This window comes from Oncorhynchus mykiss, chromosome 21, assembly GCF_013265735.2.
Source record: "Oncorhynchus mykiss isolate Arlee chromosome 21, USDA_OmykA_1.1, whole genome shotgun sequence".
NCBI classification, from domain to species: Eukaryota; Metazoa; Chordata; class Actinopteri; order Salmoniformes; family Salmonidae; genus Oncorhynchus; species Oncorhynchus mykiss.
Window position 1 is genome coordinate 44,507,820 of NC_048585.1, and position 72,089 is coordinate 44,579,908.

General features: G+C 42.9%; 1 long non-coding RNA gene across 2 annotated transcripts; it reads left to right on the forward strand.

The window, feature by feature from the left end:
• Nucleotides 1-30,124: 30,124 nt before the first annotated feature.
• Nucleotides 30,125-48,892, forward strand: LOC110500530. Of its 2 annotated transcripts, XR_005038612.1 has the most exons (4): nt 30,125-30,466; nt 30,806-32,067; nt 46,966-47,105; nt 48,216-48,892. It is a non-coding gene; the product is annotated as an uncharacterized LOC110500530 (long non-coding RNA). The 2 variants fall into 2 exon arrangements; XR_005038613.1 differs by lacking the exons at nt 30,125-30,466; nt 30,806-32,067 and adding an exon at nt 46,376-46,602 and having other exon boundaries at nt 48,216-48,884.
• Nucleotides 48,893-72,089: the final 23,197 nt, after the last annotated feature.

Below are 72,089 nucleotides of genomic sequence, written 5' to 3' on the forward strand. Positions count from 1 at the left end.
TATTTTTCTATATCATACCAGAGGACATTTCTCCAAAAAGAACTCTTTGTCCCCATGTGCAGTTGCAAACCGTAGTCTGGCTTTTTTATGGCGGTTTTGATGTAGTGGCATCTTCCTTGCTGAGGGGCCTTTCAGGTTATGTCGATTATAGGACTCGTTTTACTGTGGATATAGATACTTTTGTACCTGTTTTCTCCAGCATCTTCACAAGGTCCTTTGCTGTTGTTCTGGAACTGATTTGCACTTTTCGCACCAAAGTACATTAATCTCTAGAAGACAGATCGCGTCGCCTTCCTGAGCGATATGACGGCTGCGTGGTCCCATGGTGTTTATACATGCGTACTATTGTTTGTACAGATGAACGTGGTACTTTCAGGCATTTGGAAATTGCTCCCAAGGATGAACCAGATGTGTGGAGGTCTACATTTTTTTTCTGAAGTCTTGGCTCATTTCTTTTGATTTTCCCATGATGTTTTACAAAGAGGCACTGAGTTGAAGGTAGGCCTTGAAATGCATCCACAGGTACACCTCCAATCGACTCAAATGATGTCAATTAGCCTATCAGAAGCTTCTAAAGCCATGACATCATTTTCTGGAATTTTCCAAGCTGTTTAAAGGCACAGTCAACTTAGTGTATGTAAACTTCTGACCCACTGGAATTATAAGTGAAATAATCTGTCTATAAACAATTGCTGGAAGAATTACTTGCGTCATGCACAAAGTAGATGTCCTATCCAACCTGTCAAAACTATAGTTTGTTAACAAGAAATTTGTGGAGTGGGTAAAATACGAGTTTTAATGACTCCAACCTAAGTGTATGTAAACTTCCGACTTCAACTGTATATGTGTCCGTATACAAATGCAAGTAAGGTTTGAAATGATTATGTTTTAGTCAATTTGCAGTCTACATATTATTTGTAATTACGTTCCGACCCCCTGACCTTCCGCTCAAGAAAAAACTTGTCCCGCGGCTGCATGTAGTTATTACCCCTCTTTTACTCTTTTACCTGAGAGTGTACCTGCAACACCACAATCTGAATACTCAATCAGTGACCTAACTCACCCTTTGCCTGCAGTTTGCCGGCATGTCATTTCAAAATCAGTGTTTCATATCTATCCCAAGCTGTCTGCATGATTATACAAACATTCCTACTGTGATATCATCAGTGTACTTAGCATCACCCATTTAATCCTCCCCCAAAAAATCCCTGTCGCACCAAACCTCATAGACATGTCATAATACCTTTACATAACGCCCGTTCAGAATGCTTTAATTAAAAAGAAAGAAATAAAGCTCATTTCAAAATGCTTTCCTACTTAGCAGATCAGCACTCGCATCGGCGGCTTTAGAAAAACAAAACAAATGACAAGATAGCACGGGATGACAGGCTTAGAAAGGGAGGGAGGGAGAGAGAGAGCAAGAGAGGAGAGGAAAAGGGGGAGGAGAGGAGAGAGAAAGACAGAGAGATGGAGAGAAGAGGAAAAGAGGAGAGGGAGTCTACAGTATTCATAATGCTTTATCTCAGGGTAGTCGCGTTTCCTGTCACTCTAGCAGCAGAAGACAGACACTCCCATCCAAACTTCATCAAACGATGGACTCTATATACCTCCCATTTAACCACTCTGATGGAGAAACAACTCACAAACCAACACGCCAAACGAAGCAGTACACTCTTGAGAACTCTATGCCACACACACACACACACACACACACACACACACACACACACACACACACACACACACACACACACACACACACACACACACACACACACACACACACACACACTTTGATACTTCCTCTGAGATGAGAGTGTGTGTGTTATGTTACTGAGACTGGAAAGAGGATTGTGTTTTAAAGACAATGCCACAGTTTGTACTGCATCTCTCTCTCTCTCTCTCTCTCTCTCTTTCTATTTCTCTCTCTTTGTTTCTCTATTTCTCTCTCTCTCCCATGGTTTGTCTTTCTCTCCTTCTGTCTCTCCCCTTCTCTGGCTCTCTCTTTGGCTCTCTTTCTCTGGCTCTCTCTTTGGCTCTCTCTCTGGCTCTTTAAGTATTTAAAGCTACCAGCCAGGCTTTTTCTCTCTCCTGTCCTCAGTCTGTTTTGAGTGGGGCTAAGGCTGTGTCCCTTGTCAACCTGTCCGCTTCCTCACTTCCTCTCACTTTCTCTCCTCTCATCAGCACATTTATAATTTCTACTTCATATTCACATTTAATTGTCTCTTTTCCGCTCTCTTCTCTCTTCTGTTCTTTTTCTCTCTTCATCATCTTGTCATTTTAACCCGCTCTTCCTCTCCTCTCCTCTCCTCCCCTCTCCTTTCCATTAGTTTCCTCTCCTCCCCTCTCATCTCCATTGCCTGCCTCTCTTAGACACACAAAGAAAGGGCTGCTCCATGACCCGTGCATTGTTTCAGTGTTGCAAGAGAACCTCTCTTTCACAAGTACTGTTCTCTAGTTATCTGAAGAGAGAAGATAAGTGGAGATGGGTTGCAGGGAGGCTAGGCTGCCTATTGTCTTTGGTTGGCTTGGCTGGCTGGCATTTGGAGAATTCTTGTAATGCATCACTAAATCCCAACAGCACTCAAGCCCTTCATGTCTGTACTGGGAACTTGAGGGAAGGGACGTAGTGGCTATGATATTTCTATCCATCAGCTCTGGTTGTTGACTGGTTTGTTTGACAGAGGGAGAGTTTTGGAGAGTGGTTGAACTGATTCCATATATAGATCTCTAGAGAGGTTTAGACCACACACAGATCTATTCATGGCTGTGGTTCGACTGTTTGCGGTGTCTCCGATGTCTCTGCACACCACACTCAACTGAAGATCGGTGAGGAGTTTTTTTCAGACTATTTTTCTCTTCCCCTGTCTCCCTCCCATCTAGTTTTTTTTATTTTTTATTTTTTTCTCCTTTTTAGATCTCCTTCCTATTCCTCCCTGGTTCCTCCTCCTCATTCCCCATTCCTCTCCTCCTCTAGATTATAATTATGTCAGCAGTTGGACAGGTTTAATCCCAGTCCTCTTGGTTCCAGACTACAGTAGCAGACACAGCTCCGGGTGCTGTTGGGACAGAATATGGTTTAGTTGTATTGAATCATTCCTGTACTGTTCTGTAGGTTGGGCCTTGTTGCAGGCCTTGTAGTGTGAGAGAAAAATGATAATCATTGTGTGAGAGAAAATGTTGCAAATGCATGCAACCTATATGTTGTGTTTGTGTGTGCTTGTGTGCGAACATCAGCGTTGTAGAGTAGAATAGGGTATAAGGTATGTGTGTTTGTGTGTTTGTAGAGTAGGGTATCAGGTGTGTGTGTGTGCATGCGTGCATGTTTAACTATACTTGTGGGGACCAGAAACCCCAACAAGAATAGTAAATTAACAAAAATTTGACCAACTGGGGATATTTTGTTAGTCCCCACAAGGTCAAATGCTATTTCTAGTGGGTTTAGGGTTAAGGTTAGAATTAGTTTTAGGGTTCGGTAGCTAGGGTTAGGTTTAGGGTTAATGTTAGGTTTTAGGGTTAAGTAAGGTATAATGTAGGGATCATCAATTGCAGTGCTTTCAAAAGTATTTATACCCCTTGACTTATTCTACATTTTGTTTTGTTGGAGCCTGAATTTAAAATGGATTACATGTTGATTTTTGGTCACTGACCTTCACACAATACCTCCTAAAGTCAAAGTTGAATTATGTTGAATTTAAAAACAAAACAAATTCATACAAAAAGAACAGCTGAGTCAATAAGAAGTGGAGATGGGTTGCAGGGAGTCAATAAGAATTCAACCCCTTTGTCATGGCAAGCCTAAAGTTCAGGATTAAAAATGTGCTTCACAAGTCACATAATAAGTTGCATGAACTGCAATAATAGTGTTTAAAATGATTTTTGAATGACTACTTCATCTCTGTACCCCACACATACAATTAATTATCTGTAAGGTCCCTTAGTCAAGCAGTGAATTTTAAACACAGATTCAACCACAAAGGCCAGGGAGATTTTCCAATGCCTCGCAAAGAAGGGCACCTATTGATAGATGGAAAAAAACAGACATTGAATATCCCTTTGTGCATGGTGAAGTTATTCATTACAATTTGGATGGTGTATCAATACACCCAGTCACTACAAAGTTGCCGGAGAGGAAGGAAACTGCTCAGGGATTTCACCAAGAGACCAAAACAAGTTACAGGGTTTAATGGCTGTGATAGGAGATAACTGAGGATGGATCATCAATATTGTAGTTACTCTACAATACTAACCTAATTGATAGAGTGAAAAGAAGGAAGCCTGTACAAAATAAAAATATTCCAAAACATGCATCCTGTTTGCAACAAGGCACTAAAGTAATATTGCGAAAAATGTGGCAAAGCAATTAACTTTTTGTCCTGAAAATAAAGTGTTATGTTTGGGGCAAATCCAATTCAACACATTACTGAGTACCCCGCTTAATATTTTTAAGCATAGTAGTGGCTGCATCATGTTATGGGTGTGCTTGTAATTGTTAAGGACTGAGTGGTTTTTCAGGATAAAAAAGAAACGGAATGGAAAACACAAGGCCAAATCTACACTGAAATTGCTTACCAAGAAGACTGAGTGAATGTTACTGAGTGGCCGAGTTACAGTTTTGACTTAAATCTACTTGAAAATATATGGCAATGATCAACACGTTGTAACGGATGTCGTCTGGAGATAGAGAGGAGGACCAAGGTGCAGCGTGGTTAGTGTTCATGTCTTTTTTAATAAACAAACTTAACACTGGAACAAAACAATAAACGATGTGAACAAAACGAAACAGTACCGTGTGGCCCAAACACTCGGAAACAAACACCCACAAACCAAAAGTGAAACTCAGGCTACCTAAGTATGATTCTCAATCAGGGACAACAATTGACAGCTGCCTCTGATTGAGAACCATACTAGGCCGAACTCAAAACCCAACGTAGAAAAACAAACATAGACTGCCCACCCCAACTCAAGCCCTGACCATACTAAAACACAGACAAAAACAAAGGAACTAAGGTCAGAACGTGACACACGTCTTAGAGATTTACCAAGAAAGACCCACAGCTGTAATGGCTGCCAAAGGTGTTTCTACAAAGTATTGACTCAGGGATGTGAATACTTATGTAAATTCAATATCTCTGTATTACATTTTCAATACATTGGCAAACATTTCTAAAACATGTTCTCACTTTTTCTTAATGGTATGTAGATGGGTGAGAAAAATACATCTGTTTAATCCATTTTGAATTCAGGCTGTAACACAACAAAATGTGGAAAAAGTCAAGGGGTATGAAACCATGGTACACACAAACGTGCTACACACTCACTCGCTTTTTTCCCTGTGTGACTTTGAGAGGTAGATACATTTGCCAGGTATCTTTGTCAGAGAGTAGTGCAGCGGACTTCAATTACTGCCATTAGCTTAGTGCACTTCTTTTCTTCAGCGGATGGTCAGGGGGCCGGAACATAAATACAAATCATTTGTAGACTGCAAATTGACTGCAAGAAGCCCAAATAAATATAACATTTGACAAAAACATAATTATTTGAAACCTTGGTTAAATTTGTATATGATCACATACACAGTATTATGCGTGGGAATGCTATTATGCGTGGGAATGCTATTATGTGTGGGAATGCTATTATGCGAGGGAATATTATTATGCATGGGAATACTATGCGTGGGAATGCTATTATGCGTGGGAATGCTATTATGCGTGGGAATGCTATTATGTGTGGGAATACACTTATGCGAGGGAATATTATTATGCATGGGAATACTATGCGTGGGAATGCTATTATGCGTGGGAATACTATTATGCGTGGGAATGCTATTATGCGAGGGAATACTGTTATGCGAGGGAATACTGTTATGCGTAGGAATATTATTATGCGTGGGAATACTGTGCGTGGGAATGCTATTATGCGAGGGAATACTATTATGCGAGGGAATACTATTATGCGAGGGAATACTGTTATGCGTGGGAATATTATTATGCGTGGGAATACTATTATGCGAGGGAATGCTATTATGCGAGGGAATACTGTTATGCGTAGGAATACTATTATGCGTGGGAATACTATTATGCGAGGGAATACTGTTATGCGTAGGAATATTATTATGCGTGGGAATACTATTATGCGTGGGAACACTATTACGCGAGGGAATATTATTATGCGTGGGAATTCTATTACGCGTGGGAATACTATTACGCGTGGGAATACTATTATGCGTGGGAATATTATCATGCGAGGGAATATTATCATGCGTGGGAATACTATTACGCGTGGGAATGCTATTATGCGTGGGAATACTGTTATGCGTAGGAATATTATTATGCGAGGGAATATTATTATGCGTGGGAATACTATTATGCGAGGGAATATTATTATGCGAGGGAATACTATTATGAGAGGGAATACTATTATGCGAGGGAATACTGTTATGCGTGGGAATATTATTATGCGTGGGAATACTATTATGCGTGGGAATGCTAATATGTGTGGGAATGCTATTATGTGTGGGAATGCTATTATGCGTGGGAATACTGTTATGCGTGGGAATGCTATTATGCGAGGGAATATTATTATGCATGGGAATACTATGCGTGGGAATGCTATTATGCGAAGGAATGCTATTATGCGAGGGAATACTGTTATGCGTAGGAATACTATTATGCGTGGGAATACTATTATGCGTAGGAATATTATTATGCGAGGGAATACTATTATGCGAGGGAATACTATTATGCGTGGGAATACTATTATGCGAGGGAATACTATTATGCGTGGGAATACTATTATGCGTGGGAATACTGTTATGCAAGGGAATACTATTATGCGTGGGAATACTTTGGAAAAAGCCGCCAGTTGGGAAACCCTGTTATAAGATGTGTCTGTATAGAGTAAGGCATAACGTGTGTGTGTTTCATCAGTACCTCGGTTGGCAGGATATGAGGTAACTGCAGGCTGATGGCCAAATATGCATCACAGTCTAACAAAGACGTTAACAACCCTCGTCTCAGAGCAGGAACTCTGTCACCTGAGGTTTATGTGTCTGTGGAGAGAGAGATGATACATTTATTAAACGTTCCCTGTAGGACGCGTTTCAATATCAATCCTTGTTTTGAGGGGTTATTTATCTCCGAGCGACACCAGGCTAACAACCACTGACTGACACAGGCACTCGTGTATTACTGCGTTGCTTGGCGAAAGGTTATAATTTACCCAGGCCTTATCGACGGCTGTATCTGTGGATTTATAGTAGTTGGATCCTTTCAATTGTAGCCGTCGTGGTATCGCAAAGCAGGCACACAAACACACACACCATAGGCCTGTATTGCTATCACATCTCTGCATTTGTGTTTTTATGGCCCCGTGGTTGTGTACATTTGAGTTTTATTGGGCATATTCATCTGTGACTCCCATTTCTCGGCACAGTGTTGCAGACTACACAAAATGACAACACGTAGCCTCCACACAGTGTGCTATATATTTATATATCTATATAAGGGACTGTGCATACTACGCATGTGTGCCAGTGTGTTTAGTTGATAAACTAAAGCTGGCTATTGTTATTCTATCTGTATGCGAATGTGTCTGTGTTTGTCTATATGCATGTCTGTGTCTCAAATGACACCCTATTCCCTGCGTAGTGCACTAGTTTTGATTGGCCCTGGTCAAAGGTACTGCACTACATAGGGAATATGGTGCCGTGTTACCACAGTTTATGTTGGCATGGTAGGCACTGTTTCCTAAGGATTACAGAGGAAGCTGGCATTATGCAGGCTATTGCAAACTTCATCTCCACTCTCTCCTTCCTTTCCTTTCCCCTCTAGTCATTCTCTGTGATCCCTCCTCCCTTTCCTGTTTCCCTCCCTCTACACCCCTCTCTCCATCTATAATTGAAAGTTGTGGAGGTAGCCTTCGGCCTCTGTTTCGGCCTCTGTGTTTCTCTCTCGCTCACACACACACAGGGCTGAGAGGAGGCGATGCACTCGTTCCTTCAGATCTGTAAAGATTAAGGGCTCTATTCAATCCGCATCGTGGAAATTCAGCTGCTTTACAGCGTGATTGACATTTAAAGGCAATGTTCCGCTTTAGCGGGGGCTGCATTCACGGTAAACGTTGCATATGTCGGCTCAATCGGAAATTACCTTTACATTTCTATTGCGGAATCTGTAACAGTACAGCTTTACAGATTGAATAGAGCCATTAGTGCTATGCTAATCTTTAACAGTCCCCTCCCCTTCCCTCTCCAATGGAGGGTTCGGACATTAAACATCAAAACTAGTCCACTGCTCTGCTCCCTCCTTTCACAGCCCAAGTAAGAGACTAGATGTTACATGTAACTGAGGATGTTTCTGTGTGAGAGAAGATTATTCTTTATGGGGAGAGTGTGTGTAAATGTGTGTAGAGCACTTTGTGTGTTTGTGGCGATGATCATGTGTTTCCCCACTGTGTGTCTAAATGGGATTTCCTCTGGAGAGGTCTCTGGGCCCTCAGGCTACTAATCTCTCACACGGACAATGTGTCTGGACTCCAAATCCCACAATCCAATCTGCTTGAACCCCCCCCCCCTAGCCTACAGCGGTGTGATAGGAGAGAGTCTGATGAGATGTGATATTCAGGGACTAAAGAGTGTGTTTTAGTGCTAATCTGTGTGCTCATATAAAACATGTGTTTGGGATTTTCTACTTGACAGATTAAAAGAGGAAGTGGACTTCATAAGCGGAGCCATGGACAGCAGCACGATGATGTTACATCATCTGACCAAGGTTGGGACGTTATCTCTCTATCCCAATGAACAACTGAAAACACAGTGTTCCAACTCTAGTATAGCATGTGGTTGATGATTGAGGACTGGACTGACAGTGACATGTTTGCAGTCGAGAGGTAATAACTAGAGACTTCCTGAATGCCTCAGTGTGACTTGATAGAAAGATGGAAGGATGAGGGATTGAGGGATGGAAATATGGAATTACGGTGTTCATATTAGGTCAGCCAAAAATAACAACCAAGCCACACCATCCCTCTATCCCTCCATCCTTACATAATGATGTGGAGGATTAGAGAGAGAAAATGAGACCAGTCACCTCTGTTGTGTCAGAGATAGGGGGAGAGGGGGGGAGTGAGAGAGGGAAAGGGGGATACCAGGTCATTTGTACAACTGAATGCATTCAACTGAAATGTGTCTCCCGCATTTAACCCAACCCCTCTGAATCAGAGGTGCGGGCGGCTGCCTTAATCGACATCCAAGTCTTCGGCGCCCGGGTAACAGTGGGTTAACTGCCTTGCTCAGGGGCAGAACGACAGATTTTTACCTTGTCAGCTCGGGAATTCAATCCAGCAACCTTTCGGTTACTGGCCCAACGCTCTAACCACTAGGGAGAGGAGGGAAGAGATGAAGGAGAGGACGAATGTAGGAACAGAGGGGAGAGAAGTGTGACATGATCAATTTGGGCACCATCCATGCATAAATCAGATACATTTTTAAGAGTTTTAGAAAATAACATGTACTTCGTTTTTACCTGCATTAAGTACCCATTTCAGTTCAACAAAAGGTTTCTACAAAGCAATAAAGGCAGATTGTAGCTCCGAAAGAGCCTTGTCAACAGAAGGGGCAACGGTATACACAACAGTATCGTCTACAGACAAGTGGAGTTTACAATTACTTACAGACAAACCAATATTGTTTACATAGATAGTAAAAAGTACAAGGCCCAACATCGACCCTTGTGGGACAGCTTTAGTAATATTAAGGAACCCTGATTTAACACCATCAGAAGATACACATTGTGTCCTGTCTGTCAGATAATTTTCAAACCAATTGGCCTGATCCAGGCCAATTTCAGATAACCTATGAATTAATAATGAGTGGTCAACATTATCGAAAGGTCAATGAAAAGGGCAGCACAATGCTGCCTTCTGTCCATACAGTGTACTTGATCATTTATAACAAATGAAGCAGCAGAAATATGCTATGATCTGGCCTGAAACCCGATTGATAAGCACTTAGAATACATATTGTTGATTAAAGATTCTAAGATTTTCACGAGGCAAAACAGTTCAGAGATCAGGCGATTAATTATTCATGTCAGTGGGGTCACCTCATTTGTGGAGAAGGAGCACATGGACAGCCATCCAAACCATAGGGATAGCAACTGAGAAAGTAAAACATTTGTCAATGATTCCACAATCAGAGGAGCAGAAATCTGCACCAAGAAAGGATCAAGAAAATCAGCCCAGTGGATTTTTTTTTTACATCAATCTTAAGCAAGGTGTCTAGCACATCACAAGTAGAAAGTTGTTGAAATGAAAACAAAGATTCACTAGAAGTTGATGGATCTTCCATCGTGTCAATTAGAGGCTAGGAGAGGGAAAAGCAGTCGACTGACTAGGGTCAATTAAACCACCATTTATTTTAAATAAAAAGGCTGCAGTTATAAAATGCTGATTAGAAGCATAATTTATCTAATTTTTCTCTGTAATGATGCTAGAGTCTGACATCTTGCTTAGGCAAGGAAAGAGATTCATTTTCACACTTCAGTGCATTAACTGTTTCCCAAAATGTTGACGGATCATCAGTAGTCTCCTCATAATGGGATCTGAAAGTTCTATAGAGAATTAAGAATTTGCCATATTTTTTACTCAAAGGTGTTTAAAGGGGGCAAGTTTGTCTGCAAGAGAGATAAAAATAGATGACAAATGTTCTACAGCCAATTCATGGTCAGGTATACAGCTGATAAAGGAAAGCTCAGTAATAAAACATGAAGAATCCCAGGAGAAAAGTAAAAAGATTAGATACAGTATGTCTTCATAATTAAATGAGGATCAGTATTTTTCTGTTTGGTATCTCTAATACATGCAATATGACAGTGCCAAGACACCACTAGACAAATACTTGTGGGGGCTATTAGTCAGAATTAAATCAATCAGTGAGGAGTTAGCAGGGTTTTCCACATTGAGCTGTATCAGGAATCAAGGTAAGACCCAAATGCAGACACGTCAAATTGACAATGGTTTAATATTCCAACAGGGGCAGGCAATAGACAGGTCAAGCCAGGCAGGGGTCAGTAAACCAGAGGTGGGGCGACGGTACCGGACGGCAGGCTGGCTCAGGGTAGACAGAGGTCAACAATCCAGAGGTGGGGCCAAGGCACAGGTCGGCAGCCAGGCTCAGGGTCAGGCAGAGTGGTCAGGCAGGTGGGCTCAGAGTCCAGACAGGCAAGGGTCAAAACCAGGAGGGCGAGAAAAGAGAGACTGGGAAAAGCAGGCGCTGAGAACAAACACGCTGGTTAACCTGACAAACAAGACGAACTAGCAACGGACAAAAAGGCAACACAGGTATAAATACACAGCGTATAATGGGAAAGATGGGTGACACCTGGAGTGGGGTGGAGACAATCACAAGGGCAGGTGAAATCAGGGTGTGACAAGCTGAGTGGGCTTTGAAATCAGTTGAATATTCTTAAATTGTTCTGAGGCAGGGGTGTCTCAATCTACACTGAACAAAAATATAAACAACACATTAAGTGTTAGTCCCGTGTTTCATGACCTGAAATTTAAGATCCCAGAAATGTTCCATACGCACAAAAATCTTATTTCTCTCCAATTTTGTGCATACATTTATTTTCATCCCTGTTAGTGAGCATTTCTCCTTTACCAAGATAATCCATCCACCTACGCAGGTGCATCTTGTGCTGGGGACAATAAAAGGCCACTCTAAAATGTGCAGTTTTGTCACACAACATAATGGCACAGATGTTTCAAGTTTTGAGGGAACGTGCAAATAGCATGCTGACTGCAGGAATGTCCACCAGAGCTGTTGCCAGTGAATTTAATGTTAATTTCTCCAACGTGGTTTTAGAGAATTTGGCAATACGTCCAACCGGCCTCACAACCGCAGACCACGTGTAACCACGCCAGCCCAGGACCTTCACACCCGGCTTCTTCACCTGCGGGATCGTTTGAGACCCGCCTTCCGGACAGCTGATGAAACTGAGGACTATTTCTGTCTGTAATAAAGCCCCTTTGTGGTAAAAACTCATTCTGATTTGCTGGGCCTGGCTCCCCAGTCAGTGGGCATGGATCCCAAGTGGCTGGATCTCTGCCCTCCCAGGCACACAAGTATTGAGACCTCTTGACTTTTTCCACATTTTGTTACGTTACAGCCTTATTCTTAAATGGATTCCCTCTAGTGGTGTGGGGGCTGTGCTTTGGCAATTTTGGTGGGGTTATATCCTGCCTGGTTGGCCCTGTCTAGGGTTATAGTCGGACGGGGCCACAGTGTCTCCCGACCCCTCCTGTCTCAGCCTCCAGTAATTATGCTGCAATAGTTTGTGTCGTGGGGCTAGGGTCAGTCTGTTATCTGGAGTATTTCTCATGTCTTATCAGGTGTCCTGTGTGAATTTAAATATGCTCCCTCTCTCCCTCTCTTTATCTTTCTCTCTCTCTCGGAGGAGGACTTGAGCCCTAGGAACATGCCTCAGGACTACCTCACCTGATGACTCCTTGCTGTCCACCTTGTTGTGCTGCTGCTCCATTTCAACTGTTCTGCCTGTGGCTATGTAACCCTGATCTGTTCACCGGTTGTGCTACCTTGTCCCCGACCTGCTGTTTTCGACTCTCTCTCTATACCGCACCTGCTGTCTCTAATTCTGAGTGATTGGCTATGAAAAGCCAAATGACATTTACTCCTGAGGTTACTCCTGACCTGACCATTACTCCTGACCTGTTGCACCCTCTACAACTACTGTGATTATTATTATTTGACCCTGCTGGTCATCTATGAACGTTTGAACATCTTGTACATGTACTGTTATAATCTCCACCCGGCACAGCCAGAAAAGGACAGGCCTCCCCTCAGAACCTGGTTCCTCTCTAGGTTTCTTCCTAGGTTCCTGCCTTTCAGGGAGTTTTCCAAGCTACCATGCTTCTACATCTGCATCGCTTGCTATTTGGTGATTTAGGCTGGGTTTCTGCATAGCACTTTGTGACTGAGTTTCTCCCATTCCCCTCTGCAGATCCTCTTCATCTCTGTCATGTTGGATGGGGAGCGTTGCTGCACATCTATTTTCAGGTCTCTCAAGAGATTTTCATTCGGGTCCAAGTCCGGACCCATGGCTGGGCCAAGGACATTCAGAGACTTGTCCCGAAGCCACTCTGGCGTTCTCTTGGCTGTGTGCTTAGGGTCATTGTCCTGTTGGAAGGTGATCCTTCACCCCAGAGTGAGGTCCTGAGCGTTCTGGAGCAGGTTTTCATCAAGGATCTCTCTTTACTTTGCTCAGTTCATCTTTCCCTGGTCTCCCAGTCCCGGCTGTTGAAAAACATCCCCACAACATGATGCTGCCACCACCATGCTTCACCGTAGGGATGTGGCAGGTTTCCTCCAGACATGACGCTTGGCTTTCAGGCCAAAGAGTACAATCTTGTTTCATCAGACCAGATAATCTTGTTTCTCATGGTCTGAGAGTCCAAGTGGGCTGTCATGTGCTTTTTACTGAGGAGTGGCTTCTGTCTGGCTACTCTACCATAAAGGCCTGATTGGTAGAGTGTTGCAGAGAGTGTTGCAGAGATTGTTGTCCTTCTGGATTATTCTCCTATCTCCACAGAGGAACTCTGAAGCTCTGTCAGAGTGACCATCGGTTTCTGTGCCTCGACCTAGGTTGGGCAAAACTAAACATGGCGGTGTTCGCCTTAGCAATCTCGCTAGAATAAAGACCTCCTCCATTCCTGCCATTATTGAAAGAGATCGTGATACCTCAGATCTCAAAATAGGGCTACTTAATGTTAGATCCCTCACTTCAAAGGCAGTTATAGTCAATGAACTAATCACTGATCATAATCTTGATGTGATTGGCCTGAAAGAAACATGGCTTAAGCCTGATGAATTTATTGTGTTAAATGAGGCCTCACCTCCTGGTTACACTAGTGACCATATCCCCCATGCATCCCACAAAGGCGGAGGTGTTGCTAACATTTATGATAGCAAATTTCAATTTACAAAAAAACCCACAGTTTTCGTCTTTTGAGCTTCTAGTCATGAAATCTATGCAGTCTACTCACTCACTTTTTATAGCTACTGTTTACAGGCCTCCTGTCACGTTCTGACCTCTATTTCCTTTGTGTTGTATTTATTTAGTATGGTCAGGGCGTGAGTTGGGTGGGCAGTCTATGTTTGTTTTTCTATGTTGTGGGGCAGTTCTATGTTTTCGGCCTAGTATGGTTCTCAATCAGAGGCAGGTGTCATTAGTTGTCTCTGATTGAGAATCATACTTAGGTAGCCTGGGTTTCACTGTGTGTTTGTGGGTGATTGTTCCTGTCTTTGTACCAGATAGGGCTGTTTTGAGTTCTCACGTTTCTTGTTTTCGTTAGTTTGTTCATGTATAGTGTCTTCATTAAAATACAATGAACAACCACCACGCTGCATTTCGGTCCTCTCTTTCAACAAACGAAGAACGCCGTTACAGAATCACCCACCACAACAGGACCAAGCGGTGTGGTAATGGGCAACGGAAAAAGCAGCAGCAGGAGCAGCGCGAGGAGGTATGGACATGGGAGGAGGAATTAGACGGAAGAGGACCCTGGGCTCAGCCAGGAGAATATCGCCGTCCCAAAGAAGAACTGGAGGCGGCGAAAGCGGAGAGGCGCTGGTATGAGGAGGCAGCGCGGCGTCGTGGATGGAAGCCCGGGAGTCAGCCCCAAAAATTTCTTGGGGGGGGGCTAACAGGGAGTATGGCTACGCCAGGTAGGAGACCTGAGCCAACTTCCTGTGGTTACCGGGGGGCTGGAGAGACCGGGCAGGCACCGTGTTATGCTGTGGAGCGCACGGTGTCCCCAGTGCGGGTGCACAGCCCGGTGCGGTACATTCCAGCTCCGCGTATCGGCCGGGCTAGAGTGGGCATCGAGCCAAGTGCCATGAAGCCGGCTCTACGCATCTGGTCTCCAGTGCGTCTCCTTGGGCCGGCTTACATGGCACCAGCCTTGCGCACGGTGTCCCCGGTTCGCCTGCATAGCCCAGTGCGGGCTATTCCACCTCGCCGCACTGGCAGGGCGACCGGGACCATTCAACCGGGTAAGGTTGGGCAGGCTCGGTGCTCAAGAGCTCCAGTGCGCCTGCACGGCCCGGTCTATCCGTCACCACCTCCACGCACCAGCCCTCCGGTGGCAGCTCCCCGTACCAGGCTGTCTCTCCGGCCCATCCTTGCAGGGGCTCTCTCCTCTCCAGCGCTGCCGGAGTCTCCCGCCTCTCCGGCGCTACCAGAGCCTTCCTCCTCTCCAGCGCTGCCGGAGTCTCCCGCCTGTTCGGCGCTAGGAGAGCTACTCAGCCCAGCGTGGCCGGAGCTTCCCGTCTGCCCAGCGCCGCCAGCGCCACCCGTCTGCCCAGCGCCGCCCGTCTGCCCAGCGCCGCCCGTCTGCCCAGCGCCGCCCGTCTGCCCAGCGCCGCCCGTCTGCCCAGCGCCGCCCGTCTGCCCAGCGCCGCCCGTCTGCCCAGCGCCGCCAGTGCCGCCCGTCTGCCCAGCGCCGCCAGTGCCGCCCGTCTGCCCAGCGCCGCCAGTGCCGCCCGTCTGCCCAGCGCCGCCAGTGCCGCCCGTCTGCCCAGCGCCGCCAGTGCCGCCCGTCTGCCCAGCGCCGCCCGTCTGCCCAGCGCCGCCAGTGCCGCCCGTCTGCCCTGCGCCGCCAGTGCCGCCCGTCTGCTCGGCGCCGCCAGTGCCGCCCGTCTGCCCGGGGCCGCCAATGCCGCCCGTCAGCCAGGGGCCGCCAGTGCCGCCCGTCAGCCAGGGGCCGCCAGTGCCGCCAGTCAACCAGGGGCCGCCAGTCAGCCCAGCGCCGCCAGTCAGCCAGGGGCCCCCAGTCAGCCAGGGGCCGCCAGTGCCGCCAGTCAGCCAGGGGCCGCTAGAGCCCCTCCGCCCGGAGCAGCTGCCCCTCCGCCCGGAGCAGCTGCCCCTCCGTCCCGAGCAGCTGCCCCTCTGTCCCGAGCAGCTGTCCCTCTGTCCCGAGCAGCTGTCCCTCTGTCCCGAGCAGCTGTCCCTCTGTCCCGAGCAGCTGTCCCTCTGTCCCGAGCAGCTGTCCCTCTGTCCCGAGCAGCTGCCCCTCTCTCCCGAGAAGCTGCCCCTCTGTCCCAAGCAGCCCCTCTGTCCAGTGGGGTCATTGAGAGGGGTGGGCATGGTGAGTAAGCCACGGAGGCGGACAATAAGGCGGACTAAGACAATGGCGAAGTGGGGTCCGCGTCCCGCGCCAGAGCCGCCACCGCGGACAGACGCCCACCCAGACCCTCCCCTATAGGTCAAGGTTTTGCGGCCGGAGTCCGCACCTTTGGGGGGGGGGTACTGTCACGTTCTGACCTCTATTTCCTTTGTGTTGTATTTATTTAGTATGGTCAGGGCGTGAGTTGGGTGGGCAGTCTGTTTGTTTTTCTATGTTGTGGGGCAGTTCTATGTTTTCGGCCTAGTATGGTTCTCAATCAGAGGCAGGTGTCATTAGTTGTCTCTGATTGAGAATCATACTTAGGTAGCCTGGGTTTCACTGTGTGTTTGTGGGTGATTGTTCCTGTCTTTGTGTTTGCACCAGATAGGGCTGTTTTGAGTTCTCACGTTTCTTGTTTTCGTTAGTTTGTTCATGTATAGTGTCTTCATTAAAATACAATGAACAACCACCACGCTGCGTTTTGGTCCACCTCAACTTCACAACAAGAGAACCGTTACACCTCCTGGGCAATTTACAGTGTTTCTCACTGAGTTCCCTTAATTCCTATCAGACCTTGTAGTCATAGCAGATAATATTCAAATTTTTGGTGGTTTTAATATTCACATGGAAAAGTCCACAGACCCACTCCAAAAGGCTTTCGGAGCCATCATCGACTCAGTGGGTTTTGTCCAACATGTCTCTGGACCCACTCACTGTCACAGTCATACTCTGGACCTAGTTTTGTCCCATGGAATAAATGTTGTGGATCTTAATGTTTTTCCTCATAATCTTGGACTATCGGACCACCATTTTATTACGTTTGCAATCACAACAAATAATTTGCTCAGACCCCAACCAAGGAGCATCAAAAGTCGTGCTATAAATTCTCAACCCAAAGATTCCTTGATGCCCTTCCAGACTCCCTCTGCCTAAGGACATCAGAGGATAAAAATCAATTAACCTCCTAACTGAGGAACTCAATTTAACCTTGCGCAATACCCTAGATGCAGTTGCACCCCTAAAAACTAAAAACATTTGTCATAAGAAACTAGCTCCCTGGTATACAGAAATTACCCGAGCTCTGAAGCAAGCTTCCAGAAAATTGGAATGGGAATGAAAACCACACCGAACTGGAAGTCTTCCGACTAGCTTGGAAAGACAGTACCGTGCAGTATCAAAGAGCCCTCACTGCTACATGATCATCCTATTTCCAACTTAATTGAGGAAAATAAGAACAATTATTTTTTATACTTTCGCAAAGCTAACTAAAAAGAAGCATTCCCCAAGAGAGGATGGCTTTCACTTCAGCAGTAATAAATTCATGAACTTCTTTGAGGAACAGATCATGATCATAAGAAAGCAAATTGCGTATTCCTCCAAAGCTCAGTTGTCCTGAGTCTTCACAACTCTGCCAGGACCTAGGATCAAGAAAGACACTCAAGTGTTTTAGTACTATATCTCTTGACACAATGATGAAAATAATCATGGCCTCTAAACCTTCAAACTGCTATTCCAACTGAACTACTGAAAGAGCTGCTTCCTGTGCTTGGCCCTCCTATGTTGAACATAGTAAACGGGTCTCTATCCACCGGATGTGTACCAAACTCACTAAAAGTGGCAGTAATAAAGCCTCTCTTGAAAAAGCCAAACATTGACCCAGAAAATATAAAAAACTATCGGCCTATATTGAATCTTCCATTCCTCTCAAAAATGTTAGAAAAGGCTGTCACTGCCTTCCTGTAGACCAACAATGTATACGAAATGCTTCAGTCTGGTTTTAGACCCCATCATAGCACAGAGACTGCACTTGTGAAGGTGGTAAATTACCTTTTAATGGCGTCAGACCGAGGCTCTGCATCTGTCCTCGTGCTCCTAGATCTTGGTGCTGCTTTTGATACCATCGATCACCACATTCTTTTGGAGAGATTGTAAACCCAAATTGGTCTACACAGACAAGTTCTGGCCTGGTTAGATCTTATCTGTTGGAAATGATGCAGAAAAATGAATCCATGCTTTTGTTACATCTAGGTTAGACTACTGCAATGCTCTACCTTCCTGCTACCCGGATAAAGCACTAAATAAACTTCAGTTAGTGCTAGATACGGCTGCTAGAATCCTAACTAGAACCAAACAATTTGATCATATTACTCCAGTGCTAGCCTCCCTACACTGGCTTCCTGTTAAGGCAAGGGCTGATTTCAAGGTTTTACTGCTAACCTACAAAGCATTACATGGGCTTGCTCCTACCTATCTTTGCGATTTGGTCCTGCCGTACATACCTACACGGTCACAAGAGGCAGGCCTCCTAATTATCCCTAGAATTTCTAAGCAAACAGCTGGAGGCAGGGCTTTCTCCTATAGAGCTCAATTTTTATGGAATGGTCTGCCTACCCATGTGAGAGACGCAGACTCGGTCTCAACCTTTAAGTCTTTACTGAAGACTCATCTCTTCAGTGGGTCATATGATTGAGTGTAGTCTGGCCCAGGAGTGTGAAGGTGAATGGAAAGGCTCTGGAGCAACGAACCGCCCTTGCTGTCTCTGCCTGGCCGGTTCCCCTCTCTCCACTGGGATTCTCTGCCTCTAACCCTATTACAGGGGCTGAGTCACTGGCTTACTGGTGCTCTTCCATGCCGTCCCTAGGAGTGGTGCGTCACTTGAGTGGGTTGAGTCACTGACGTGATCTACCTGTCTGGGTTGGCGCACCCCGTTGGGTTGTGCCAGAGATCTATGTGGGCTATACTCTGCTTTGTCTCAGGATGGTTAGTTGGTGGTTGAAGATATCCCTCTAGTGGTGTGGGGGCTGTGCTTTGGCAAAGTGGGTGGGGTTATATCCTGCCTGTTTGGCCCTGTCCGGGGGTATCATCGGATGGGGCCACAGTGTCTCCTGACCCCTCCTGTCTCAGCCTCCAGTATTTATGCTGCAGTAGTTTGTGTTGGGGGGCTAGGGTCAGTCTGTTATATCTGGAGTACTTCTCCTGTCTTATCCGGTGTCCTGTGTGAATTTAAGTATGCTCTCTCTAATTTTTTCTTTCCAAACCAGTTCTCGAGCAAATTAGTAAGAATGTTTCACCCCATGTACAAGAATGGCCTTTATTCAGATTACAGCCTCTCACTTTCAGTTACTTGAAAATTAAATAATCTCCAAAATATCGCTATTTTTAAAACAAGCCATGGGTTGGTTGCAATTTCAGTTTGATCCAAAAAAGACAGAACAAATAATACAACAAATAGCGGTTAAACTCAATATATTAATTTGATAACAAAAACATTTTTCAATAAAATTAAATTTAAAAAAGGGGTGGCAGGGTAGCCTAGTGGTTAGAGTGTTGGTCTAGTAACCGGAAGGTTGCAAGTTCAAACCCCCGAGCTGACAAGGTACAAATCTGTCGTACTGCCCCTGAACAGGCAGTTAACCCACTGTTCCTAGGCCATCATTGAAAATAAGAATTTGTTCTTAACTGACTTGCCTAGTTGAATAAAGGTAAAAGAAAGAAAAAAAAGGTATGATCTTTGTAAATTATATCATAAATAGAACTGGTGGAGTTATGTCACACATGCAGCTAACAAAAATAGATGAAAATGTCTGCTCTACCCAAAATGACAAACAAATAATTGCAACATTACCGCAAAAATGGAAGAGGCAAGTGAAAGGGAAGGGGGAAAAAGTAAGGAACATGTCTGTAGGCCCAGCATTAAAGACCAAAATAAATAAAAAACAGTATATCGGTCTAATTTTAGGACCAAAAAACTGATAGCTGTGCCATATAGATGTCAAAATAGTTGGGAAGACAATTCCGATGTACCGATTCCACGGCACATGGTTTTTGAACTGATACGCAAAACGATGCCGGATTCAAAACTTCAAGTTTTTCTATTTAAATTATTAAACAAAATTCTTGCAACCAATGGAATGTTATGTATATATATAATGTATATATATATATATATATATATATATATATATATATATATATATATATATATATATATATATATATATATATATGACTGTACAACCATATATATATATATATATATATATATATATATATATAGAAATACTGTTGAAGTCATTAAAACTCATTTTTCAAACACTCCACAAATGTCTTATTAACAAACTATAGTTTTGGCAAGTCGGTTAGAACATCTACTTTGTGCAAGACACAAGTAATTGTTACAACAATTGTTTACAGACAGATTATTTCACTTAAAACTCACTGTATCACAATTGCAGTGGGTCAGAAGTTTACATACACTAAGTTCACTGTGCCTTTAACCAGCTTGGAAAATCTGGTCTGGTTCATCCTTGGGAGCAATTTCCAAATGCCTGAAGGGACCACGTTCATCTGTACAAACAATAGCATGCAAGTATAAACACCATGGGACCACGCAGCCATCATACCGCTCAGGAAGGAGCCGCCTTCTGTCTCCTAGAGATGAATGTACTTTGGTGCGAAAAGTGCAAATCAATCCTAGAACAACAGCAAAGAACCTTGTAAAGATGCTGGGGGAAACAGGTACAAAAGTATCTATATCCAGAGTAAAACGAGTCTTACATCGACATAACCTGAAAGGCATCTTAGCAAGGAAGAAGCCACTGCTCCAAAACCGCCACAAAAAAGCCAGACTACGGTTTGCAACTGCACATGGAGACTAAGATCAAACTTTTTGGAGAAATGTCCTCTGGTCTGATGAAACAAAAATACAACTGTTTGGCCATAATGACCATCGTTATGTTTGGAGGAAAAAGGGGGAGGCTTGCAAGCCAAAGAACACCATCCCAACCGTGAAGCATGGGGGTGGCAGCATCATGTTGTGGGGGGTGCTTTGCTGCAGGAGGGACTGGTGCACTCCATAAAATAGATGGCGTCATGAGGGAGGAAAATGATGTGGATATATTGAAGCAACATCTCAAGACATCAGTCAGGAAGTTAAAGCTTGATCGCAAAAGGGTCTTCCAATTGGACAATGACCCCAAGCATACTTCCAAAGTTGTGGCAAAATGGCTTAAAGACAACAACGTCAAGTTATTGGAGTGGCCTGACCTCAATCCTATAGATAATTTGTGGGCAGAACTGAAAAATTGTGTGCGAGCAAGGATGCCTGCAAACCTGACTCAGTTACACCAGCTCTGTCAGGAGGAATGGGGCCAAAATTCAACCAACTTATTGTGGGAAGCTTGTAGAAGGCTACCCAAAACATTTGACCCAAGTTAAACAATTTAAAGGCAATGCTACCAAATACTAATTGAGTGTATGTAATCTTCTGACCCACTGGGAATGTGATGAACTAAATAAAAGCTGAAATAAATGATTCTCTCTACTATTATTCTGACATTTCACATTCTTAAAATAAAAGTGGTGATCCTAACTGACCTACGACAGGGAATTTTCACTAGGATTAAATGTCAGGAATTGTGAAAAACTGAGTTTAAATGCATTTGGCTATGGTGTATGTAAACTTCCGACCTCAACTGCATTTGGGGGACACAACCTTCCCAGCTCTGCAGATTTTGCTACTAAGAGACAGAGTAATTCAATCATTTATTTTGGTACTGCATATGTGTATCTTGTTTTTGTTCACAGGTCCAGGATTGGCAGAAGAATTGCAACACTTACCTGGAGCTAACTCTGCAGATAGCACTACTGGGTGATTTGAAAAATCATAGTCAATCAATCAATAATATAATACTTTTTGCCAAAAAATGTTATCTTTAATGAGAATAGAAAGGTTCAGAACTTTTGTGAAACATCACAGCACAGTTGAAAAATATATGGCAAATAGAAATCCAAGATGGATGGCATTAAGATACAGATGGCAGTGGTTGAATGGAGCTGAAGGGTGGGACTAATAACAACAAGATTGTCTGTAAAATGTACATTAGGTTCAGAACTTTTGTGAAACAGCACACCTAAAAATATATGGCAAATACAAATCAAACTGGATGGACATCAGAATTAGAGGAAGGCCAGGACTAAAAACAAACCAAATATAACTATTGTAAAATAGATTGTCTTTAAAATGTATGTAGTATATTTAAGCTGGAAGTAGAAGCCTAAGTGTTGCTGTTCATTAGTTTACTCCAATTAGGGGAGGGGTGGTAGGGTTAATGAAAAATAATAAAGGAAAAAATAGTTTTCTTGTATATACACGTGTATGTATGAAGTGGCAATTTCAGCATGTCCATCTTGGTGAGGGAAAAGAAGAAACAGTGGGATGTATGCCAGCAAACCCACTACACACCACTAAACAACACATGAATTACACTATAACGGTGACAAACAGTGCCCAGAAACTGTTAGGGCCTACATAATGCTGTCCCAACAGCAGTCCCAACATCTTACCACCTGTCACGCTTGTCGAAATGATCGGACCAAGGTGCAGCGTGGTAGGCGTACATTTTGTCTTTATTAAAAATGAACACCTAAAAAACAACAAAAGGAAACCGAACGTAAAGTTCGGTAGGCTACACATAGCTGTACAAAAACTAAGGTGGCAAAACAGGCTAGCTAACAGGCTATGATTCCCAATCAGAGACAACGATAGACAGCTGTCCCTGATTGAGAACCATACCCGGCTAAAACATAGAAATAAAAGAACATAGAGTTTCCCACCCGAGTCATACCCTGACCAACCAAACATAGAGAATAAAAAGATCTCTACGGTCAGGGCGTGACACCACCACTACACCTGGCTATCAGCGGAGCCTTGTCTGGCAGCGAAACAGTTCATTCTGTCTCATTTACTGCCTTTAAAAAAACATAGCTGATATGGCTGACTTGCTTAAACAAATGTGGTTTCTAATGACAATTGAGATGTACAAACTATGGCAGAAGTTGACGACATGTGGAGAAGAGGCAATCCGTAATTTTGATGAAGACATTAATGAGCGAGCTAGGATGGACGTAGTCCATATACAGTGCCTTGCGAAAGTATTCGGCCCCCTTGAACTTTGCGACCTTTTGCCACATTTCAGGCTTCAAACATAAAGATATAAAACTGTATTTTTTTGTGAAGAATCAACAACAAGTGGGACACAATCATGAAGTGGAACGACATTTATTGGATATTTCAAACTTTTTTAACAAATCAAAAACTGAAAAATTGGGCGTGCAAAATTATTCAGCCCCCTTAAGTTAATACTTTGTAGCGCCACCTTTTGCTGCGATTACAGCTGTAAGTCGCTTGGGGTATGTCTCTATCAGTTTTGTACATCGAGAGACTGAAATGTTTTCCCATTCCTCCTTGCAAAACAGCTCGAGCTCAGTGAGGTTGGATGGAGAGCATTTGTGAACAGCAGTTTTCAGTTCTTTCCACAGATTCTCGATTGGATTCAGGTCTGGACTTTGACTTGGCCATTCTAACACCTGGATATGTTTATTTTTGAACCATTCCATTGTAGATTTTGCTTTATGTTTTGGATCATTGTCTTGTTGGAAGACAAATCTCCGTCCCAGTCTCAGGTCTTTTGCAGACTCCATCAGGTTTTCTTCCAGAATGGTCCTGTATTTGGCTAAATCCATCTTCCCATCAATTTTAACCATCTTCCCTGTCCCTGCTGAAGAAAAGCAGGCCCAAACCATGATGCTGCCACCACCATGTTTGACAGTGGGGATGGTGTGTTCAGGGTGATGAGCTGTGTTGCTTTTACGCCAAACATAACGTCTTGCATTGTTGCCAAAAAGTTCAATTTTGGTTTCATCTGACCAGAGCACCTTCTTCCACATGTTTGGTGTGTCTCCCAGGTGGCTTGTGGCAAACTTTAAACGACACTTTTTATGGATATCTTTAAGAAATGGCTTTCTTCTTGCCACTCTTCCATAAAGGCCAGATTTGTGCAATATACGACTGATTGTTGTCCTATGGACAGAGTCTCCCACCTCAGCTGTAGATCTCTGCAGTTCATCCAGAGTGATCATGGGCCTCTTGGCTGCATCTCTAATCAGTCTTCTCCTTGTATGAGCTGAAAGTTTAGAGGGACGGCCAGGTCTTGGTAGATTTGCAGTGGTCTGATACTCCTTCCATTTCAATATTATCGCTTGCACAGTGCTCCTTGGGATGTTTAAAGCTTGGGAAATCTTTTTGTATCCAAATCCGGCTTTAAACTTCTTCACAACAGTATCTCGGCCCTGCCTGGTGTGTTCCTTGTTCTTCATGATGCTCTCTGCGCTTTTAACGGACCTCTGAGACAATCACAGTGCAGGTGCATTTATACGGAGACTTGATTACACACAGGTGGATTGTATTTATCATCATTAGTCATTTAGGTCAACATTGGATCATTCAGAGATCCTCACTGAACTTCTGGAGAGAGTTTGCTGCACTGAAAGTAAAGGGGCTGAATAATTTTGCACGCCCAATTTTTCAGTTTTTGATTTGTTAAAAAAGTTTGAAATATCCAATAAATGTCGTTCCACTTCATGTTTGTGTCCCACTTGTTGTTGATTCTTCACAAAAAAATACAGTTTTATATCTTTATGTTTGAAGCCTGAAATGTGGCAAAAGGTCGCAAAGTTCAAGGGGGCCGAATACTTTCGCAAGGCACTGTACAGTTGAAGTCGGAAGTTTACATACACTTAGGTTGGAGTCATTAAATCTCGTTTTTCAACCACTCCACAAATTTCTTGACAACAAACTATAGTTTTGGCAAGTTGGTTAGGACATCTACTTTGTGCATGACACAAGTAATTTTTCCAACAATTGTTTACAGACAGATTATTTCACTTATAATTCACTGTGTCACAATTCCAGTGGGTCAGAACTTCCGACTTCAACTGTAACTATTTGCTTAGCACATTTGAAATGTACAGCGACAGAATTCAGATCATGGGCCATTCTTACAGTGTTCTCCCTGTACACCAAGTGCGAACCGTAGGATAAATAAAGGGGGCATATCAGCAGACAATGAAAGCTTTTGCAAAAATTTATGATTACATTTCTCTAAAACAGGTTATAGGCTACTTTGCACCACCAAGTCAGAACCGTAGGTGAAATTAAGAGGTGTAAATAGACCAAATTATTCAGGTGAGCCACATGGGCTACTAACATCTTACTAATCAAATCAAATCAAATACCATTGTATTGGTCACATACACGTGTTTAGCAGATGTTATTGCGGGTGAGACACCTGTCTTGATTGACGGGTTGCCGCTGTATTTATGTATGTATATTTATATGTGTGTGTGTGTGTGTGTACAGTCTGTGTGTGTGTGTGTGTGTACAGTGTGTGTGTGTGTGTGTGTGTGTGTGTGTACAGTGTGTGTACAGTGTGTGTACAGTGTGTGTACAGTGTGTGTGTGTGTACAGTGTGTGTGTGTGTGTGTGTGTACAGTGTGTGTGTGTGTGTGTGTGTGTGCGTGTACAGTGTGTGTGTGTGTGTGTGTGTTTGTGTGTGTGTATATATATTTACAAAATATATGGGGGATTGGAAAAGATGCAGACAATTACATTCATGGAAGCTACAATGTATCTGCAATATTAAAGCTTATCTGCCCCCTAAATAAAAAATAAAAATTGCTGCAGACATTTATAATACCCTTCCCCAGATCTGTGCCTCGACACAATCCTGTCTCTGAGCTCTTCAGACAATTCCTTCCACTTCATGGCTTGGTTTTTGCTCTGACATGCACTGTCAACTGTGGGACCATATATAGGCAAGTGTGTGCCTTTCCAAATCATGTCCAATCAATTGAATTTACCACAGGTGGACTCCAATCAAGTTGTAGAAACATCTCAAGGATGATCAATGGAAACACCTGAGCTCAATTTTGAGTAAATAAGGTATTCCAGTTTTCTATTTTTAATAAATTGCAAACATTTCTCAAAATGTTTGCAAAATGTTTTCGCTTTGTCATTATGGGGTATTTGTGTAGATTGATTTGGAAATAAGTAAATGCAATCTACAAGACTACAGAATTTCATATACATTATTTGTCTTCAGGAAGGCAGTGAGTTGCTTTTTCTAAACTTTTTGAGAGGAATGGGAGATTCGATATAGGCCGATTAGTATTTTAGATTTTCTGGGTCACGGTTTGGCTTTTTCAAGAGAGGCTTTATTACTGCCACTTTTAGTGAGTTTGGTACACATCTGGTGGCATAATAAATAACATTAATAGACAGGTACAGAATTATATCAATTTAAAATAAGAATACACTTCCATAATCATATTAACGGCTACACTGCAGTCATCCATTTTGTTTTAGTCGCTTACTGTTACAATTGCACGTCCTGATCCTTATCTCTCAGAACCAGTTGTTCTGTAAAAACTTGTGAGAATCTCACAACATTGGGAACCGCCGTGTCCTTGGTTCTCCCGTTTGACGTCAATACTATTCATAATAATAATGTGATTCATAGATGTTGCTGAACGCAAGTGCAATGAAAACGGATGAAAATGGAAATGCAACAATTCCCCAGCTAAGGCTTCAACCACAGTTTTCACTCTAGCACCTGTGCAATTCAGCTCATAAATGAGCTACAGATGGAGTTTCCTCCCCGCCAAGGCTTCAATTTAATCCATAAATTGAAACTTCCCATTTGGGCTAACAGTAACAGAGTTAACACTGGATTGTGGGGGTTTGCAGTTGATAAAAATACAATTCAAATGTTGGATATCCCCACTCTGGCTGGATTCCAATAGGAATACACGTCCCTTGCAAGCCAGAATTATGTGACTTTGCAGGCCTGAGTGTCAGGCCACTACATTAGGGTAAAACTAGGCCTTCAAAAATAAGGCCTTATGAAATATGTATAGTTTTTTCTTAAATAATAACATTTTAATGATAACATATTTGCTTAGGATCTCACTTGGTGAAAGCCACATGACTGAAAATGAATCCAACAACCATATCACTAACAAATACAGTCATGGATAGTAACTCTCTACGATTCACTCAAAAAAGGCAAGGCACACTGGGAAATATGCAAATAGAGCTTTACACTGAGCAAAGTGTTAATTTAAAACACTGGAGACACTGGAGAGGAGAGGAGATCATCTGATGTGTGATCTCTGGTCAGCGCTACCTGGTTGTGTCAAGCTCAGGGATTTGACAGTAATGAAAACCGACACACACCAAAACACATGGACTCATTAACTCCTTATATTCTCATCTCTCCCTCCTCTTCTTCTCTCTCCCTTCTCTCATTATGTCTTCCTCTCTCTCTCTCTCTCTCTCTCTCTCACAAACCCTTTATCTCCTTTGTAGTGTTATCTTTCCTTGGCCTCCCTCCCTCCTCTTCTCTCTTCCTCCTGGCACTCTGTAGCAGGTCTTGGCTGGTTTGGACTGAGTGATGTCTTCATCACAAATCTCCTGTGTCTGTGGCTCTTTCCAGTTTTAAGTGTCTACCTCCCCTCAATGTGGAGCTGTGAGAAACGGGGTCCTTCTGATCCACTGGAGTTCTGTGGTGTGAGGAGAGCTAAGCTAACTCCAGAGCCAAAAGGAGAGAGAAAGGGATAATAAGAGGGTGAGAGAGAGAGAAATAATAAGAGGGTAAGAGGATGGGAGAGAGAGAGAGAGAGAGGTGCAGTAGGGATATGCAGAGAAAACTGGAATACGTGTGTGTGTGCATGCGCATGTGTGTGTAAGTTCCCAGGAGAGGGAGAATCTTACAAGGAGAGAAAACCCAGCAGGTGAGAATCCAATCCAGGGCTTATATCCATATAATATAAGCACTGTTGAACTGCTATTACTATACCGAAGAAAAATATTAAATGCAACATGCAACAATTTTGAAGATTTTACTGAGTTACAGTTTATAGAAGGAAATCAGTCAATTTAAATGAATTCATAAGGCTCTAATCTATGGATTTCACATGACTGGGCAGAGGTGCAGCCTTGTGTGGGCCTTGGAGGGCATAGACCAACCCACTTGGCAGCCAGGCATACCCACCTAGAAGGGTGGGCACCTGCTCGTCGAACATCTAATTCCAAAATGATGGGCATTAATATGGAGTTGGTCCACCCTTTGCTGCTATAACAGCCTCCACTCTTCTGGGAAGGCTTTCCACACGATTTTGGAACATTGCTGCGGGGCCTTGCTTCCATTCAGCCACAGGAGCATCTGTGAGGTTGGGCACTGATGTTGGGCGATTAGGCCTGGCTCGCAGTCAGCGTTCCAATTCATCCCAAAGGTGTTTGATGGGGTTGAGGTCAGGGCTCTGTGCAGGCCAGTCAAGTTCTTCCACACAGATCTCGTCAAACCATTTCTGTATGGACCTCACTTTGTGCACGGGCATTGTCATGCTGAAACAGGAAAAGGCCTTCCCCATTCTGTTGCCACAAAGTTGGAAGCACAAAATCATCTAGAATGTCAATGTATGCCGTAGAGTTAAGATTTCCTAGCCGAAACATGAAAAACATCCCCAGACCATTATTCCTCCTCCACCAATCTTTACAGTTGGAACTGTGCATTCGGGCAGCTAGGGTTCTTCTGGCATCCGCCAAACACAGATTAATCAGTCAGACTGCCAGATGGTTTAGCGTTATTTGTCACTCCAGAGAATGCGTTTCCACTGCTCCTGTTGTTGCTCCTAAACGTTTCCACTTCACAATAACAGCACTTACAGTTGACCGGGGCAACTCTAGCAGGGCAGAAATTTGAAGAACTGACTTGTTGGAAAGTTGGCATCCTATGATGGTGCCGCATTGAAAGTCACTGAGCTCTTCAGTAAGGCCATTCTACTGCCATTGTTTGTCTATGGTGATTGCATGGCTGTGCGCTTGATGTTATACACCTGTCAGAAACTGGTGTGGCTGAAATAACAAAATCCAAACATTTGAAGGGGTGTCCACATACTTTTGGCCATGTAGTGCATATTGTTTTAATAATGTACATTGATAATACTTAAACAATATGCAATTGAGTATGTTGAGATTAGCTGACTAAGATCAAGAAATGGTAATGAGAAGTGAAGAACAAAGCAAGTATTTAATTAACATAGTAGCGTGTACAAGTTCCATAATATAAGGCAAAATCATAAGTTACAAAGCATCACTGGCATTAAAACAGGCCTTATTCTAGGCATAAAGATCTAAGCGTGAACAAAACATGCCTACTCAGGCCAAAGGCCAAGCAGTCTAGAGAAGAGCGTTTACGTACAACCGTTTCCGTAGGGCAAGAGATCGAACACAATGCCTTTTGAAGGTCTAACTTTTCAAACCATAACCATTCACCATTGACCAATCAGACCCACCAAATTACGGTAGCTTGATCAATCTGGCCCAATCTCCACAGCATGTCACAGCATCCAAAGCCTTGTGTGGGGGATGAGGCCAATGCAGAATAAAAGCCTTTTGCATGCAATACTTTCAAGTTCACCCTGTCCAGATACAAGTTACCACAGAGATCACACATCAATACAGATGGCAGAAAAACATTCTCCACAGAGGACAAGTTTCAGACGAATACCAAACGTGGCTACAATAGCATTATTCTAACACACATTTCTATAGAGGCATTTTGTCCTCTTAACGGGGGAAGGGCTAACTGGTCCTTGAGCATTGTCTTGGACCATTTGCCATGCGGACCCAGGTGGAAAAGAGCAAATAAGTTGGCGCGGGTGCCTTCATACGTCTGTCTAAGACGTTTGATAAGTGGCGTTGTACCGATGACGCTGTCCTGCCTGACTCAGTGTGTCTGTCTGTCTGTCTGTCTGTCTGACTGCCCATGTCCTTGTCATATAGAGCAGTGTGGAGAGGGACTACAGCCACTGACATCCACTCTCTGTTTGTCTCTTTACACCAACATCACAGAGAGGGGGGGGGGGGCGATAGAGAGAGAGAGAATAGGAAAGGGGGAGGGAGGGGAGGAGAGGATGGGAGAGATACAAGGAGTGAGGAGGGATTTCGAATCAAAGAGAAGGGAGGGAGAAGGAGAGCAAAGGGGAGGGCTTAGGGAAATAGAGAGCGTGTGATTGAGCGAGAGAGCGTGTAAAGCATGTTGCTGCTGGCTCTGTAATGCACTGTGAGCAAAGGACGAGAAAGAAAGAGGGAGAGAGGGAGTCACACACACACTCTGTCTCTTGCACGCACACACACAGAAACTGAGAAGTGTCTTGCTTGGGAGATTGAGAGACACATGCACGCACTCTCACTCTCTCACACATGCACACACACACACACACAGGGGGAGTGGTGAACGCAGGCTCCGGTGCGTTTTGAAGCAGCAGTGAGAGTAAGAGAGAGGACTAGCCAGTACAGAGGACAGACGACTCTTAAGCTTGAACGGACCGTCACCTACCTACCAGCCCCCAGCCGATGAGCCACAGCCACTGCCACAGCACCGTAAGAGACTACAGCTACCTGTCACCTCCATCCCTTCATCCATCCCTCTCTCCCCCTCAACTCATCAGTGTCTGTGTGAAGGGCACTCGGCTGTAGTGGTTCTGTAGTTAGCGCGCCTTGCAGAGTTGGAGATCTGAGGGGAGGATAGGCAGCAGGCGTACTGAATGTGTTCCCCCTCTCTCTCTGCTCTCGTTCTTCATCTCTCTCGCTCCCTCGTTCATGAATGTCACCTCTGTCTGTGGGAACTGCTGGTATTTACAAATGTTTCTTTCTCTCTCCCTCTTCCTCTCTCTCTCTCTCTCTCTGTCACTCTTGGGGGGGGGGGGGGGGGGGGGGTAGGTGATAAAAGGGGTTATGCCAGGAGAGCTTGAAAGGAAGGGAAGATCCAGCTCTCCGTCCGTCCATCTGTCCGTCCGTCCGCCTCTTCATCCTCAACCCCCTTTTTTTGGGAGCCGGTATCTCAGGTCGGACTGTCCCATTTTGAATTCTTCCTTTTCTCTTGTCATTCTCTTGTTTTGATGGCGGGATGTTAAAGATCAGGTGAAGAAAGGAGGAGCTACATTGTGGACGTCTGCCAGGTCATGTCGTTTATACATTTTTTGTTTGTTGTTTATTCAACGATCCCTCATTTGTCCTCCTCCTGACTGAATTAAAGAGTGTGTGTGAGACGCAGGACTGGAGCCTATGAGGACTTTGAGACTCATCTGTTTTGATATGATCCGGTCGTCAGGCAAATTCTTTCCTATCCTGACGGAGCTGTATCAAAGTTAGCTGGAGCTCAAGGGAGAGGAGGGGGCCGTGGGGAGGGCCTGGGGCCCACAACAGAGCACCCGCATTGGGACACATGCAGAGAGGGACACTGGCATAGTGGTTCTTCTCACCCACTGTTTTCTGTGTACAGGAAAATGACAACAGTAGTTTTCTATTGTTCTGTTGCCATGTTGACGGAGGGACAGTGACATACCAGGGCAACACCTGAACAACAACAACGGTAACAGCAAGGACAGGCAACAGCCATATCTAAAAGACAACAACAGGTAAACCACCAGTGACAGCAACAATGCACTGCATCTAACCAAACCTCAATCAGCCAACACCTGATAACTTTGGGTGGGCCTTTGACAAGGACCCCACCCCTCCATCTCTCCATCCCCCTCTCTCCCTGCTGTGGTGTCCTTCTCCCTTCATCCTCCAGCGAGAATCCCCTAGTGACCCCACTCTGCTACTATATTTATCCAGATATTGTTGACATTATATTGACATTTATATGTCAATCTAGGCAAGTTTGCTCAAAGGATTCTGGGTAATCACCCCGGGCGGTGCTCCATCGCCCTGGGTGAAAGGGCAGGGGGGCGGCCCACGGTTCCCCCCGACCACAACCGGGTGAAGAGCGGGCGCGGGCAGCAAAATGGCGGCTCTCGCCAGCTCGTTGATCCGCCAGCGGCGGGAAGTGAAGGACCCCCAGGCCAACCGGCAGGTGGCCAACAAGAGGAAGCCGTGCCCCAAGGCCAACAAGTCCCTGTGCCAGAAACAGATATTATTACTCATTTCAAAAGTCCGACTATGTGGCAATCGAGGCCGAAAATTAGAAAAAAGACCGGGTGAGTCAACACTTATCTTTCTCTTTTCTGTCTTTTTTTCTTTTTTTCTTGTCTTTCTTTCTTTCCCGCTGAGATTCAGGATTGTATCTTTGGTTTGGTTTATTAAAAGAAAAGCTCTCTAAAGGTAAAGCTCTAGCTCCCTGTTACTGAACACATACGCAGAGTATGAGTTGAGTCTGTGCTCCCGGTAGCAAGGAGAGGTGTTGTTCGGGTATTGACCAAGCGGGGACACTAGCATAAGCCCCCGTCATGTGTGGGGGAGGTCAATGGAGCTGATCACAGGTTTATTGAACTCAGGTCAAGGTTCTCTTGAATCATCTGTGGAATGGCTGGAACATCTGTTGCATTATCAGCTAAATGGAAGCGAGAGGGAATAACTACTTGTATGTACTGGTTCTGTTCAGCCTGTCTGTAGAGAATCTAAAACCTTCAGACATATATCCAGTCACATCTGACAATACAGTAAAAGTACATTTTCTAAACACCTAATTTCCCCCGTTACAATACACCTCAAGGGTCAAAGTATACATGGCAGAGAATTAACCAGAAAACTGACCCCTTCACTGTCTGTAATGGCTCTGATTATTGTGTTAGGTGTCAACACGGCGGACCGACCAGCAGACAGGTCCCGGTCATCCGCGACAGTCGAATGAACTTGACATATGGCGTAGTGATATAGCGCCGTATGAAAACGTCACTAGTCTCATTTACGATTCTGGGGGCCGTTCACCGAGGGGCCCCCATGGTAACTGGCTTGGGACTATTTCTACATAAGGTGTTGTGTAAAATAAACCGTGTATGTATGTGTGTGTGTATGTATGTGTGTGTGTGTGTGTGTGTGTGTGTGTGTGTTATAAACTCAGAGACACATTTAGCCTGTCAGAGGAAATCTATCAAAAGACATTTCTAGTTAGCGGAATTAAACTAGACGTGAGGAGGCATATTCCCAGACTGCTTTGGGGTCTTCGTCACTTCATCTGGTGGCGTTTTATGACCTCCTATGTAAATGTACCAAAATTATGTTTAATGGTGGCAGTAGTATTTCTACGAGGTAGTGTGAGACATTGGGTTGAGCATGAAGTCTAAGACAAACCGTTCTTAAAAGGATATTCTGGCATTTGGGATGAACTCGTGGACACCATTTTTCTGTCTATGCGTGCTGTAGGAAGGAAATAAGAGGTCTATTCGTAAACCAATGCTAACTAGAAAATGGCTTCATTTTTGACTATAATATTGCTTAATTGCCAAACCTCGCAGTATCCCTTTAATGTAAAAAAATAAATAAAAAATAAAAAAGCAATAATATGAATATTATTTACAACATTGTGATGTTTGGAAATAAAGAGCACATCCTGATTTTGTGTGATATTCACACACTGTGACACACATCTCGGTCCTCTTGACATTTGGATCCGGTCGTTTGGAGTGTGCTGGGTGTCAATAAATTGGATTGATTTATAGGACTGTGACGTCACCTTTAGAATCCATTAGCCTTTTCTCGCTCAGTATACCCGTCTTCTATTTAATATCATATTTACGAGTACGATTTCAGGCATGTCATTTTAAGAATTGAATGCTCAATTACTGTTTGATTCTGTTTGAGGTTTGACCTCTATTGTGGTTGGATTGTTGTGTGAATTTTCTATAAATGTTGTGTGAACGTTCTATAAATCAGTGGTTCTCAACCCACATTAAACCAAGCTGGGAAACAATTTGTAATGCTATATTGATAGTAGTTGTAGTAATCATGTGACAAATGAAATAATTAAATGTTGCCCATATTCTTGATGAAGAATGTTAAGAAGCCCTGCTAATAGCACCTCATTAAAAATGTAGTCACTCTCCCTGGTTTTAGTCATTTCAGTTGAGAATCGCTGCTATAAATGTTGTGTGAACGTTCTATAAATGCGGTGTGAACGTTCTATGAATGTCAACCCACCGTATTTCATCAGGATAATCACCATGGAAACCTTAACCCTGAACACAGCATCTGCCGTCGCGGTGACCGCACTGTAATTACAGGTGTAAAATATGGCGGAACACGCTCACAGTCACACCGACCGAGGCCACAGTGAAAACAGATATAAAGGCCAGGTCCTAATGGCCTGCCATTGTTTGAGACCCATTCCTTTTCTCCACAGTCTGATTGTTTTATGATCTCCACAATGGTGACATTCACTTTAAGATATAGCTGGGCCCCTGTCATTGTGGGAATATTGCTGAGAGAGAGAGAGAAAGACAATCATTTGCTCAGGGTGTGTGAGAAGGTGTGTGTGTGGTGCACGGTAATGAGGGATGGAGAGGGGCATGGAGAGAGGAATGGAGAGAGGGGATAGCTGTGTCATGTTTAATTCCTGTATCGACTATGGTGACAGTTCAAACGTGTAGTGTGGCAGTGTGTGATCTCTCCATTGGTGTGTGTTGTTTGGTTTGTGTTGGTGAGTGTGGTGGTGCGGGTGATATGGGTCAATATGTTTTAGTGTGTTTGTGTGTCTCTGTGACTGTGTGAGTGGCAACGCAATCCCTTACAGAAAAACCACATGAGATGTCAGTTCGAGAATGAGGTGAGTGGTGAATGTCAGAGGGGGAATAATTAGCCACACACCTCCTAGCCATTCGCATGTGAAACTTCAATTGATTTGTGATATCATGTGATATCATGTGACCCCCCCCTCCTCCCCCCCCGATGGGTATTATCCCAAACTACAAACTAATGCCGGCCCACCCTCCACTTCAGCCCAGTCAGCTGTTAAGAAGGTCAGCCTGCTCCACTGCAACCAACACTACATGGAGGAGGAATCACCACATGGGAATTACAGACACAGACAGAGACAGACAGAGACAGACAGAGAGACAGAGAGAGAGAGAGAGACAGACAGAGAGAGACAGAGAGAGACAGAGAGAGAGAGAGAGACAGACAGAGAGAGACAGAGAGAGACAGAGAGAGAGAGAGAGAGACAGAGAGACAGAGAGACAGAGAGAGAGAGAGAGACAAAGCAAGAGAGAGAGAGACAGAGAGAGAGAGAGAGAGACAGAGAGAGAGAGAGACAGTGACAGAGCGAGAGACAGAGTGACAGAGCGAGAGAGAGAGAGTCATGCTTATTTATTTTATCTTGTGTCCTTTAACCATTTGTACATTGTTAAAACACAGTATATATATAATATGACATTTGTAATGTCTTTATTGTTTTGAAACTTCTGTATGTGTAATATTTACTGTTAATTTTTATTGTTTTTCACTTTATATATTTACTTTATATATTATCTACCTCACTTGCTTTGGCAATGTTAACACATGTTTCCCATGCCAATAAAGCCCTTGAATTGAATTGAATTGAGCGAGACAGAGAGAGAGAGACAGAGAGACAGAGAGAGAGAGACAGAGACAGAGAGACAGAGAATGAATGGGATGATGTATAGGGACAGAGAAATGCTGTTAACCAAACAGAATACAGCAACACCTAGACCACACATCATTTTGGGGCACGCTCATCTACTGTGTGTGTCTGCATGACAGTGGGCCTGCATGAGGATGTCTGTGTTTGCATAGAGACAAATGATGTGGTGACAACACACACACTCTGGCTGGCTGCTGGTGTGTATAAAGGAAGTGTGTGTGTATAGAGGCAGCGTGTGAGCGGTTCATTCTTGCAGTGTGATTCATCAGGCCCCGTCAGCACCACTCATTAACACACTGATTTATCAATAACAGACACACACAGATTTGATCAACAACACCGTGCTCAGTTTAGAGAGCAGCCTCTCAGCCCTGCACACACACAGAGCGGTATCGGCCTGTCCCGAGGTTAACCCATCTCTTTCTCTCTATTCTCTCTCTCCCCCTCCATCCTTCCCTCACCCTCAAAGTGTATCTTCTCTCCCTGGCTAAAGTAACCATGGCAGCGTTGTCAGTGAGCCAGGCAGTTAGTCAGGGACAAAGGGGAGCTGGGGCATTGTGTATTATGCTACAGTACATAGACCCAGGAACCAGTCTATTGTGAAGCTGATCATGTGCATCTATAATGTACAGTAACTCTAATTATTATAGGGGAGTGGCTACTATTGGGGTTGAGATGACAGGAGGATTGTGTATGCATGATGCTTGATGCAAGTAACTACATACAATAGAGAGTATTACACACACACACACACACACACACACACACACACACACACACACACACACACACACACACACACACACACACAGCAAGTTTGTCAATAAGGATATGGGTCCGTCAATAAGGATATTGCTTTCCCATTAGTGTTGTAGTGTGTGAAAAATACAACTACTGCAATAAACCACAGAAAATGTAGGTGTTACATACCACTGAACATTTGTAATTATTTCATTACACTGTTGTTTCCAAATACGGTCGCAGATCTATAAAAGGCTATGAGCTGTGAGCGAATGACAGCAATTTCTATCCCACCGCTCAGACCACCGCCACCCAAAAGAATGATGTCTGATTCTACCTGTCTAAGATGGCCGTAAATTTCCATTCTTCAGTTCCATTGTTTTTCACTACTCACCTCCTGTTTAATGCCAATGGGACAGATGTTGTGTGTGAAATGGTGCCCGGTAGCAATGGGTTTTAGATGATCACATTTGGTCTCACTAATGATCAATGAGTGTAAATGCTGAAGGTCCTACCTGACTGATTTATGGTTTTATGTGGAAAGTCTATTTGTTTTCTGTGGTTTTGGGTTGGACGTCAATCATCATCTATGGGCGATGACTTTGGGGAGGTGTGGTGGTGGTGGGGGGGGGGGGGGGGCTGTGTATAGTGCCTGGTAAAGGCATTATTTGGCATGGATTGGTGCGATGCCATGGTACCAAAGTGGGACAGAGAGAGGAGGGCAGTCGATTTGGGATCGGAATAACAGTGCTTCAGATGACCTTCAAAGTAAGAGCACAGAGGGGCAATACACACACACACGCACGCACACACACATGCACACACACACAATCTGTGACAGGTGTGCCACTGATATCAGTATGTCAAACAGCTCAGGGGTCATCAATGCACAATTAACCTGTTACACCATCTGTACCGGTGACACACACACACACACACACACACAAGGGTAGAGTGCCCAATTAGTGCTCGGTGAGAGCATCGACATGGATAGGTGACAGTTCCATGGTACCAAAGTGGGACAGAGAGATTGGAGCACTTGATTTTGGATCAAACAACTGCGCTTCAGTTGACCTTCAAAGTAGGAGAAAACATAGGGACAACACACACACACACACACAGTCAAAAACTGCACTGCAACAACAGGGCTCGTAATTTTAACAAATCACCACACTTTTACAGCATATAATGGTGGAATCAAACAACAAACTGTTTCATGTGACAAATTGGACAAAATCATCACAAATTGTCATGCAGAATGTCATGATTGCCCAAGCAAAAATCTAACATTTTGGACCGCAGCTACCACAAAAACAAAATCCAATTATTTGGTCCAAAAATCTGTAGGGACTGATTGATCCTGTCTTGTCATGTACAGTTTATATTGGCACCCTGGCACTTTGTTCAAGTCACTCACAATTTTCCCTAAAAATAAGTTGTAATTGAACAAAGTATTTGGTCTCCACAATTCTTTATTTCACTGTTAATATTACAGAACCTTTGTTTTTGATTCAGAACTTAATATATCCATTTAAATCAGAAAATAAACAGGATTGGCATTGACAAAATTGATACCCTAGACTTAATATTTGGTAGCACTGCCTTTGGTCAAAATTCAAGCGCTTCCGATAACCATCAATGAGCTTCCTGCACCTCTGTACTGGTAGTTTGTTCCACTCCTCTTGTGAAAACTGCTCCAGTTCTTCCAGATTAGAAGGGGGCCTTCTCCCAACTGCTGTTTTCAGATTTCTCCAAGTTTTAAATGGGATTTAGATCTGGACTCATTGCTGGCCACTTCAGAACAGTCCAGTGTTTTGTCTTGAACTCATCCTGGGTACTTTTTGAAGTATGTTTGGGGTCATTGTCCTGCTGGAAGACCCAGGACCTTTGACAGAGACCCAGCTTTCTGACACTGCGCTCTAAAATACCTTGGTATTCTCCTGATTTCATGATGCCATGCACACGTTCAAGGAACCCAGTGCCAGGGGCAGCAAAGCAACCCCAAAACATCACTGAACCTCCTCCATGTTTGACTGTAGGGAAGTTGTTATTTTATCTGAAAGCTTCATTTTGTTTTCTGTGAACATAGAGATTGTGTGTTTTACCAAAAAGCTGTAATTTGGTCTCATCTGTTCACAGGATATTTTCCCAGAAGGGTTTTGACAAGTTCAGGTGTGTTTTGTCAAATTGCAGCCCAGCTTTCTTATGTCTTTCTCTCAGCAATGGGGTCCTTCTGTGTCTCCTACCACCTTTCATGGAGTTGGCGACGGATGGTTGAGTTGAAACAGTCATACCTTGTGTCTGAAGGTCAGCTTGAATCTGTTTGGCAGTTGATCGAGGTGATTTCTCCACAATTCAAACAATCCTTCGCTGCACTCTTCCGCCAAGTTCTCTCTTGCGGCCACGTCCTGGGAGGTTGGCGACAGCGGCTTGGGCCTTAAACTTCTTGATAACATTACGTACGGTGGAAACAGGAACATCAAGGTCTCTGGAGATGGACTTGTAGCCTTGAGATTGTCCATGCTTGGCTATAATCTTGTGTCTGGCCTCCTCAGAGAGTTCTTTGGTTTTCTTTCTTTTGTCCATACGGTACACACAGTGACACAGAACAGGAGAATGAGTCCTTTTCTCTACTCAAACTGGTTGAATACATGATTTTTATACTGCAGACAACTTCAACTCAGCACAGGTGAGTTCAATTCCAAAGTAAATGAGAATCACCTGTTTGAAATATAATTATTTCTAACTACTTCTAGAAGGTGCCAATAATATTGTCCGGGCCATTTTAGGATTTCTTTGTGGAATTAGCTCAAATTCAGTAAATGATTCCATTTTTTTTTTTTTTTTTTTCAACTGCACACCGAAGACATACATATGTGGATACCAAAATAAACTTTAATTTCAACAGTTTTCTGGAAGAAATGCGGCATTATTTGAAAAAAAGTGCAAGGGTGCCAATATTGTTGACCACAACTGTATGTAGTTGGCAGCCTTCTCTCTCATTGTGAATATGTGACTTAAGCACATACAGGTAAAAGATGTGTTTCTGCCAAGGCAGCATCTTCCTCTCTCCCTACCTTCTTGACTCAATGTCAAAAATGAGCAAGTGGCGAGATGACATGAATGAAGCATTGTCCCTTTAATCATGTCAGTATTAACAGAGGAAAGAGAGGAAAGCCTACATTAGCATTTTCAATTTGCCAGATTTTATGCACACACAGATGTGCATTCGGAAAGTATTCAGACCCCTTGACTTTCCCCACATTTTGTTACAGCCTTATTCTAAAATGGATTAAATAGTTTTTTCCCCCTCATCAATCTACACATAATACCCCATAATGACAAAGCAAAAAATGGTTTTGGGAATTTGTAGCAAATGTATAAAACTATATATATATTCTCCTCAATCTACACACAACACCCTATAATGAAAACACAAAAACAGGCATTTAGAAATGTTTGCAAATTTATAAAAAATAAAAAATGTAAATATCACATTTAGATAAGTATTCAGACTCTTCACTCAGTACTTTGTTGAAGCACCTTTGGCAGTGATTATGGCCTCAAGTCTTCTTGGTATGACGCTACAAGCTTGGAACACATTGGGGAGTTTCTTAAGCTCTATCAGGTTGGATGGGGAGCGTCGCCGCACAGCTATTTTCAGGTCTCTCCAGAGATGTTAGATAGGGTTCAAGTCCGAGCTCTGGCTGGGCCACTCAAGGACATTCAGAGACTTGTCCTGAAGCTACTCCTGTGTTGTCTTGGCTGTGTGCTCAGGGTCGTTGTCCTGTTGGGAGGTGAACCTTTGCCCCAGTCTGATGTTCTGAGAGCTCTGGAGCAAGTTTTCATCAAGGATCTCTCTGTACTTTGCTCTGTTCATCTTTGCCTCGATCCTGACTGGTCTCCAAGTCCCTGACCTTAAAAACACCCCCACAGCAACAGTTTTCAGCTGTGCTAACATAATTGCAAAAGGGTTTTCTAATGATCAATTAGCCTTTTAAAATGAAAAACTTGGATTAGCTAACACAACTTGACATTGGAACACAGGAGTGATGGTTGCTGATAATGGGCCTCTGAACGCCTAAGTAGATATTCCATTAAACACCTGCCGTTCAAAGCTACAACATTAACACTGTCTACACTGTGTTTCTGATCAATTTGATGTTATTTCAACTGACAATTTTTTTGCTTCTCTTTCAAAAACAAGGACATTTCAAAGTGTCCCCAAATGTTTGAACGGTAGTGCACATGCAGAGAAAAACACAAATGCGCACCCCCCTCTCCCCTTCACCCCTCGTGGCCATGCGTGCAGAGTGTGATATCTCTGTCGGCCCTGTCACACCGGCCTCACACACCCTCATTAAATAACTCTTCCCTCTAACCCCCTCTTTTCTATCCTCCGTCTCCTCCCCCTCTCTTCTCCCCACGGCCAGTGTATGTTTGTGGTGTGTCAGAGCTGGGCGCGTGTTAATTTGCTTTGATCATGGAGGGATTAGGGGGTGACAACAGGTGTGAAAGACAAAATAGATAATGGCATACTATGCTCCTGGCATCTCGCTCTCTCTACCGCCCCACGCCTCTCTCCAGCTACCACGACCCCTTCCCACACACGCACACATACAGTGGGGCAAAAAAGTATTTAGTCAGCCACCAATTGTGCAAGTTCTCCCACTTAAAACGATGAGAGAGGCCTGTAATTTTCATCATAGGTACACTTCAACTATGACAGACAAAATGAGAAAAGAAAATCCAGAAAATCACATTGTAGGACTTTTTATGAATTTATTTGCAAATTATGGTGGAAAATAAGTATTTGGTGAATAACAAAAGTTTATCTCAATACTTTGTTATATACCCTTTGTTGGCAATGACAGAGGTCAAATGTTTTCTGTAAGTCTTCACAAGGTTTTCACACACTGTTGCTGGTATTTTGGCCCATTCCTCCATGCAGATCTCCTCTAGAGCAGTGATGTTTTGGGGCTGTTGCTGGGCAACACGGACTTTCAACTCCCTCCAAAGATTTTCTATGGGGTTGAGATCTGGAGACTGGCTAGGCCACTCCAGGACCTTGAAATGCTTCTTACGAAGCCACTCCTTCATTGCCCGGGCAGTGTGTTTGGGATCATTGTCATGCTGAAAGACCCAGCCACGTTTCATCTTCAATGCCCTTGCTGATGGAAGGAGGTTTTCACTCAAAATCTCACAATACATGGCCCCATTCATTCTTTCCTTTACACGGATCAGTCGTCCTGGTCCCTTTGCAGAAAAACAGACCCAAAGCATGATGTTTCCACCCCCATGCTTCACAGTAGGTATGATGTTCTTTGGATGCAACTGAGCATTCTTTGTCCTCCAAACACGACGAGTTGAGTTTTTACCAAAAAGTTATATTTTGGTTTCATCTGACCATATAACATTCTCCCAATCTTCTTCTGGATCATCCAAATGCTCTCTAGCAAACTTCAGACGGGCCTGGACATGTACTGGCTTAAGCAAGGGGACACGTCTGGCACTGCAGGATTTGAGTCCCTGGTGGCGTAGTGTGTTACTGATAGTATGCTTTGTTACTTTGGTCCTAGCTCTCTGCAGGTCATTCACTAGGTCCCCCCGTGTGGTTCTGGGATTTTTGCTCACCGTTCTTGTGATCATTTTGACCCCACGGGGTGAGATCTTGCGTGGAGCCCCAGATCGAGGGAGATTATCAGTGGTCTTGTATGTCTTCCATTTCCTAATAATTGCTCCCACAGTTGATTTCTTCAAACCAAGCTGCTTACCTATTGCAGATTCAGTCTTCCCAGCCTGGTGCAGGTCTACAATTTTCTGGTGTCCTTTGACAGCTCTTTGGTCTTGGCCATAGTGGAGTTTGGAGTGTGACTGTTTGAGGTTGTGGACAGGTGTCTTTTATACTGATAACCAGTTCAAACAGGTGCCATTAATACAGGTAACGAGTGGAGGACAGAGGAGCCTCTTAAAGAATAAGTTACAGGTCTGTGAGAGCCAGATATCTTGCTTGTTTGTAGGTGACCAAATACTTATTTTCCAACATAATTTGCAAATAAATTCATTAAAAGTCCTACAATGTGATATTCTGGAATTTTTTCTTCTCATTTTGTCTGTCATAGTTGAAGTGTACCAATGATGAAAATTACCAGCCTCTCTCATCTTTTTAAGTGGGAGAACTTGCACAATTGGTGGCTGACTAAATACTTTTTTGCCCCACTGTATACACATGCTGCACTAAAATATGTATACTAACGGTCACTTAAAGCAATCTTTTGACATGAGTACATGAAACACAGTTAAAGTAACTGCCAAGTGAAATCTCACTTTTAAAAGTTCATATTCTGTTAACTCATAGCCAAATAATGTTGTTGACTTGTCAAATACTCGTATTTGTGGCCAAAGCATAAATTGGAGAAAAAACACTTAACCCCCCCCCAAAATTGTATCTCAAACAGCGTTAAAAAAAATGCTTGCTATTTCCTTATAGAACATGATGTCATCTCCCTGAGGAGGATAATCTGGCCAATCAGCAGTCTAATGACCATTATACGCCCACACCCTTCTGTTGTTGGGGTACACACACACCGTTCCAACACAGAAAAGCAGCTTTTTAACATACCTATTTTTTTTTAATTAGGAAGGGAAACTATATATAGGTAATATTTCATAGAAATCTGGAAACACTGGGCAGTTACTTTAAATATTCAACACCTTCCATACTAAGTACATGAACTACATTAAAACATTCATGCTCTTCTGCCATGCAGCCAGCCACCACACTACTCATTATCAAAATGACATCCGGAAGAGCAGTGTGTGTGTGTGTGTGCACGCAATGGCACGTGTATGCATACGTGCCTGAGCTTTCACGTCTGTCTGTGTGACTGTTCTTGTCTGTGTGTGTGTGTCTGCTCATGCCTGCGTGGTTCCGTGTATGTGTGCCCATTTGTGTGTGTGTGTGTCAACCATCCCATAAGAGGTAGCTAGAGTAGAGTGTAGAGTGCTAGTATTTAGACTAACAAGGAGTACATTACGGCAGTAAAGAGGCTCCCTGGTGATGTTCTGCTAAGGCAGGGTAAATGTTGTGATGGTAGGGCTGATGATGTAACAGGACCTTCTGCATTACAGGGACGGGGCTGATCTATGTGCACTCTGGGGTCTCCCCTGGGAACCTGGTGTGTGTGCAGAGCAATGAGTGCAGATGCATGTAATGTATGTTCATTTGTGTGTGTGTGTGTACACTGCATGACCAGGCGTATGTGGACACTTGCTCGACAAACATCCCATTCCAAAATCATGGGTATTAAAATGGAGTTTGTCCCCCCTTTGCTGCTATAACAGCCTCCACTCCTCTGAGAAGGCTTTCTAGTAGATGTTGGAACATTGCTGCAGGGACTTGCTTCGATTCAGCCACAAGAGCTTTAGTGAGGTCGGGCACTGATGTTGGGCGATTAGACCTGGCAAGCAGTCCGCATTCCAATTCATCCCAAAGGTGTTTGATGGGATTGTGGTCAGGGCTCTGTGCAGGCCAGTCAAGTTCTTCCACACCGATCTCGACAAACCATTACAGTATGGACCTCGCTTTGTGCACAGAGGGCATTGTCATGCTGAAACAGGAAAGGGCCTTCCCCAAACTGTTGCCACAAAGTTGGAACCACAGAATTGTCTGGAATTTCATTATATGCTGTAGAGTTAAAATTTCCCTTCACTGGAACTAAGGGGCCTTACACGAACAATGAAAAACAGCCCCAGACCATTATTCCTCCACCAATCTTTACAGTTGGCACTATGCAGTCGGGCAGGTAAGGTTCTCCCGCCATCCGCCAAACCCAGATTTGTCTGTCAGACTGCCAGATGGTGAAGTAATAATACATACAGTATAGCCTTTCTCAGATCCTTTTCAAGTGCATTCATACAGCAAGAATCTGTCTGTGCAGAAACACAGATAAACACAGTCATAATATGAACAGGATTATAAATAAACAGTGTTTTAACATTCAATACTCCAGAGAACGTGTTTTCACTTCTCCAGAGTCCAATGGCGGCTAGCTTTACACCACTCCAGCCGACACTTGGCATTATGCATGGTGATCTTAGGCTTGTGTGTGGCTGCTGGGCAATGAAAACCCATTTCATGAAGCTCCTGACGAACAGTTATTGTGCTGACGTTGTTTCCAGAGGCAGTTTGGAACTCGGTAGTGAGTGCTGCAACTAAAGAGAGGCGATTTTTATGCGCTACGTGCTTCAGCACTTTGCAGTCCCGTTCTTTGAGCTTGTTAGGCCTACCACTTCGAGGCTGAGCCGTTGTTGCTCACAGACTTTTCCACGTCACAATATCAACACTTACAGTTGACCGTGGCAGCTCTAGCAGAGATTGCATGGCTGTGTGCTTGATGTTATACACCTTTCAGCAACGGTTGTGGCTGAAATAGCCAAATCCACTAATTTGAAGGGGTGCCCACATTTGTATACATGCCTTCGTAAAGTATTCAGACCTCTTGACTTTTTCCACATTTTGTTACGTTACAGCCCTATTCTAAAATGGATTAAATGAAAAATACCCCATAATTACAAAGTGAAAACTGTTTTTTAGATTTTTGTGCAAATTTATAAAACATTTAAAACATAAATATCTTATTTATGTAAGTATTCAGACCCTTTGCTATGAGACTCGAAAGTCCACCTGTGTGCAATCTAAGAGTCACATGATCTGTCACATGATCTCAGTAAATATACACCTGTTCTGAAAGGCCCCAGAGTCTGCAACACCACTAAGCAAGGGGCAACACTAAGCAAGCGGCACCATGAAGACCAAGGAGCTCTCCAAACAGGTCAGGGAGAAATTTGTGGAGAAGTAGAGATCAGGGTTGGGTTCTAAAAAATATCTGAAACTTTGAACATCCCACGGAGCACCATTAAATGCATTATTAAAAAATTTAAAGAATATGGCACCACAACAAACCTGCCAAGAGAGGACCGCCCCCACCAAAACTCACAGACCAGGCAAGGAGGGCATTAATCAGAGAGGAAACAAAGAGACCAAAGATAACCCTGAAAGAGCTGCAAAGCTCCACAGCAGAGATTGGAGTATCTGTCCATAGACCACTTTAAGCTGTACACTCCAAACAGCTGAGCTTTACAGAAGAGTGGACAGAAATAAAAAAATGCTTAAAAAAATGAATAAGCAAACATGTTTGGTGTTCACCAAAAGGCATGTGGGAGACTCCCCAAACATATGAAAGAAGGTACTCTGGTTAGATGAGACTAAAATTGAGCTTTTTGGCCATCAAGAAAAACGCGATGTCTGGCGCAAACCCAACACCTCCCATCACCCCAAGAACACCATCCACACAGTGAAGCATGGTGGTGACAGCATAATGCTGTGGGGATGTTTTTCATGCGCAGGGACTGGGAAATTGGTCAGAATTGAAGGAATGATGGATGGCGCTAAATATAGGGAAATTCTTGAGGGAAACCTGTTTCAGTATTCCAGGAATTTGAGACTGGGACAGAAGTTCACATTCCAACAGGACAATGACCCTAAGCATACTGCTAAAGCAACACTCACGTGGTTAAGGGGAAACATTTAAATGTCTTGTAATGGCCTAGTCAAAGCCCAGACCTCAATCCAATTGAGAAACTGTGGTAGGACTTAAAGATTACTGTACACCAGCAGAACCCATCCAACTTGACAGAGCTGGAGCAGTTTTAACTTGAAGAATGGGCAACAATCCCAGTGGCTAGGTGTGCCAAGCTTATAGAGACACCCAAAGAGACTTGCAGCTGTAATTGCTGCAAAAGGTGGCACTACAAAGTATTGGCTTTGGGGGGGTGAATAGTTATGCATGCTCAAGTTTTCAGTTTTTTTTTCTTATTTCTTGTTTGCGTCACAATAAAAAATATTTTGCTTCTTCAAAGTGGTAGGCATGTTGTATAAATCAAATTATACAAAAAAATCTATTTGAATTCCAGGTTGTAAGGCAACAGAATAGGAAAAATGCCAAGGGGAGGTGAATACTTTCGCAAGCCACTGTACACAGTGTATGTGTAGGTGACCTTTTGTGGATGTCTGCGTGTGTGAATGTATGTACATTTTGTGTGGGTTAGCCACCTTTGAAAGATGTGAGAACAAGTGTGTGGACTTGTGTGTGTGTCTTAAAGGGGAATGGAAAGACTTTAGGAAGTAAAGCTATAAGCACACACGTGTATTCCATCCACTAATACTAAACATGAGCATTTGACATAGAAACATCTCTATTTTTAGGATGTTGATATTGTATGTTTATTAGAGGTATGGGTAGCGCCATCTTAAATTGCCACTGACGACTGGCGGGAGAGAGCGAATAGTGAGCAATAGTAATGGGGTCTTTTTGTAGGAACTAACTCCGCCATGGTTCGTTTAGCAAAGCCTATGGGAAAATGTATAGGGTTTTTGGATAAACGATGAAAATAAGGTCTGTGGTAACACAGGCTTAGGAGATCTTATACGTTTTGTTCTATGAGCTAATCTTCATCAGCTAACGTCACTTTTTGTCAATTTTGACGCCTTTATGTAATAAAAACACAACACACAAAGGCTTCATAATTCATAAAGATCACTGACTGACACTATCTCATAGAGCAAAACGTCTAAGATCTCATAAGTCTGTATTAACCACAGACCTTCGGAGTTTATTCCAAAACCCACATTTTTCCCCATTTATTTTGCCCATGGGAATGGCTGAACGAACCAGAGGTAAATCATTTCCGTTTTTAGGACTACAAGCTGGCGAGATCTATTTTGAGTGGGGGACTGAAAGTGAATGAATGGTGCCACGGGCCTCACCTACACTGGACCTGAAATGTTTCTCACAACTTTGACAGCTTTGTCATTGAGATCAGGACAACAATATTAAGGTAAGACACTGTATCGGTCGTGACCGGGAGTCCCATAAGGCGGTGCACAATTAGCCTAACGTAGTCCGGATTAGGGGAGGGTTTGGCCGGGGGGTTCTCCTTGGCTCACCGCGCTCTAGCTACTCGTGGTGGGCCGTGCGCTTGCAAGCTGACTTCGGTAGTCAGTTGAGCTGTGTTTCCTCCGACATATTGGTGCGGCTGGCTTCCAGATTAAGCGAGCTGGTGTTAAGAAGCAGCGGGGCTTGGTGGATCATGTTTCGGAGGACTCATGACTCAACCTTCGACTCTCCCGAGCCTGTTGGGGAGTTGCAGCGATGAGACACGATCATAACTACCAATTGGTAGAAGGAAAAAAAATAGTTTTTACGTTGGTAAATTATAATATTTACATTTTAAAGTATTTTTTCCGATTATACTATGAGTCTGTGAAATTAACTTTGATATGAATCCGAGTACACAGTCAGGCAAAACGAGCCATGGTAGCTGGCTAGCCTACTTGATTTAGCTCTTCTCTTGTCTCGTCTCTTTGACGCCTAATGAGATATGTAGCTATGTTTTCATTGATAGATGTACAAAATACAATGCTCATACTGACATTTCAAAAGAGAATTTGTCATTGGTATTAGTTAAGAGCTAACATGAAATGGCTAGTGTCTGATTTGATGTGTAGCAAGCTAGCTAGTAGCTAGTCAGCCACAAGAGAGAGCTGCTGCAGGATTGCTATTTTACAAGTAAAATGTATGATACCCATATAATTATCAGCTAGCTAAATAACTAGCTACATAGGTAGATATCTCCTTAGGCGTCTTCATCTGTGATATGATTCCTAAAAATAGTAAGCCTGCTGACTGTTGATTGCAATAATGAATGTAGCCTAAACCTGAAGCTTAACCCTTACAGCTAGCTAGCTAATAGCTCTGACTTTTGAAAGTTCAGGCAGGTAGTCAGCTCGGTAACTACATTATCATTGTCTAGCTGGCACTCTAACTGTTAATTATGTATTCTTGTTGTGTACTACTGGGCCTATGTGTGATGTACATTAGGTCTATGTTTAAAATGTCTTGCTTCCTCTCTCTCTCTCTCTCTCGCTCTCTCTCTCTCTCTCTGTAGGACGCTGGTGGACTGTCAGCTCTCAGAACTTAGTGAAGAGGACGACACTGTAGACATGTCACCTGTGCACCAGGCAGTCAATGGAAGGTGTCTCCAAGGTGCCAAGGACAGACAGGGGCTAGAGAGACTGGACAACATGCTGCTGAGTCTGCAGACAGGGCTGAGGGACAATCATACCCTCACAGCCCAGATAGAAACATAGGAAGGAGGATATGACGTGGTTTGTTTGTGTTGCGCCAGGATGCAAGGGCAAGCAGTAATGCATTGTGGAGGACCTACATTGTTTTAGGTTGTGGTACTCCATTGAGTGTGACTCATTGCAGACATAGGGACTAGTAAAGGGACACCTAGTCCTCACCCAGTAGCTTAGATTGTCACTAGTCATTTTGACTCCCTTGCATGCTTTTAATTTGTTCCCATTCTGACTCTTCATGTATTAGGCTATAAGCATAGTGGAATGCATTTGGCTATTGGCATTGTGTATTAGGCTATAGGCCTAGTGTGTACAGAAAAAATAGATGTTTTAAAGCCAAATATTCTTATTATATGCCTTATTCTTATCATATTTTGTCATTCAAATTTTCTATGTAACTTGCACTTTGTTTTCAGGTTTGAGTGAGACGATGTATTCCCTGCAATAAAGTACTTTCAATAAAGTTCTTGATTTATTAATATTATATTACTTGTGTATGACTTTCCAAATCATATGTAAGACTAAATGCCATTTGTAATGTTTTGGTGCAGACATGTGTTTAATATACAGTCCAGATAAGAAAATGTGTAATAATGGAACATTCCATGGAATTCTAGAAAAAAACACTGTTCACTAAAACGGATGGAACTCATTCACAGTACAAGGTATTAATATTCTGATTTCAGATTTTCAATCCTAAAATAAGAAAGACTCAATATGATCTACGTTTTTCTCTGTCCTCATAAGAAGTTGTGTAAATGGCAGTTGTTTGGGAAAAACGTGTTGATTTTCATACACATTTTCACAGGTGTTTTTTCTTGACTGATTACCATTTCATTGATGCAGTGCTATTGTATGTCATTTCATTTGAACGGGCTGTTTCGCAGCTTTGAAAATACAGTACAGTGAGGGAAAAAAGTATTTGATCCCCTGCTGATTTTGTACGTTTGCCACTGACAAAGAAATGATCAGTCTATAATTTTAATGGTAGGTTTATTTGAACAGTGAGAGACAGAATGACAACAAAAAAATCCAGAAAAACGCATGTCAACAATGTTATAAATTGATTTGCATTTTAATAACGGAAATAAGTATTTGACCCCTCTGCAAAACATGACTTAGTACTTGGTGGCAAAACCCTTGTTGGCAATCACAGAGGTCAGACGTTTCTTGTAGTTGGCCACCAGGTTTGCACACATCTCAGGAGGGATTTTGTCCCACTCCTCTTTGCAGATCTTCTCCAAGTCATTAAGGTTTTGAGGCTGATGTTTGGCAACTCGAACCTTCAGCTCCCTCCACAGATTTTCTATGGGATTAAGGTCTGGAGACTGGCTAGGCCCCTCCAGGACCTTAATGTGCTTCTTCTTGAGCCACTCCTTGGTTGCCTTGGCCGTGTGTTTTGGGTCATTGTCATGCTGGAATACCCATCCATGACCCATTTTCAATACCCTGGCTGAGGGAAGGAGGTTCTCACCCAAGATTTGACGGTACATGGCCCCGTCCATCGTCTCTTTGATGTGGTGAAGTTGTCCTGTCCCCTTATCAGAAAAACACCCCCAAAGCATAATGTTTCCACCTCCATGTTTGATGGTGGGGATGGTGTTCTTGGGGTCATAGGCAGCGTTCCTCCTCCTCCAAGCACGGCGAGTTGAGTTGATGCCAAAGAGCTCCATTTCGGTCTCATCTGACCACAACACTTTCACCCAGTTGTTCTCTGAATCATTCAGATGTTCATTGGCACACTTCAGACGGGCATGTATATGTGCTTTCTTGAGCACGGGGACATTGCGGGCACTGCAGGATTTCAGTCCTTCACGGCGTGGTGTGTTACCAATTGTTTTCTTGGTGACTATGGTCCCAGCTGCCTTGAGATCAAGGTCCTCCCGTGTAGTTCTGGGCTGATTCCTCACCGTTCTCATGATCATTGCAATTCCACGAGGTGAGATCTTGCATGGAGCCCCAGGCCGAGGGAGATTGACAGTTATTTTGTGTTTCTTCAATTTGTGAATAATCACACCAACTGTTGTCACCTTCTCACCAAGCTGCTTGGCGATGGTCTTGTAGCCCATTCCAGCCTTGTGTAGGTCTACAATCTTGTCCCTGACATCCTTGGAGAGAGTTTGGAATCTGATTGATTGATTGCTTATGTGGACAGGTGTCTTTTATACAGGTAACAAGCTGAGATTAGGAGCACTCCCTTTAAGAGTGTGCTCCTAATCTCAGTTTGTTACCTGTATAAAAGACACCTGGGAGACAGAAATCTTTCTAATTGAGAGGGGGTCAAATACTTATTTCCCTCATTAAAATGCAAATCAATTTATAACATTTTTGACATGCGTTTTTCTGGATTTTGTTGTTATTCTGTCTCTTACTGTTCAAATAAGCCTACCATTAAAATAATAGACTGATCATTTCTTTGTCAGTGGGCAAACGTACAAAATCAGCAGGGGATCAAATACTTTTTTCCCTCACTGTGTGTTTGTGTATTTTTATATGGCTTGACACCAGCAAATTTTGCTACAGTTACAGTTAGCTGCTGTTCTAAAGCCTTGTGTTTCCATTCCCCTTTGTGTGTGTGTGTGTGTGTGTGTGTGTGTGTGTGTGTGTGTGTGTGTGTCTGGGGCACCTTGATAATTGCAGCACCATGTCTACCTGTGCGTTGGTTCTGTGCTACAGGAGCACAGGTGCACGATGTGTCCTTCACTTTAATGTGCCATCAATCTCTCACACTGGAGACACGCCAGAGAACACACACACACACAAGGTACACACTTCAAGGATGTTGCAGGATACGCATCAAGGCATAGACATTCACACACTTACACTGTAAAGGGATTGGTGTGAATTTAACAGTAACTTGCAGGCAGCTCAGTGGCAAGTAAAATCAGGTATTATATGTTGCAGTAAACCTATTGTAATATACAGTGACTTTGTAAAGTATTTAGACCTCTTGACTTTTTCCACATTTTGTTACGTTACAGCCTTATTCTAAAATGGATTCAATATGTTTTTTTCCTCAGAAATCTACACACGATACCTCCTAATGAGAAAGCTAAAACAGGTTTATAGAAATTTTTGAAAATGTAGTTAGACCCTTTGCTATGAAACTCGAAATTGAGCTCAGGTGCATCCTGTTTCCATTGATCATCCTTGATGGTTCTACATGATTTGGAAGAGCACACATCCGTCTATATAAGGTCCCACAGGTTCCACAGTTGACAGTGCATGTCATAGCGAAAACCAAGCCATGAGGTTGAAGGATTTGTACGTTGAGCTCCGAGACAGGATTGAGTCGAGGCACAGATCTAGAAGGTCCCAAGAACACAGTGGCCACCATCATTCTTAAATGGAAGAAGTTTGGAAAGACCAAGACTCTTCCTAGAGCTGGCCGCCCGGCCAAACTGAGCAATCGGCGGAGAAGAGCCTTAGTCAGGGAGGTGACCAAGAACCTGATGGTTACTCTGACAGAGCTGTAGAGTTCCTCTGTGGAGATGGGAGAACCTTCCAGAAGGACAACCATCTCTTCAAAACTCCACCAATCAGGCCTTTATGTTAGAGTGGCCAGACGAAAGCCACTCCTCAGTAAAAGTCACATTACAGCCCCCTTGGAGTTTTCCAAAAGGCAACTAAAGCACTCTCTGACCATGAGAAACAAGATTCTCTGGTCTGATGAAATCAAGATTGAACTCTTTGTCCTGAATGCCAACCGTCACGTCCGGAGTAGACCTGGAGCCATCCCTATGGTGAATCATGGTGGTGGCAGCATCATGCTGTGGGGATGTTTTTCAGGGCAGGGACTGGAAGACCAGTACACAGAGATCCTTGATGAAATCCTGCTCCAGAGCACTCAGGACCTCAGACTGGGGTGAAGGTTCACCTCCCAACAGGACAACGACCCTAAGCACACAGCCAAGACAATGCAGGAGTGGCTTCGGGACAAGTCTCTAAATGTCCTTGAGTGGCCCAGCCAGAGCCCGGACTTGAACCCGATCGAACATCTCTGGAGATCCCTGAAAGTAGCTGTGCAGCGACGCTCCCCATCCAACCTGACAGAGAAGAATGGGAGAAACTCCCCAAATACAGGTGTGCCAAGCTTATAGCGTCACACCAAGAAGACTTGATGCTGTAATTGCTTCCAAAGGTGCATCAAACAAGTACTGCGTAAAGGGTCTGAACACTTATTTAAATATAATATTTCAGTTTTTCATTTTCAATAAATTAGCAAAAATGTCTCTAACTGTTTTTTCTTTGTCATTATGGGGTACTGTGTGTATCAGGTGTAAAATATACTTTATGTATTTCACGGAATTCCTGATATTTATTTTCATTTATTATTGTCAGGTTTTGAGATATATTACTGTACTTTCAAGAGTGAACTATTTTATTGTATTCATTTTCTAAGTTGTGTTAATGTTGTGGTGTCATCAACGGGAGCCATGCTTTTACTCCTCAGTTTGCTCAAATGATGACGAGAGGTATGTGTTTATGTATGCTCCGGTCTTTTGAATGCAAACGTTCACAAATGCATGAAAAAGACAAGCAAAAATGATATCATCATTGACTTAGTGTTGTTGCACTACTGTTTGTAGGAATATAAATTGGCGTTAATGGGGATAATTTTAGAGCGCAACTTTGATTGCAACTTTGCAATGCTAGGGCAGCTACCGTTAGCTTTGGTTGCGGGACAGGGTCTCTTTCAGGTACAGAGAGCATGAGTTTTCTGATGATTTTCTCAAGGACATTATACACTGTCTTTTGCATTTTATCAGGCAAATATACTGATGAGAGTCCAGACAGCAGCATTAAAGTTTGCATAGCATTTGTATCCATTCCATGCTGGTACATTTTTGTATTTCATGTTTAATGTGCCTAGTTAGCGGCCATCCATTTTGTTACTTGTCTGGTCATGTCAAAAATGGCGTTGTTGCCTTATTAGTATGCCTCAGGTATCATGGTACAATAGTACACTCAAATAAATATCTAGCACGAATGAACAAATTATTAGAGTTCAGTGTGTCAAATCGGAGGTTGTTGTATGTGTCGAACTGCTTTGCTTTATCTTGGCCAGGTCGCAGTTGTAAATGAGAACTTGTTCTCAACTACCCTACCTGGTTAAATAAAGGTGAAATAAAATACAAAATAAATACAATTAGTCTATTGGTGAACAACGTTTATAAGATGAAATGTGAGTCTTTTGATAATATGAACATGTACATTTTGTACAATGCATTTTTTGTTGATGTAGAGTTTGCTCAAAGCGTGATGAGGAGAGGCAAATATACTTGTGCGTGAGAGTCCAAATGGCAGCATTAAAGTTTGCCTTGCATTTGTATCCATACCATGCAGCCATTAAAAGAGAGACAACCAGCAGAATTGTGTCTAGAGCCTTCCCTTCCACCTACACCTCACCAGAACATAACGCAGAATGGGACCAGTACAGAATCGGTTCAATGTATACTGATGAGGGATTTTTTATTATTTTTTTAATCAATTTTATAATAAGGCTGTAATGTAACAAAACGTGGAAAAAGTCAAGGGGTCTGAATACTTTCTGAAGGCACTGTAAATACAGTATCAAAGCAAGTACTGTGTAATTACATTACAACATTATCTGGGTTAAACAATTATTGAATAATGATGGACAACTATATGATTATCCAGAATTCATGAGAAGACACAATGTTACATTCACTCCTGAGAATCAAATTGTTGTTAGAGTAACAAGTTGTTGTTAGAGCGGTCTCTAAAGGTGCTATTCTTCTATTGGGAGAATATAACAATACTCCAAGTGCAACTGTTGATGATTTTGTAGCCTCAATACAACTAGAATTGACATTTTAAACCATAGATGTATACAAGAAAACCATGACGAGACGTTACTATTCCCTCTGCTAAAATGTACTGGAATGCAGCCCTAGGACAAGTGAACTGGAACAAAGTCTCGTTGTTGTCTGATAAATATAGTATATCTAATAAGGTGAAAGAAGTATCCTACAAACTTATTCATAAAATCTACCCTGTAAATACACAGATTCAAAATAGTTATTGATAACAAATTTCTATTTTGTGGTTGTGACCCAGAAACTCTTGACCATTTATTTTGGGACTGTTCTTATGTCAGAAGATTTTGGAGTGATTTTATTTTAAAAGAAACGACTATTAATGTTAATCTGAGAGACTGATATTATGTTTTATTTTGTTCTAAATGATATGGACCCTGGTTTAAATTTCATTGTTCATTTGTTTATTTTTCATGGACGATTCTTTATCCATAAAAGAAGTGGGAGGAGAACAAACCCCTCTTCGCATTATTTAAGATAGAATTTAAATATTATTTTGAAATTATCAGTAAATGTAAAAACAAAAAAGCAATACACACCATAAAACCTTTTTGACAAATTGAAAATAGGTTTGGTTTATGTAAAATAGGTTTGGTTTATGTCTGTTAGGTTTATGTACTCTTGTTTGTATATTTCTGTTTTTGTATTTGTTGTGTTCATAATAAAAAAATAATGTTTTTTTTAAAGACACAATACCATAAAATTGACTGGTACCGTAATCGGAACGAATGAATGGATACATGGATGAGGGGAGTGGTATGTATTTCACAGTATTTTACTGTAATTACAAGGGATTGATGCAAGCTGGTTGGCTACTAGGTAAAGTGTTTGCACATTACAGCATATAAATTAATATTTGGTATTTTATATATCACTTGCACTTCTAAATGCTCAACTATTTATTGTTGTAGACTGCATAACCACATACTGTAGGAGTTAAATTGCTACTCACATGTGCAACAAATTTAGCGTCTTACAAGACACGCCTAAAAATATGTTAATGAGTCAGAAACCATGCACCCACTGCTGGTCAAAAGGTTTTTGGCGCTTCAAATATACAATACGGCACTGTATTCTGTGGGGTGGAATTACAGTACAACAGCAATTATTTCCCTCCCACAACATTTTCGCACAATGCACCATAATTTACAGTATGCTGCAGTAAAACGTTTCAGAGTATTTTTACTGTTGATAATACCCCAAATTACCATATAAATTACAGTTTTCCGATACAGTGTAGCTACATATTGGTGGGGGATAAGAGGTAACATTCAACCTTTGAGTTGATGTAAAATATTCATCATCAACTTGGCTTTACCTCAGCATAAACAGGAGAGATGGAGAAGGAGAGGAGAAGGAGGCAGACAAGAAGAAGGGAAAGATGACAGTGAATCATCAGTTAATGTATGAATAAATTCTGTAGCCACACAGAAAAATATATTATTTTTTATTTTATTTTTTAGCTTTGGTTAAATGTTGGATTCATACATTAGGCCTATATAATGGTGATTTAAATTGAGCATTTTCTCTGGCACTCATTTTTAACCCATTCAATTATGTTTTGACATCAATCATACAGAAAGTCCTCTTTAAATCCTGTTCATAAGTATATCAACAACAAACCTCAGGAAAAGTATAAGAGCAAATGCCAACATGGAGTTCAATCTTCCACACCAGGCCAGTGAAAAGCCCCAACAGAATTAATCCTTTACACGCATTAACAACAAGTAGTAATGAAAAGGAGACACTGCAGCGACCAGCTCTAATCCAATAGAAATTGAAGCGCTTCAGCTTACTGGTCATTCACTCTCCAAATCAAATCACAAAATGGAGGCTTCTCTGCCAAGTGCTGTTCACGGCTTCTGTAAGGAACAAGGATTGCGTGGCAATGCTCCATCTGGGGAGAGGAGAGAACAGAGAGAGAATGGCCCCGCTCAGTACAAATCAATCAGGAGCAGAGACTATGTAGTCTGGTCCAAACCAGATTAAAGCCATACTACAGAAGGGTTCTATCCAAGCCAACCCAGGCTGTACAGGCACCCCCTATTGAAGTCAAAAAAGGGGTAGAAATAGCCTGGTTCAAACTGGATGGACTGGAGTGAGCCAAAACCGATATTGTATAAATATACAGCTAGTCCGATTACAAGTGGGCAATGCTTACTCACAAACATCATGGTGACACATAAAAGCTTGCACAATCACAGACATAGACTGACTAAGCCAGGGCCATGTAAGATAGCCCAGTAGATGAGAGAGAATGAGTCTCTCTCTCTCTCTCTCTCTCTCTCTCTCTCTCTCTCTCTCTCTCTCTCTCTCTCTCTCTCTCTCTCTCTCTCTCTCTCGCTCTCTCTCTCTGACAAGGACAAACTGATCTTCCAACATTATTTTCACCTGCACTTTACTTTAAACGTCTCTATTTAAAGCTCTATTCGGAGGAAGGTAGTTGGGGCTCTCACTCAGGATGGGAGAGCACACACACACGCACACACACACACGCACACACACACACACACACACACACACACACACACACACACACACACACACACACACACACACACACACACACACACACACACACACACACACACACACACACACACACACACACACACACACACACACACACACACACACACACACACACACACACACTAGGCAACCCTGGGGCGGCAGGGTAGCCTAGTGGTTAGAGCGTTGGACTAGTAACCGGAAGGTTGCAAGTTTAAACCCCCGAGCTGACAAGGTACAAACCCACTGTTCCTAGGCCGTCATTGAAAATAAGAATTTGTTCTTAACTTACTTGCCTAGTTAAATAAAGGTAAAATAAAAACACACACACACACAAACCTTCACATCTGTGAGAGCTACTGTACGAGCCTGGAAGCCTTGGGTACAGCCCCTGTCCATTTAGCAGGAAGCTGCTGTGCATTAGCTAATTTGTCTTCCTCCCCATATCGGGCCCTGTTTTATATGAGACGAGTTTGAGAGGGGGAGAGAGAGAAAAAGGTCTGCCTGGGGACCCAGCCTGCAGCTTGATTACAGGAGGAGGACAAGATGGAGGGATGGAAGAAGAAGGATGGAGGGAAATGTGGCCCACAGCACCGGTTTTTGAGTTAGGCCCCTTGTGATGTGTGTAGTTGAAGTGAGACTGTACTCTCCTCTGTTCTGCGGGCAGCTCCACTGCTTCAGACAGAGATAAGCAGGCATAATTAAGAGGCCATTAATAAATCCGTTAATGAGCACTCCATTAGAGAAAGGAAAAGGCCTGGCACATTAAACCCAGTCTACTGTACTGTGCTACACATGCTACACTGTAGAGGAACCAACATGCTACACTGTAGAGGAAACAACATGCTATGCTGTAGAGGAAACAACATGCTACACTATAGAGGAAACAACATGCTACACTGTAGAGGAAACAACATGCTATGCTGTAGAGGAAACAACATGCTACACTATAGAGGAAACAACATGCTACACCGTAGAGAAAACAACATGCTACACTATAGAGGAAACAACATGCTACACTGTAGAGGAAACAACATGCTACACTATAGAGGAAACAACATGCTACACTATAGAGGAAACAACATGCTACACTGTAGAGGAAACAACATGCTATGCTGTAGAGGAAACAACATGCTACACTATAGAGGAAACAACATGCTACACTGTAGAGGAAACAACATGCTACACTGTAGAGGAAACAACATGCTACACTGCAGAGGAAACAACATGCTACACTATAGAGGAAACAACATGCTACACTATAGAGGAAACAACATGCTACACTATAGAGGAAACAACATGCTACACTATAGAGGAAACAACATGCTACACTATAGAGGAAACAACATGCTACACTGTAGAGGAAACAACATGCTATGCTGTAGAGGAAACAACATGCTACACTGTAGAGGAAACAACATGCTACACTATAGAGGAAACAACATGCTACACTGTGGAGGAAACAACATTCTACACCGTAGAGAAAACAACATGCTACACCGTAGAGAAAACAACATGCTACACCATAGAGAAAACAACATGCTACACTATAGAGGAAACAACATGCTACACCGTAGAGAAAACAACATGCTACACTATAGAGGAAACAACATGCTACACTGTAGAGGAAACAACATGCTACACTATAGAGGAAACAACATGCTACACTATAGAGGAAACAACATGCTACACTGTAGAGGAAACAACATGCTATGCTGTAGAGGAAACAACATGCTACACTATAGAGGAAACAACATGCTACACTGTAGAGGAAACAACATGCTACACTGCAGAGGAAACAACATGCTACACTATAGAGGAAACAACATGCTACACTATAGAGGAAACAACATGCTACACTATAGAGGAAACAACATGCTACACTATAGAGAAAACAACATGCTACACCGTAGAGAAAACAACATGCTACACCATAGAGAAAACAACATGCTACACTGTAGAGGAAACAACATGCTACACTGTGGAGGAAACAACATTCTACACCGTAGAGAAAACAACATGCTACACCGTAGAGAAAACAACATGCTACACCATAGAGAAAACAACATGCTACACTATAGAGGAAACAACATGCTACACCGTAGAGAAAACAACATGCTACACTGTAGAGAAAACAACATGCTACACCGTAGAGAAAACAACATGCTACACCATAGAGAAAACAACATGCTACACCGTAGAGAAAACAACATGCTACACCATAGAGAAAACAACATGCTACACTGTAGAGGAAACAACATGCTACACTGTAGAGAAAACAACATGCAACACTGTAGAGAAAACAACATGCTACACTGTAGAGGAAACAACATGCTACACTGTAGAGAAAACAACATGCTACACCGTAGAGAAAACAACATGCTACACCGTAGAGAAAACAACATGCTACACTGTAGAGAAAACAACATGCTACACCGTAGAGAAAACAACATGCTACACCGTAGAGAAAACAACATGCTACACCGTAGAGAAAACAACATGCTACACTGTAGAGGAAACAACATGCTACACTGTAGAGAAAACAACATGCTACACTGTAGAGAAAACAACATGCTACACCATAGAGAAAACAACATGCTACACTGTAGAGAAAACAACATGCTACACCATAGAGAAAACAACATGCTACACTATAGAGGAAACAACATGCTACACCGTAGAGAAAACAACATGCTACACTGTAGAGAAAACAACATGCTACACCGTAGAGAAAACAACATGCTACACCATAGAGAAAACAACATGCTACACCGTAGAGAAAACAACATGCTACACCATAGAGAAAACAACATGCTACACTGTAGAGGAAACAACATGCTACACTGTAGAGAAAACAACATGCTACACCGTAGAGAAAACAACATGCTACACCGTAGAGAAAACAACATGCTACACCGTAGAGAAAACAACATGCTACACCATAGAGAAAACAACATGCTACACTGTAGAGGAAACAACATTCTACACCGTAGAGAAAACAACATGCTACACCGTAGAGAAAACAACATGCTACACCATAGAGAAAACAACATGCTACACCGTAGAGAAAACAACATGCTACACCATAGAGAAAACAACATGCTACACTGTAGAGGAAACAACATTCTACACCGTAGAGAAAACAACATGCTACACCGTAGAGAAAACAACATGCTACACCATAGAGAAAACAACATGCTACACCGTAGAGAAAACAACATGCTACACCATAGAGAAAACAACATGCTACACTGTAGAGGAAACAACATGCTACACTGTAGAGAAAACAACATGCTACACCGTAGAGAAAACAACATGCTACACCGTAGAGAAAACAACATGCTACACCGTAGAGAAAACAACATGCTACACCATAGAGAAAACAACATGCTACACTGTAGAGGAAACAACATTCTACACCGTAGAGAAAACAACATGCTACACCGTAGAGAAAACAACATGCTACACCATAGAGAAAACAACATGCTACACCGTAGAGAAAACAACATGCTACACCATAGAGAAAACAACATGCTACACCGTAGAGAAAACAACATGCTACACCATAGAGAAAACAACATGCTACACTGTAGAGGAAACAACATGCTACACTGTAGAGAAAACAACATGCTACACCGTAGAGAAAACAACATGCTACACCGTAGAGAAAACAACATGCTACACCGTAGAGAAAACAACATGCTACACCATAGAGAAAACAACATGCTACACTGTAGAGGAAACAACATTCTACACCGTAGAGAAAACAACATGCTACACCGTAGAGAAAACAACATGCTACACCATAGAGAAAACAACATGCTACACTATAGAGGAAACAACATGCTACACCGTAGAGAAAACAACATGCTACACTGTAGAGAAAACAACATGCTACACCGTAGAGAAAACAACATGCTACACCATAGAGAAAACAACATGCTACACCGTAGAGAAAACAACATGCTACACCATAGAGAAAACAACATGCTACACTGTAGAGGAAACAACATGCTACACTGTAGAGAAAACAACATGCTACACCGTAGAGAAAACAACATGCTACACCGTAGAGAAAACAACATGCTACAGTAATGGAACAGGTATACATCATTATTATAATTAATGTAGAATTAGATGTTTACTTCTCATCTCTATAATAGGTATGTTACTCTATATAATAGAGTAGTATATAATATTATAATATTGTGCTTATCTTCAGTGTTAGTGAAGGGGGACTGGTCAAAAGTAGCGCACTATGTAGGGGATACAGTACCATTTTGGATGCCACCCTGCATCCCATTTGGGAGTCCAGATGCTGCTGAGAGTGGTGTTGGAGGGCCAGTAGGAGGAACTCTTTCCTCTGGTACAAAAAACTATCTCAATACTCCAGGACAGTGATTGGGGACATTGCTCTGTGTAGGGTGCCGTCTTTCGGATGGGATGTTAAACGATTGTACTGATTCTCTGTGGTCACGAAAGAGCCAATGGCAATATCGTAGGGTTGTTAACCCCGGTGCCCTGGCTAAATTCCCAATCTGACCCTCATACCATCATGGCTACATAATCATCCCCAGCTTCCAATTGGCTCATTCATTCAACTACTCCTTGGTAATCCAAGATGGCATAGTAGTCGGACGTGTGTTTTGTTTTGTCCCATCCTGTCCCTTGTATATATTGTTTTCTTTGTATATATTTTAATCTCACTTTCCATCTACGGACTGAATATACTCTCCTGCAACCCGCCTCACCCAATGTGGTACGGATCTGCTATTTCTATACTTTAGAACCGGAACCCCCCATCAGAAGCTAGCCAGCTAACTAGCTACTAGCTAGTAGTCAGTTAGCTACTGCTAGCGGTCCTGACTGTTAACTTGGACATCAGCCAGCCTCAGCCCGGTCAATTCCTGTCTGTCTGCACAGCGCAATATCAACCCAGAGCGTACCAGACTGCTGTTTCTCTACCACATCTCCGGATTCCTACCGCAATCTCTGAACCTCTACACCGGATCATCGCAGAAAGCTAGCTGCTATCCGGGTGGCTACTCCTGGCTAACATCTTTGTCCCGAAGCAAGCACCAGCTAGCCTGGAGCTAGGCCCATCTCCCGGCTAGCCGAAGAGGTCCATCAGCCAATTCTTAGGCTACAATACCTATTTTGCCAATTGGCCTGGATACTTTACTGCCGACACGAAACCCAGCTGATCCATCACGACTGGTCTGCAGACGTAATCGTCCGAAGTGGTTTCAACAGGCTCTTTCGTTGCGATGCCGCCATAGGCCCATCTGCTACCCCCGGCCCGCTAGCTGTCTGAATCGCTGCATCTCCAGCTCACCTAGCGTAGTAGCGACTACTGAATTGGCTCTATGACTCATCTATTGATACTCTCTGGACCCTATGATCACTTGGCTACACACTAATGTCAATATGCCTTGTCTATTGCTGTTTTGGTTAGTGATTATTTTCTTATTTCACTGTAGAGCCCCCAGTCCTGCCCAATATGCGAATTGATTGCCCCCCTTGGTTCACCTCAGACTTGACTGCCCTTGACCAGCACAAAAACATCCTGTGGCGTTTTGCATTAGCATCGAATTGCCCCCGCGATATGCAACTTGTCAGGGAAGTCAGGAACCAATATACTCACTCAGTTAGGAAAGCTAAGGCTAGCTTTTTCAAACAGAAATTTGCATCCTGTAGCACTAATTCCCAAAACTTTTGGGATACTGTAAAGTCCATGGAGAATAAGAGTACCTCCTCCCAGCTGCACACTGCACTGAGGCTAAAAAAGACTGTCACCACCGATAAATCTACGATAATCGATAACTCCAAGAAGCATTTTTCTACGGTTGGCCATGCTTTCCACCTGAATACCCCTACCCCGGCCAACAGCTCTGCACCCCCTACAGCAATTTGCCCAAGCTCCCCCTCCCCGCTTCTCCTTCACCCAAATCCAGACACTTGATGTTCTGAAAGAGCTGCAAAATCTGGACCCCTACAACTCAGCTGGACTAGACAATCTGGACCCTCTCTTTCTAAAATGATCCGCCAAAATTGTTGCAACCCCTATTACTAGCCTGTTCAACCTCTCTTTCGTCTCAGATCTCCAAAGATTGGAAAGCTGCCCCGGTCATCCCCTCTTCAAAGGGGGATACACTCTAGACCCAAACTGTTATAGACCTATATCCATCCTGCCCTGCCTTTCTAAAATCTTTGAAAGCCAAGTAAACAAACAGACCACCGACCATTTTGAATCCCACCGTACCTTCTCCACTATGCAATCTGGTTTCTGAGCTGGTCATGGGTGCACTTCAGCCACACTCATGGTCCTAAACGATATCATAACCGCCATCGATAAAAGACAGTACTGTGCAGCCGTCTTCATCGACCTGGCCAAGACTTTCGCCTCTGTCAATCACTGCAATCTTATCGGCAGACTCAATAGCCTTGGCTTCTCAAATGACTGCCTCGCCTGGATCACCAACTACTTCTCAGATCGATTTGACACACAGAACTCTGAGGGCCTGTTGCCCCGACCTCAATGGGGGTGCTACAGGGTTCAATTATGGGGCCGACTCTTTTCTCTGTATTCATCAATGATGTCGCTCTTGCTGCAGGCGATTCTTTGATCCACCTCTACGCAGACGACATCATTCTGTATACATCTGGCCCTTATGGACACTGTGCTAACAAACCTCCAAACGAGCTTCAACGCCATACAACACTCCTTCCGTGGCCTCCAAATTATTTTAAAGGCTAGGAAAACTAAATGCATGCTCTTCAACAGATTGCTGCCCGCACCTGCCCGCCTGACTAGCATCACTACTCTGGACGGTTCTGACTTAGAATATGTGGACAACTACAAATACCTAGATGTCTGGTTAGACTGTAAACTCTCCTTCCAGACTCACATTAAGCATCTCCAATCCAAAATTAAATCTAGAATTGGCTTCCTATTTCACAACAAAGCCTTTTTCAATCATTCTGCCAAACATACCATCGTAAAACTGACAATCCTACCGATCCTTGACTTCGGCGATGTCATTTACAAAATAGCCCCCAACACTCTACTCAGCAAACTGGATGCAGTCTATCACAGTGCCATCCGTTTTGTCACCAAAGCCCAATATACTACCCACCATTGCGACATGTATGCTCTCGTCGGCTGGCCCTCACTACATACAGTGCCTTGCGAAAGTATTCGGCCCCCTTGAACTTTGCGACCTTTTGCCACATTTCAGGCTTCAAACATAAAGATATAAAACTGTATTTTTTTGTGAAGAATCAACAACAAGTGGGACACAATCATGAAGTGGAACGACATTTATTGGATATTTCTAACTTTTTTAACAAATCCAAAACTGAAAAATTGGGCGTGCAAAATTATTCATCCCCTTTACATTCAGTGCAGCAAACTCTCTCCAGAAGTTTAGTGAGGATCTCTGAATGATCCAATGTTGACCTAAATGACTAATGATGATAAATACAATCCACCTGTGTGTAATCAAGTCTCCGTATAAATGCACCTGCACTGTGATAGTCTCAGAGGTCCGTTAAAAGCGCAGAGAGCATCATGAAGAACAAGGAACACACCAGGCAGGTCCGAGATACTGTTGTGAAGAAGTTTAAAGCCGGATTTGGATACAAAAAGATTTCCCAAGCTTTAAACATCCCAAGGAGCACTGTGCAGGCGATAATATTGAAATGGAAGGAGTATCAGACCACTGCAAATCTACCAAGACCTGGCCGTCCCTCTAAACTTTCAGCTCATACAAGGAGAAGACTGATCAGAGATGCAGCCAAGAGGCCCATGATCACTCTGGATGAACTGCAGAGATCTACAGCTGAGGTGGGAGACTCTGTCCATAGGACAACAATCAGTCGTATATTGCACAAATCTGGCCTTTATGGAAGAGTGGCAAAAAGAAAGCCATTTCTTAAAGATATCCATAAAAAGTGTCGTTTAAAGTTTGCCACAAGCCACCTGGGAGACACACCAAGCATGTGGAAGAAGGTGCTCTGGTCAGATGAAACCAAAATTGAACTTTTTGGCAACAATGCAAAACGTTATGTTTGGCGTAAAAGCAACACAGCTCATCACACTGAACACACCATCCCCACTGTCAAACATGGTGGTGGCAGCATCATGGTTTGGGCCTGCTTTTCTTCAGCAGGGACAGGGAAGATGGTTGAAATTGATGGGAAGATGGATGGAGCCAAATACAGGACCATTCTGGAAGAAAACCTGATGGAGTCTGCAAAAGACCTGAGATTGGGATGGAGATTTGTCTTCCAACAAGACAACGATTCAAAACATAAAGCAAAATCTACAATGGAATGGTTCAAAAATAAACATATCCAGGTGTTAGAATGGCCAAGTCAAAGTCCAGACCTGAATCCAATCGAGAATCTGTGGAAAGAACTGAAAACTGCTGTTCACAAATGCTCTCCATCCAACCTCACTGAGCTCGAGCTGTTTTGCAAGGAGGAATGGGAAAAAATGTCAGTCTCTCGATGTGCAAAACTGATAGAGACATACCCCAAGCGACTTACAGCTGTAATCGCAGCAAAAGGTGGCGCTACAAAGTATTAACTTAAGGGGGCTGAATAATTTTGCACGCCCAATTTTTCAGTTTTTGATTTGTTAAAAAAGTTTGAAATATCCAATAACTGTCGTTCCACTTCATGATTGTGTCCCACTTGTTGTTGATTCTTCACAAAAAAATACAGTTTTATATCTTTCTGTTTGAAGCCTGAAATGTGGCAAAAGGTCGCAAAGTTCAAGGGGGTCGAATACTTTCGCAAGGCACTGTATCTGTTGCCAAACCCACTGGCTCCAGGCCATCTATAAGTCTTTGCTAGGTGGTCACCATAGCAACACCCACCCGTAGCATGTGCTCCAGCAGGTATATTTCACTGGTCATCCCTAAAGCCCACACTCCCTTTGGCCGTCTTTCCTTCCAGTTCTCTGCTGCCAATGACTGGAACGAATTGCAAAAATCACTGAAGCTGCAGTCTTATCTCCCTCTCTAACTTTAAGCATCAGCTGTCAGAGCAGCTTACCGATCACTGTACCTGTACACAGCTATTCTGTAAATAGCACACCCAACTACCTCATCCCCATATTGTTATTTATCCTCTTTCTCTTTTGCACCCCAGTATCTCTACTTGCACATCATCATCTGCACATCTATCACTCCAGTGTTAATGCTCAATTGTATTTGTTTTGCCTCTATGGCCTATTTATTGTCTTACCTCCCTACTCTTCTACATTTGCACACAATGTACATAGATTTTTCTATTGTGTTATTGACTGTACATTTGTTAATTAGTAACTCGGTGTTCTTGTTTTTGTCGCACTGCTTTTCTTGATCTTGGCCAGGTCGCAGTTGTAAATGAGAACTTGTTCTCAACTGGCCTACCTGGTTAAATAAAGGTGTTCTCAACTGGCCTACCTGGTTAAATAAAGGTGTTCTCAACTGGCCTACCTGGTTAAATAAAGGTGTTCTCAACTGGCCTACCTGGTTAAATAAAGGTGAAATAAATAAAATACCACAACTATTCCCCAGGTCGTTGCTGTAAATTAGAATGTGTCCTGAGTCAACTTACCTGTTTAGTGTAGCAGAACACCCTCCTCAAAGTAGGCTTTACAGTTACATGTGTCTCCTGAGTATCCCCCCACCACCCCAAAGCTTTACAGTAATAAATGAGACAGTATTTTAACAGAGTAAGAGCTCTTTGAGTATCTGTGGTATGTACTGCATTTCCGGTACGAAAGGTGCAGTACACCCTTTGGGGGTGGTGTTGTGTTTGTGGTGACGCTGAGAAGTTTTCAGACCCACTTATGTCACATGGCGGGTGTTATAAATGTTGGATGGCAATCAGGAGGACCGAGAGGGACGATCTGAGAGAGGGGCTGAGTGGGACGTGAGTGGGGTGGTGTGGGGAGGCGGGGGGGGGGGGGGGCTGTGTGTGAGAGAGAGGGTGTGTGTCAGAGAGAGAGGGCGAGAGTATGTGTACAGAACCAGTCAAAAGCTTGGATCACACCTACTCATTCAAGGGTTTCTTATTTTTACTTTTCTACATTGTAGAATGATAGTGAAGACGTCAAAACTATAAAATAACACATATGGAATCATGTAGTAACCACAAAAGGGTTAAACAAATCAAAACATATTTACTATCTTAGATTCTTCAAAGTACCCACCCTTTGCCTTGATGAACAGCATTGCACACTCTTGCACACTCCAACAGACTTGAAGAAGTTTCCACATGTGCTGAGCACTTGTTGGCTGCTTTTTCTTCACTCTGCAGTCCAACTCATCCCAAACCATCTCAATTGGGTTGAGGTCAGGTGATAGTGGAGGCCAGGTCATCTGATGCAGCACTCCATCACTGTCCTTCTTGGTCAAATAGCCCTTACACAGCCTGGAGGTGTGTTGGGTCATTGTCCTGTTGAAAAACAAATGATCCCACTAAGCGCAAACCAGAAGGGATGGTGTATCGCTGCATAAAGCTGTGGTAGTCATGCTGGTTAAGTGTGCCTTGAATTCTAAATAAATCACAGACAGTGCCACCAACAAAGCACCTCCCCACACCATCACACCTCCGCTGCATAAAGCTGTGGTAGTCATGCTGGTTAAGTGTGCCTTGAATTCTAAATAAATCACAGACAGTGCCACCAACAAAGCACCCCCACACCATCACACCTCCTCCTCCATGCTTCACAGTGGGAACCACACATGCGGAGATCATCCGTTCACCACCGGTCTAATGTTCATTGCTAGTGTTTCTTTGCAAAAGAAAGTCTATTCTTCTTATTGGTGTCCTTTACTAGTGGTTTCTTTGCAGCAATTCGACCATGAAGGTCTGATTCAGTTAGTCTCCTCTGAACAGTTGATGTTGAGATGTGTCTATTACCTGAACTCTGTGAAGCATTTATTTGAGCTGCAATTTCTGAGGCTGGTAACTAGTGAACTTATCCTCTGCAGCAGAGTTAACTCTGGTTCTTCCTTTCCTGTGGTGGTCCTCATGAGAGCCAGTTTCATTACAGTGCTTGATGGCTTTTGAGACATTTTCTGGATTGACTGACCATGTCTTAAAGTAATGATGGACTGTCATTTCTCTTTGCTTTTTTTGAGCTGTTCTTGCCATAATATGTACTTGGTCTTTTACCAAAAAGGGATATCTTCTGTATACCACTCCTACCTTGTCACAACACAACTGATTGGCTCAAACCTTTAAGAAGGAACGAAATTCCTAAATTAAATTTGAACAAGGCACACCTGTTAATTTAAATGCATTTCAGGTGACTATCTTATGAAGCTGTTTGAGAGAATGCCAAGAGTGTGTAAAGCTGTCATCAAGGCAAAGGGTGGCTATTTTGAAGAATCTCAAATATAACATATATTTTGTTTAAGACTTTATTGGTTACTACATGATTCCATATGTGTTATTTCATAGTTTTGATGTCTTCACTATTATTCTTCAGTGTATACAATAGTAAAAATAAAGAAAAACCCTGGAATGAGTCGATGTGTCCAAACTTTGACTGGTACTGTATGTGTACGTATCGGGCTATTGTGTGTGTGTGTGTGTGTGTGTGTGTGTGCGTGCGCGCGCGTGCGTGCGTGCGTGCGTGTGTGTAACTGTGCTTCCTTGCTTGCACATGCATTAGTTTGCAGAGTGACTGAAGCGTGTTTGGGGACCGACAGCACAGTAGGTTGTGTGATGTAAGTTTGTGAGGAAAATACCTTCTGAGAGTGACCGTGACCTCCTGAAAATGTTGTTGTAGTGTTAAAATGGATTTTATTGTAGTAGGAAGAGGCTGTGTTGTTGACAGGATTTCATGATAATGGATGTTCTCTCTCTCTCTCTTTTTTACCTCCCCATCTCTCTCCCTCAATCTCTCTCTTTACCTCTCTCAAAGTAAATTAAGCTTTTACTTAGTTAAAACTGTCCATCTCCTCTCTCATTATCCCATAGCTAAAGGGCTTTGACAACAGTAATTGCTAAAAGACTGCATCCCACCCACACGCAATTAAGAGAAAACATTGGAAGGATTCCGGGGTTTTCCCTGTATTCCAATTAAACACAGAAAGAGAGAGCGCAGGGACAGAGATAGAGAAGAGAGACAGAGAGAGAATAATAAGAAGGGGAGAGCAGAGAATCCCTCCCTCCCTCCATCCATCCCACTCTCTTCTCCTCTCCTCTAAAACCCATCTTTTAAACTAAACTCCAGGGACCGGAGGGTGGAAGCAATTACTAATGTTTCCCCTTGTATTGCATGATGATAATGATTAGACTGATGATGAACCACGGGGGTTGCCAGATGCTTGGAAAAACTTGTTTTAACTGACCCGTTTTTTTTTTACCCGGTGGCCTTTCTCCAGGAAAGAGCCAAATAGACATGATGAGACTGCACAAGCCTGTGTGAGTGGAGGGTTGTGTGTTACAGTATCCAACCTGGCAGTCTCTGAGAAATTAAAGACATAATGAGTGAGTCACTAGCTAGGTTTCCATCCAATTGGTGACTAAAAACAATTTCCACCAGAGTTGTGTTTCTATTAAATTGACTAGTTGCGGATAAGAGACTGTGCGTGATGATGTAGTGCACATAAAATGTACTTCTGTGGTTAAGTTCCCATGTACCCATTGTGGAAATTCTTACACAGGGACACTCGAAGTCAATCTTAAATGTATTGTCAGCACGCTGGAGAGGTTCCAACAAACTTAATGCACCATAGTGAACGTCTGTCAGATGCTCTGCTGGGGCAGTCCCAGCAGTTGTGTTATATACAGCTATACACAGACAAGTTATATTTGCATGATTTAACATAATTAATTCAGCATTAGCATTTTGTTTCATTCATGTGACCGAACCCATCATGACATGTGACAGACCAATACCTCACGAGGCCTCTTCTCTCCAAGCTGAGACCTTGAGACAGATCTTTTGTTCTCAAAACAAGGTCTGGGCGTACTGCCAAATTGCAGACACTGATAATGAGGATTTGTTCAGTCAGTCACTTGCACAAACACAGAAATTGGTTTATAGAAAAGCATAAACATAGAACATAGAAATTGGTAAATAGAAAAGCACTAGTATAACATTTCCATCACATACCAAATAAAAAATACAAGTTAAGTGGGTTTCCATCACATTTTCAACTCTGCTGATGGTATTGTCCCCCCCAAAATTAGATTGCGAACTTGTCCACTCTGAACTCTGGCCAACAGTGATAAAGTGTGGGTAAGCTTGCCTACTTGATGAGCTTGTATTTGTGAAATGGCAGCAAAACATTGATCGATCATCATAATTTAATACATTTTACAGACATAAAAAGATCCCACCTTCTCTAGCGTATTTTGTTTTGTCGACATCTGGAAAGTTTACCGACAAATCTGCTGCTTCCATCAGGCCTGTCTTGACATTTTTTATCTGATATAAAAAGGATGGTCAAAAAAAAGATTGGATGCAGGTTTGGGTAGGTTACTTTATAAATGCAATCTGTTACAGTTACTAGTTACCTGTCCAAAATTGTGATCAGTCAGTAACGTAACTTTTGATTTACCCAAACTCAGTAACATAATCTGATTACTTTCAGTTACTTTTAAATTACTTTCCACTTAAGAGGCATTAGAACGAGACTAAAATAATCCATCACAAACATGTGGTGTGTCATCATAGGGGTCTCTGACTTGTGGTCAGTCTCGTTTAGGTGGAAGAAACTTAAACTTCCTTTTTTCGATGCTGAATGAGAAAACAGAAACGTGTCATAATGTATTATATTTCGCAAACATCCTTTCTGAATTTAAAAGTAATCATCTAGGTTTTTCAAAAGTATCTGTATTCTGATTACAATATTTGACCGACCGCCTTGATCTCGGTCTTATGTAGCGATATTTGAAATTGTGATTTTTACATTGGATAAAAGCAGAGACACAGAGTTACAACATCTTATATCATACACTGCATTTGAGGAACAATGGGGAAAGTAATTCTGCTTTGAAAGTTGATAAACTTGTAACCTCACTTTTGAGAAAATGGCCTTTGAATGTTTTGGTACCTTCTGGAGAGCTCTTCTTTGTCTACACCCCTTCAGCATCATTCACGATAAGCTTTAGCCCCCACCCAAACTCTGATCATTTTACTCGCCTTAGCAGAGCTGGTTAGGCTGTTTTCATGTTATCCAGAGCGTTGGTGACTGTAACTGTGCTGCTGGTAACAATTTAATTGCTTTTTGTTGCCAACGTTTACTAACACCGGCCAAATTCAACGGGTGTTGAGCGTTCGTAAATTCACCTGTTATTCTGTGCTCTGGCACACTCAGATGAGAGTTCTCTGTAATCAGAGTAGATGGCCAGACTGAATTTATGAACGCACCCGAAATGGTTAATTGTATAATGGAGTCTTTCGTTAAAACTTCTTAGGGCTGCAATCCCATTAACGGGGTGATATGACAACAGCCAGTGAAAGTGCAGGGCGCCAAATTCAAAACAACAGAAATCTCATAATTACAATTCCTCAAACATACATGTATCTTATACCGTTTTAAAGGTAATCCTGTTGTTAATCCCACCACAGTGTTCGATTTCAAATAGGCTTTACAGCGAAAGCACCACAAACGATTATGTTAGGTGACCACCAACTCACAGAAAAACCCAGCCATTTTTCCAGCCAAAGAGAGGAGTCACAAAAAGCACAAATAGAGATAAAATGAATCACTAACCTTTGATGATCTTCATCAGATGACACTCATAGGACTTCATGTTACACAATACATGTATGTTTTGTTTGATAAAGTTCATATTTATATAAAAAAATCTTAAATTGGGGCGTTACGTTCACTAGTTCCAAAAACATCCAGTGATTTTGCATAGCCACATCAATTCAACATAAATACTCATCATAAATGTAGATGAAAATACAAGTTATACACATGGAATTATAGATATACCTCTCCATAATGCAACCGCTGTGTCAGATTTTTAAAAAACTTTACGGAAAAAGCAAACCATGCAATAATCTGAGACAGCGCTAAGAAAATAAATACAATTATCCGCCATGTTGGAGTCAACAGAAATCACATTATAAATATTCCCTTTCCTTTGATGATCTTCATCAGAATGCACTCCCAGGAATCCTAGTTCCACAATAAATGCTTGATTTGTTCGATAATGTCCATTATTTATGTCCAAGTAGCTACTTTTGTTAGCGGTTTAGTACACAAATCCAAACGCTCGTGCAGGTCCATCCAAACGTCGGACGAAAGCTTCCAAAAGTTATATTACAGGTCGAAAAAACTTGTCAAACTAAGTACAGAATCAATC